This window comes from Podarcis gaigeae (genome assembly GCF_964106915.1).
Source record: "Podarcis gaigeae genome assembly, chromosome: 13".
Classification (NCBI taxonomy): Eukaryota; Metazoa; Chordata; class Lepidosauria; order Squamata; family Lacertidae; genus Podarcis; species Podarcis gaigeae.
The window spans coordinates 25,714,553-25,786,371 of record NC_139689.1 but is presented as its reverse complement, the minus strand read 5'-3'; the positions used below and the strand labels follow the sequence as shown (position 1 = coordinate 25,786,371).

At 40.0% G+C, this 71,819-nt stretch overlaps 10 protein-coding genes across 10 annotated transcripts; 9 read left to right on the top strand and 1 right to left on the bottom strand.

Annotated features, from left to right (window-relative positions):
• Window positions 1–2,004: 2,004 nt before the first annotated feature.
• LOC310830517 (olfactory receptor 6M1-like) lies at window positions 2,005–3,042 on the top strand (the record flags this gene model as incomplete). The annotated part of the gene is made up of 1 exon (XM_083710297.1): window positions 2,005–3,042. One exon carries the CDS (start codon window positions 2,005–2,007, stop codon window positions 2,950–2,952), a length of 948 nt encoding a protein of 315 aa, XP_083566423.1. The 3' UTR covers window positions 2,953–3,042.
• Window positions 3,043–8,393: 5,351 nt separating this feature from the next.
• LOC310829640 (olfactory receptor 5A2-like) lies at window positions 8,394–9,332 on the top strand (the record flags this gene model as incomplete). Its single annotated transcript, XM_083708353.1, has 1 exon — window positions 8,394–9,332. One exon carries the CDS (start codon window positions 8,394–8,396, stop codon window positions 9,330–9,332), a length of 939 nt encoding a protein of 312 aa, XP_083564479.1.
• A 10,167-nt stretch (window positions 9,333–19,499) lies between these two features.
• Window positions 19,500–22,478, top strand: LOC310829634 (olfactory receptor 2G3-like; the record flags this gene model as incomplete). Its single annotated transcript, XM_083708346.1, has 2 exons — window positions 19,500–19,540; window positions 21,503–22,478. The coding sequence occupies exon 2, from the start codon at window positions 21,540–21,542 to the stop codon at window positions 22,476–22,478; it is 939 nt and encodes a 312-aa protein (XP_083564472.1). The 5' UTR covers window positions 19,500–19,540; window positions 21,503–21,539.
• Window positions 22,479–22,499: 21 nt separating this feature from the next.
• LOC310830516 (vomeronasal type-2 receptor 26-like) lies at window positions 22,500–30,178 on the top strand (the record flags this gene model as incomplete). The annotated part of the gene is made up of 8 exons (XM_083710296.1): window positions 22,500–22,520; window positions 23,613–23,767; window positions 24,559–24,859; window positions 25,449–26,276; window positions 27,543–27,755; window positions 28,415–28,541; window positions 29,224–29,378; window positions 30,173–30,178. The coding sequence occupies 8 exons, from the start codon at window positions 22,500–22,502 to the stop codon at window positions 30,176–30,178; spliced, it is 1,806 nt and encodes a 601-aa protein (XP_083566422.1).
• A 2,727-nt stretch (window positions 30,179–32,905) lies between these two features.
• On the top strand, window positions 32,906–33,862 carry LOC310829615 (olfactory receptor 6M1-like; the record flags this gene model as incomplete). The annotated part of the gene is made up of 1 exon (XM_083708321.1): window positions 32,906–33,862. One exon carries the CDS (start codon window positions 32,906–32,908, stop codon window positions 33,860–33,862), a length of 957 nt encoding a protein of 318 aa, XP_083564447.1.
• Window positions 33,863–37,872: 4,010 nt separating this feature from the next.
• Window positions 37,873–38,820, top strand: LOC310830515 (olfactory receptor 4D1-like; the record flags this gene model as incomplete). Its single annotated transcript, XM_083710295.1, has 1 exon — window positions 37,873–38,820. One exon carries the CDS (start codon window positions 37,873–37,875, stop codon window positions 38,818–38,820), a length of 948 nt encoding a protein of 315 aa, XP_083566421.1.
• A 4,033-nt stretch (window positions 38,821–42,853) lies between these two features.
• On the top strand, window positions 42,854–43,819 carry LOC310830514 (olfactory receptor 4D1-like; the record flags this gene model as incomplete). Its single annotated transcript, XM_083710294.1, has 1 exon — window positions 42,854–43,819. The coding sequence occupies one exon, from the start codon at window positions 42,854–42,856 to the stop codon at window positions 43,817–43,819; it is 966 nt and encodes a 321-aa protein (XP_083566420.1).
• Window positions 43,820–48,251: 4,432 nt separating this feature from the next.
• On the top strand, window positions 48,252–49,184 carry LOC310830513 (olfactory receptor 4D1-like; the record flags this gene model as incomplete). The annotated part of the gene is made up of 1 exon (XM_083710293.1): window positions 48,252–49,184. The coding sequence occupies one exon, from the start codon at window positions 48,252–48,254 to the stop codon at window positions 49,182–49,184; it is 933 nt and encodes a 310-aa protein (XP_083566419.1).
• Window positions 49,185–54,520: 5,336 nt separating this feature from the next.
• LOC310830512 (olfactory receptor 6M1-like) lies at window positions 54,521–55,510 on the top strand (the record flags this gene model as incomplete). Its single annotated transcript, XM_083710292.1, has 1 exon — window positions 54,521–55,510. The coding sequence occupies one exon, from the start codon at window positions 54,521–54,523 to the stop codon at window positions 55,508–55,510; it is 990 nt and encodes a 329-aa protein (XP_083566418.1).
• An 8,995-nt stretch (window positions 55,511–64,505) lies between these two features.
• On the bottom strand, window positions 64,506–65,456 carry LOC310830511 (olfactory receptor 4D9-like; the record flags this gene model as incomplete). The annotated part of the gene is made up of 1 exon (XM_083710291.1): window positions 64,506–65,456. The coding sequence occupies one exon, from the start codon at window positions 65,454–65,456 to the stop codon at window positions 64,506–64,508; it is 951 nt and encodes a 316-aa protein (XP_083566417.1).
• Between the last annotated feature and the right edge of the window lie 6,363 nt (window positions 65,457–71,819).

Genomic DNA, 71,819 nt, shown 5'->3' with positions numbered 1-71,819 from the left:
AGTAGTGGTCCCTCTCCTTGGGGTCTGTCTTGATGCCAAGCAAAGCGTAGTAGGTCCTTTCTGAGTTGTGTGTGACCACTCCACAGAAGGTGCCCTCCTGGCAGATCTCCCCATCCTCCGCCCAGTTGGCATCAATCCCCTTGGTGTAGAAGCTGTGGGCTTGGCAAAGGAAGGTCATCAAACCTTCATAGTTAGCCTTCCTGGTACCTTCACCTCTGGCTGTCTTGCCATAGTCCATGAGTTTCTTAAATGACTCAATGCATTCCTCCTCTAAGTAGCCTTTCTAGGTCAGCGTGGCATTGCATTCACACTCCCATTCCCCCTTGGGCACCTCGGCTACTGTCAGGTCAGGGTCTTCTTGTCCAGGCTGATGAAGTTCTTCACCTCATAGCCATACTTCATGAACCATTCTCCAGGCCTATTTCCTCCCAGCTCACAGCCAAATATGCATGGTCAGCTGTGAAGTCCCTCACTCTGGTTAAAGTGATTCTGCAATGTTTGTTCACTTCTTTAAAGAAAACCAAAAGGTTTATTTTTAGTCATGTGATGAAATGTTGTCGGCATCATCTTCTAAAATTTATATGTGTCCTGGGTGCATATATACACAAATATTCTTCCATTCCCCTTTTCCCTGGGGATGTTGTCAGGGGTAGCAAGCAACATTCCCTAAGGAAAAGGTGAAACAGCATAAAGTTTGAAATAACAGAATCCAACAGTACTTATAATAGACTGGGACAGGAAAACTATTTCATCTTCAGAAGGGCTGTGTTATTCTCTCTCTTTTGTGTAGGGGTCAATTGTTTTGGGGTGTTTTTATTAACAATTTGCATTTGCTTTCATTCTTTAGAATCTGCAGCGGGAAAATTTGTTATTACTTTGGTGTCGACCTTATATTTGATAAATTTGGAAGTGTGGTTACATTCAGGAACCACATGCAGTTTGCAGTAATAAAAACCAACAACTCTGCAGATGAGAGGCATTATTCTGGACACATTATCTGACGTCGACATACACCTAGAAATCTTACCGGTGATCTTTCCTATGCATATAGAAGAACACTTGAGTGTTTGCAAGGTAAGATAATTGTGATACCTCACTTTGCTCACTCTCACAATATACACATGTACCAACCATTTATCAACTGAATGCTTACAGACATTCTAAACTGGGATATTGTTTTCTAGAAAATGCAGATGATAATGCAGTTAAGATGATTTTGTAGATGGGAGTAAAATGAAACTTGAGGAGCTCAACATTTTGAAACAAGAATTTTTGTATGATAGCAATAAATTTTGTAAATCACCTTGAAGTTTGTTTGTTTTTACAATCAAGTGATGTATAAATTTTATGAAATAAATAAATTGGATATAAACTAAATTGATTTTCAAGGAAACCTACCTGTTGCCAAACTGACACTTTTCTATCTCTTTTTTTACTCTGATAATTTACTTATTACTAAAATATTGTGCAATAAAAGCTATTACACTATAGTCTGAAATAGAAAACTTAATGTCATATGAATAACTTTAGCTATGATTACTTGTAGTACAACCTATTGTAACGCTTACTCATAAGTAAATTTTCATTCACTTGCAACCCAGTATTTTAGACATATTTCAATCCTTTAATAGTATTTATATTCTAGCTTGTTAATATCTTCTACATATATGATACATTGCACACACACACACACACACACACAAATACACAAAAACACTTTTGTTACCTGATCATCAGGTAATAAGGAGGGCAAAATATGTTTCATCACTTCAGTCTTTGCATTTACATGCTTTGCAGAAACAGAAAACATGATCCCATCCCTACAAAGCAAGATCAAGTAATACATACAATACAACTATCATTTGCTTTTCATTATGCCACTTGTTTATGTAATATAACTCTGTGTGGAATATGGGTCTTCTATTTATTCTTAGCAATTGAGTTTACAATGCTAGTATTGATTATCATCCCTTCCCCTCCTTCCTTCATTCAGGATGCCATAACATGGAAATAGAGAATGTGACAAATGTCAGTGAATTTCTTCTGCTTGGATTTATGTATGAACCAAATGTGGAGATCATCCTCTTCATAGTTTTCCTTCTCATTTACCTGGTGACAGTGCTGGGGAATGCACTCATCATTGTACTCATCTGCACTGATCATCGCCTTCACTCCCCTATGTATTTCTTCCTCAGCAACTTGTCCTTAATTGAGATACTCATGACAACTTGCGTCGTGCCTAAAATGTTAGCCAATCTCCTGGCTGAAAGAAAAACTATTTCGTTTGGTGGTTGCTTTGCTCAGTCATACTTCTACTTCTTCATGGGTTCTACAGAGTTCATCCTTTTTGCTGCTATGTCCTTTGACCGCTACATGGCCATCTGCTACCCGCTTAGGTATCCCACTCTCATGACTGGGAAAGTTTGTGTCAATATGCTGATTGGCTCTTGGATCGGTGGGTTCTTCTCTGTGTTCTTGTCAACAGTGCTGAAAGTGAGGTTGCCTTACTGTGGACCTAATGTCATTAATCACTACTTCTGTGACAGTGCCCCTTTGCTACACCTCGCCTGCATTGACATCAGCTTTATCGAGTTCATAGATTTCATTGGGTCTTTGCTTCTACTGCTTGGCTCTCTCTCATTCACTGCTGTCTCTTACGTCTACATAATCAGTACCATCCTCAAAATTCCTTCTGCAAAGGGAAGGGAGAAGGCCTTTGCCACCTGTGCATCCCACTTCACTGTTGTCTCCATGGGCTATGGAATCTCCATCTTTGTTTATGTCAGGCCATCCCAGAGTGACACCATGAGCATGAACAAAGCATTAGCCATTTTCTCTGGCATCTTGACACCTTTATTGAACCCTTTCATCTTTAGTCTAAGGAATGAACAAATGAAAGAGGTGTTAAAAGATGTCCTAAAGAAGCTAACCTCCAGAATAAAATATAACTAATGTACTATATGTACTTCAGAATATACACCTTACATGAAAGTTCACATTTTCAATATAACAGCACAGATTGTATTGTCCATAGTGCATATTGACTGGGTTTTATGACTGTGGAGAATTGCCTTCTCCTACACTAATCTACAGAGAAACTTCTTCTCTAAAGATGTTCCCCACCATCTGAGGTTATGCGGGTTGTGAACAGAGAGTGAGAGTCTTTTCAGTTGCAGCACTATGCCCTTATTCATGACCAAGCTCTTCAACCAGCTATGGTCCAGGGGAGACTGATATACTGCCAGGTCCTCCTGTTCCTGTTCCTCTGTTCCTTGCAGCTGGATCCTCCCCCTTCTTAAGTAGATCCTTCCCCCCAAGTGCCCTTTTGGTAATAGAGCAAAACAGGCAAACTGTTGTTTGTTAAAGGTGCTGGGAGTTGTAGTTCTGTGAGGAGTGACTTACAGCTCCCAGGATTCTTTGAGGGAAAGCAATTCACTTTAAATGTATGGTGTGAATATGAGGGGAAGGGGGATACTTTGGTTTCACATATTTTGCCCCACACTCCAAGAGCCTTCATAATGTAACTTCTTCTAGAAGAACTGTGAGGGAAAAGAAACTGTGTTTTTCATCAGTGAATGGCTGTTTCTGCTTGCTTTTCCCCATACTCCAGCCATAAGAGTCTTTATAAGGGATCCATTTCCAGATTAAGTCTGAAGTTACTTTCTGGACTTTGTGGATCAGGAGTAAATGAAAGGTAGGAGGTTACTCGGCACTGATGCCATCAGTTTTGGTGGTGCATTTGGATGTGAAACTACTTGACTTGTTGAACTTTGCACTCTTAAATTTTCATGTATGTTAAATGAACTGTTATTTTTATTTAATATTAATTATCATCATCATTATTATTTTGTGTCATGAGGTATTATGTTTTGTAAATGTGCTTCTTCCTCTACGCCAGCTACAACAAAACATGTCTCTCCCATATTAGTCTCTACAGCATATGTATTTTTCCATTGCCTCCTGAGATAGAAGGATGCCAGCAACAAAATCTGCTCCGATATTTAAATATTTTCTGCTTCAAGCACAGATGTATTTGTAGAATATGTGGTTTATAAATAAATCAACTATGACTATATTAATTACCTGGAACTCTATGCTCTGGTTTCAGAGCTTTGTTCAGACACAGTAGGGATGCGTAACGAGGGGTGGTTGGATCAGTATATTTCTAGTCTGTATCACCATTGCATATATTAATTCAATTCTGCATTAGAGTGTAATGATGCTTACATATATAAATAAATTCATGTCAAAATATTAAGTTTAGCATTTGACAAATGTATTTTTCTCACAAAATGTATCTTTCTAAAAATAGTTTAAAATGAACATTTGATAATGCACTTACACATTTTACTTGAGCTGAGAACACTGTCACAAAGTTGGGAGAAGTGCAAAATCCACCTGATTTATTAATTTGGGAGGGGTGAATGGAGTCTTCTCATATTGAAATTCACAAAGTTCAAATTCTTCCAACATTCAGCATTGATCTTTGAGACTGTAAGACTGAATGTTGCCTATGGGCTGGCCCTGCCTAATGTCAATACTAGAGGCTTGGCCTTCTGTGGTTACTAACTCAACATGACCACACCTGCTGCACTTTGGCACCTAGCATTTCCAGAAAAGATGCAGACCCAGGCCCCACCCTCCAGTTCCAGCAACTCTCTACAGCAGAAAAGAAGAACTATCAGCCTGAGGACCTAATCTGGAAGACTGGGGCTTCCTATTTGTAAGGCCATTTCATTCAAGCCACACCCAGCTGTCCTGCATGTGAAGTCATATGTGACAACAGCTGAGGGGCAGCTATAGGTGGGACTTGGACAAAAAGGGCTTTGCAGGCACTGATGATCAGTTGGTTGTAGGGCTGCCCTATGTCCTGATTTTCCCAGACATTCCTGGATTTGAAAAGTGGAATTGAAATTGTCTGGGGGGAATTTCCAAAATCAAAAAAGCTCAACAACTAACACCCAGCTGGCGAATGGTACTTAGGAAGTACTGCACAGTAAGCTTTGCAAGCCTCCTTTGGAAATAAAATCATTCCCTGTTTTTAAAAGGAGCAGTTTTTCCCCTTTGCAAGGGAAGTAGTTTATATTCAAATTTCTTCCCCCAGCAAATATGTGGATTTTCACACAATGATATTTTTTTTAAAAAAAGACTTGAGGTACTACTGATTGATAGACTTAGTCATGAGCCTGTTTGAGTTTGCCTCATTGGGGGGATATATTATCCTTGTGTCAACCCCATAAGCATGGCTGTGACCCTCACATCTAGAAATGATTTTTTTTTTTTAAGTCTGTGTGCCAACCCCTGCTCCAGTCTCTGCCAAGTGGTAGCAAGATTCCAGAGGGTTCCATGTGCTCAAACAGGGTTGTATCTGGAAAATCAAGGCAGAGTGGAGACTAAAATCTTTAAGAAATATGGTTTATTGTAGAAATGCTTACACCTGGGTTTGGAGAGAATTTACAACATTTACATGTCAGCTTGTGGGGTCCTCCCTCTTTTTCTCCAACCTCTATTTACTCACCCCACTTATCTAGACCTCTTTTATTTTTCCAGAAGGGTACATTTTTCCTGTGTGGCATCATGCCTCCTGTAACCGTCCCCTCCCAATTCTGCTATTTACCCTGAGCTCAGGCAGAAGGTCCATTGTCCAGTAATTACACCTTGATGGCCCTTCTTCCCAGGCAGTGGCGTAGCGTGGGTTGTCAGCACCCGGGGCAAGGCAAGTAATTTGCGCCCCCTAACCCATGGATTTGCGCCCCCTAACCCGTGGATTTGCCCTAACCCCAGATGTTGCGCCCGGTGCGGCTGGCCCCCCCTGCACCCCCCACGCTACGCCACTGTTCCCAGGCGATTTTTTGGTTTAGTCTGGCACCTTCCCTTTCATACTCCAGACATTAACTAAATTCTGCCATATACTAATTTCTAACATTCCCTAACTCTAGCAGTTATGGGATCCTTTGCTCCCCAAGTCTGCTTCTCCAGATCTGTAACAATATAATATGGCCCTAGAAATCTCTTTAAAGGTTGACCATTTTAATGTCCCATAATCCTGTAAAAAAATTTTTTTTGGGGGGGGGGTCATAGTAGAAAGTAAGACGTGCAAAGTTAATTGGAGCCTTGAGATTTTTTAACTGCTAATAAAGCCATCATATAGAAGATAAAAGTAAATATGTAAGTTTTTTTTTAATTATCCTCTTCTGCATTCATGTAGCATGAACTGTATACAAGTTCATACTTATTCATACTTAATCATACTATTCAGCTTATCTCCTTAAGACCAAACACAATAGGAATTAAACACACTATGAGTTGGTTCCAGAAGAAGGTACTTATGGAATCAATGGGACTACTTATGTCTAATGTATTTCAATGAGACTACCTGTACTGTGCTTGGAGGTAGGTGGAACTGAAGGAATCTTCCTGGCTGGTTACCATTTTTTACAACTATTGAATCTCCAGAAGAGAGGGGAACTGTACTCTGGGAATGTAAATGTCAGACCCTCCAAGTGTCCCTATTTTCCAGGGACATCCTTGATTTAGAGAAGCCGCTTCGGTTTCTGATTCAATCCCGGAATGTCCCACTTTTCCTTAGGATGTATCTATTTTCATTGGCGAAATGTTGCAGGGTATGGAGTTATTCAACTCCCAATCCATCTGAAGGTAATCCTTTATAGAGAAGTGTTTTTTAAATGTTTTATTATGTTTTTAAGTCTGATTCAGGAGGGCTCTTTCATTTTTTTATGCTCTTAAAAGACTTTGCTTGTTTGAGAACTCAGTTCTGGTTCATTTCCTACACCCTACTCCTATATTTCATCTCCATTCTTTATTATTAACATCACATCTCAAAAGAAAATTTGCATGGCAGTAAGAGTGTCATTTATACACCTTCAAAGTACGGGTCACAATGCTTCCATTTGTCAGTGAATTTAAACACCAGCATTATTGTCAATGTAACATGGGTAATGAGCAATCGATGTACATATTAGGATTACGGTAGGTTAAGGTATTATAAGGAGAGTGTTTCAATTAGCCTTTTCTCTCTCCTGTCCCCTCCCCTAACTCCTGGAAATTACATTGAAATCCATGGGATTTCTTCTCAATAAAACTCTTAGAATTAAAAAATAATAAAAATTGAGGTTACAAGTGAATGGAGCAAAAGTGGCATGGAGATAATGGAATGTATACTAGAAAGAAAGGAATATTAATATATTGGTATAAGCACATCTCTTCAAATGTGCTTTTTGTCTGTGTTGGAGAGGAGCTTGTAGTTTTAAACAAATATGGTAAGCTTTGCTAGGCAAGAGAAACATGTAAACTGTAAGACGAGTGTGGTGGGCAAACATAAGCATCGACTGGCCAGCTTGATGCTGCTTTTACCAGTCATGTTGGATTGTGATAATACTGCAGATTTTTGTAGATTTATTGGACTTCATTAGGTTAGTTATATGTTCATTTTTTATCATTTTATTTTACAGCTCCCAGCCTGTCCGCTCAGTCACCCACCTAACCTAGTCTGCATTGAGTATATGCAAAGAAAACTAGTTTAAGGATATAATCTGATATCTAACTCCATGGGAAGAAACCCCTGCTTCTGTTGACCTCTGTTAACTTCTCTTAATCAAGGAGGGAGGAAGAGAAGAAGGAATACTATTTATACTCAGATGGGGAAAAGTGAACATAATGAGATTTATTTCTATTGTTATGATTAGGATGCATGCAAGTAAGGAATAGAACAATATTTAAAATTATTATTAAGGCGTATAACAAAAAACAAAAAATAAGATTAGAAAAACTATTAAAATAAAATTTCTAAATCATAAATGAGTTGCCTTCCAGATATTGTTGGGCTACAGTGACACCAATACTGACTATTTGCTGGTGGGAAGTTTAATCCAACAATATCTGAAAGCCAACCTGTACTATCGTTGCTCAAAATAACTTGGTTTTTAAAAATGTAACTTTTTAAATTTGTCTCTATTTATTCCCAGCTCTGCTCTGCTTTTATATCTGCTAAATTTCTAGTACCTGTATGATCAAAGAACTGTTCCCCCCTATATTATATAGTAATTGTTGCATAGATCACAATTTTATAATTTTTTCATAAAAAAGAAGTTACATCAGGAGGAAAACAACCTTACTGATCTTTTCCAGACATAGAATATGCAAAACAGCATAAAACTGAAAACTAAAACTTGACAAACTGATGGAGATATGTCTAAAGAAGTTATGCAACAATATTGCATAAAGTTTATATTGCATTTACTGAATGATACTTTAGAAGCAGGATTTAGGTTTAGGATATATTATGATACATCTATATTCTCACGTTCTAAAAAGTAGTTTTGTCTGCTCTTCTTCCAGGTTCCCCCCTCCCAATAGTTGGAATTGATGGCATTATGAGACCAACAAATGATACAGAAGGTTGGGAAATCATACTTTTGGGTTTTTCTAATCATCCAAAAATGGAACCTTTACTCTTTGCAATCTTCTTCTTTCTATATGCTGCAACCCTACTTGGAAACATTAGTATAATTTGCTTGGCCACAGCAGATCTCCATCTGCATACTCCCATGTATTTTTTCCTTCAACACTTGGCATTTCTGAACCTTTGCTACACCACTGCTGTAGTCCCCAAAATGTTGGCCAACCTGATATCCACCAAGAAAACTATATTGTATCACTTGTGCATGCTGCAAACGCATATTTCCCTCCTTATGGGAGCCGCAGAATGTCTCCTTCTAGCAGTGATGGCATTTGACCGCTATGCAGCAGTGTGTCACCCATTGCGTTACACCACAATAATGAGCTACCGTGTTTGTGTGAAGACTGCAGCAGCATCTTGGACCATCAGTTTTCTGGTCTCTGTGGTTCCACTCTACTTATCTTTGCCCCCTCTTTGTGCACCCTACGTTATTAATCATATTTTCTGTGAGCTCCCCGTTCTGCTGCACATGATCTGTACTGATACCTCTTTAGTGGAACTTCTGATGTTGATAGGGGGTACAGGCACATTAATGCTGCCCTTTATCCTAGTTCTGGTGTCCTACGGCTACATCATTGCTGCTATCATCAGAATCCGTACTACTAGTGGTAGACACAAAGCTTTTTCCACATGCTCTTCCCATCTAACAGTAGTGACCATCTATTATGGCACAGGAATTTTCATGTACATGAAGCCAAAATCATTTTACTCCCCTGAGAATGATAAACTGATTTCTATATTTTATGCAGTAATCAATCCTATGCTAAATCCCATTATATATAGTTTCAGGAACAAGGAAGTCAAAGAGGCATTAAAGAGAGCTTTGGGAAGGAATGTATTGACCAAGACATAATAGAAATGTATTGGAACAGTGTTCATCAATGGTACTGTATTTTAAAATATGCATTAAATTTCTTATAGTCCAAACAAGAATTTCATTATAAAGCATCTTGTGCTTTAGAATGTCCAGGGCCTGCAATAATGTAGAAACAATGAAGGATATGCTAAATTAATCAAGGCTAGTGGATTCATAAATTCCTGTGCTCTGAGGTAGAGGATGGTTCAATGAACACTAATATTAATTATCTGTGTAATGGGATAAGGGGCTGCTTGTGCGTGAGCGCTAAGACTCTCACTGTTTGGTAGTTAGTTTTAAAACTCTCCCTCTCCGCGGAGCCATCAGTGCATGGCTGCCTTAATCGCTGGCAGAATCCGTCAGTGGGCGTTTCCTGAATTTCTTCCAGCATAAAAGTTCTTTGACAGAAAGTCTCCTCCTTGATTCCCTACGTGACAGCTTTCTGCGCAGAGTAGGCGTTCCAAGGGGAGGTCCTGAGCTCTCCCCGCTGGTCTCGCTGGAAGCGTCTCTGAGCCTCACCTCCGACTCTGTCTCCTCCGCCTCCCCTCCTGCTTCCGTGGAAGCTCTCCCTCTCCCCCTGCTGGTTCCCTCCTCAGCATCAGAGGGTCTCCCAGCATCCGAGAGCCTCTCCACCACCTTAAGCTCCAATGGCAGTTCCCTGACAATCTGGTTCAATTATTATGGCTAAAATGTTACTTTAGACACCATTGGCTTCTGAAAATTGTATGCATGCATACAGGAGAAGACTTTTATGAGAAGACTTTTATGAGAATGAGAAGTCTTTTAATAAGTTGAACTTTTATGCATATTTGTCTAAGTGACAATTTAGAGGTAATTGAGAGCATCAATAAAATGTGGACAGGAGTGATATAGTCCGTGTTGCATAGCTGAACATTCAAAAACCTTTTGATACAGTCTTTGACCAAAGACTCCTGAGAATACTTAGCAGTCATGGGATAAAGGGAGGCTATCTTGAAAGGATGTATGAAGTGTGATTTTCCAAGGATCTATACGGGGACATATGCTTTTAAAATTGTTCATTAATAACCTGGAAGGAGGAATGAACAGTGAGGTGGTCATGTTTTCTGATGACATCAAATTATTCAGAATGATAAAAAAGCAAAGAAACACACACACACCCCACCTGTCTAATGCATGTTATATTCAGATCAATTGCCAACAAAACAGTGGGGAATATTAAGTTATTTCTTATTCCTTTCCCCCAAAACCCATGACTATATTTTGTGTTTTGCTCAGTCATACTTCTACTTCTTCATGGGTTCTACAGAGTTCATCCTTTTTGCTGCGATGTCCTTTGATCGCTACATGGCCATCTGCTACCCACTTAGGTACCCCACTCTCATGAGTGGGAAAGTTTGTGTCAGTATGCTGATTGGCTCTTGGATCGGTGGGTTCTTGTCTTTGTTCTTGTCAACAGTGCTGAAAGTGAGGTTGCCTTACTGTGGAACTAATGTCGTTAATCACTACTTCTGTGACAGTGCCCATTTGCTACACCTCACCTGCATTGACATCAGCTTTATTGAGTTCATGGATTTCATTGGGTTTTTGCTTCTACTGCTTGGCTCTCTCTCTCTACCTACCTTAATCTAGAACCATGTGAGGGAAAAGAAACTGTGTTTTTCATTAGTGAATGGCTGTTTCTGCTTGCTTTTTCCCATACTCCAGCCATAAGAGTCTTTATAAGGGATCCATTTGCAGATTAAGTCTGAAGATACTTTCTGGACTTTGAGGATCAGGCATAAATAAAAGGTAGGAGGTTACTCAGCACTGATGCCATCAGTTTTGATGGTACATTTGGATGTGAAATTACTTGACTTGTTGAACTATGCACTCTTAAATTTTCATGTATGTTAAATGAACTGTTATTTTTATTTAATATTAATTATTATCATCATTATTATTTTGTGTCATGAGGTATTATTATGTTTTGTAAATCTGCTCCTTCCTCTAACCCAGCTACAACAAAACATGTCTCTCCCATATTAGTCTCTACAGCATATGTATTTTTCCATTGTCTCCTGAGACAGAAGGATGCCAGCAACAAAATCTGCTCCAATATTTAAATATTTTTGTGAACTGCTTCAAGCACAGATGTATTTGTAGAATTTGTGGTTTATAAATATATCGACTATGACTATATTAATTACCTGGAACTCTGTGCTCTGGTTTCAGAGCTTTGTTCAGACACAGTAGGGATGTGTAATGAGGGGTGGTTGGATCAGTATATTTCTAGTCTGTATCACCATTGCAAATATTAATTTAATTCTGCATTAAAGTGTGATGATGCATACATATATATATAAATAAATAAATCCATGTCAAAATGTTAAGTTTAGCATTCAAGAATGTATTTTTCTCACAAAATGTATTTTTCTAAATATAATTTAAAACGAACATTTGATAATGCACTTACACATTTTACATGAACTGAGAACACTGTCACAAAGTTGGGAGAAGTACAAAATCCACCTGATTCATTAATTTGGGAAGGATGAATGGAGTCTTCTCATATTGAAATTCACAAAGTTCAAATTCTTCCAACATTCAGCATTGATCTTTGAGACTGTAAGACTGAATGTTGCCTCTGGGGTGGCCCTGCCTAATGTCAATACTAGAGGCATGGCCTTCTGTGGTTACTAACTCAACATGACCACACCTGCTGCACTTTGGCACCTAGCATTTCCAGAGAAGATGCAAACCCAGGCCCCACCCTCCAGTTCCAGCAACTCTCTACAGCAGGAATGGAGAACTATCAGCCTGAGGACCTAATCTGGAAGGCTAGGGCTTCCTATTTGTAAGGCCATTTCATTCATCCTATTCATTCAAGCCATGTCTTGTATGTGAAGTCATAGAATCATAGAGTTGGAAGAGACCACAAGGGCCATCGAGTCCAACCCCCTGCCAAGCAGGAAACACCATCAGAGCACTCCTGACATATAGTTGTCAAGCCTCTGCTTAAAGACCTCCAAAGAAGGAGAGTCTACCACACTCCTTGGCAGCAAATTCCACTGTCGAACAGCTCTTACTGTCAGGAAGTTCTTCCTAATGTTTAGGTGGAATCTTCTTTCTTGTAGTTTGGATCCATTGCTCTGTGTCCGCTTCTCTGGAGCAGCAGAAAACAACCTTTCTCCCTCCTCTATGTGACATCCTTTTATATATTTGAACATGACTATCATATCACCCCTTAACCTCCTCTTCTCCAGGCTAAGCATGCCCAGCTCCCTTAGCCGTTCCTCATAAGGCATCGTTTCCAGGCCTTTGACCATTTTGGTTGCCCTCCTCTGGACACGTTCCAGTTTGTCAGTGTTCTTCGTGAACTGTGGTGCCCAGAACTGGACACAGTACTCCAGGTGAGGTCTGACCACAGCAGAATACAGTGGCACTATTACTTCCCTTGATCTAGATGCTATACTCCTATTGATGCAGGCCAGAATTGCATTGGCGTTTTTAGCTGCCGCATCACACTGTTGACTCATGTCGAGTTTGTGGTCAACCAAGACTCCTAGATCCTTTTCTCATGTACTGCTCTCAAGCCAGGTGTCACCCATCTTGTATTTGTGCCTCTCATTGTTTATTTTTTTTTGCCCAAGTGCAATACTTTACATTTCTCCCTGTTAAAATTCATCTTGTTTGTTTTGGCCCAGTTCTCTAATCTGTCAAGGTCGTTTTGAAGTGTGATCCTGTCCTCTGGGGTGTTAGCCACCCCTCCCAGTTTGGTGTCATCTGCAAATTTGATCAGGATGCCCTTGAGTCCATCATCCAAGTCGTTGATAAAGATGTTGAATAAGACTGGGCCCAAGACAGAACCCTGTGACACCTCACTAGTCACTCTTCTCCAGGATGAAGAGGAAGCATTGATGAGCACCCTTTGGGTTCGGTCAGTCAGCCAGTCACAAATCCACTGAGTGGTAGCATAGTCAAGACCGCATTTTACCAGCTTCTTTACAAGAATATCATGGGGCACCTTGTCAAATGCCTTGCTGAAATCAAGGTAGGCTACATCCACTGCGTTCCCTTCATCTACCAGGCTTGTAATTCTGTAAAAACGAGATCAGGTTAGTCTGACATGACTTATTTTTCAGAAATACATGCTGACTATTGGTGATCACAGTATTCCTTTCTAGGTGCTCACAGACTGTTTGCTTAATGATCTGCTCCGGAATCTTCCCTGGTATTGATGCCAGACTGACTGGGCGGTAATTATTTGGGTCCTCTCTTTTCCCCTTTTTGAAAATAGGGACAACATTTGCCCTCCTCCAGTCTGCCGGGACTTCGCCTTTTCTCCAAGAATTCTCAAAGATGACTGCCAGTGGTTCTGAGATCACATCTGCCAGTTCTTTTACTATCTCCTTAGTTATTCTGGGCTGTGTTTCCTCTGCTGAATCATTTGCTCCAAATTCTTTAGGTCGGGCATTGTTTTCTTTATCGGAGAAAACTGAGGCAAAGAAGGCATTGAGGAGTTCAGCCCTTTCTGTGTCCCCTGTTTGCATTTCACCATCTTCTCCTCTGAGTGACCCCACGGTTTCTTTGTTCTTCCTTTTGCTACGAACATACCCATAAAAGCCTTTTTTTTTTTTTTTTTTTTTGCTTTTAACCTCTCTAGCAAGCCTGAGTTCATTCTGTGCTTTAGCTTTTCTGACTTTGTGTCTACACGTGCTGGCTATTTGTTTGAATTCCTCTTTGGTGGTTTCCCCCCTTTTCCATTTTTTGTACACATCCTTTTTTAATCTTAACTCAGTTAAAAGTTCTTTAGATAACCACCCTGGCTTCTTTAGGCACCTTCCATGTTTCCGTCTCATTGGTATTGCCTGAAGTTGTGCTTTTACTATCTCCTTCTTAACAAACTCCCAGCAATCATGAACTCCCTTTCCTTTTAGTATTACTGTCCATGGGATCTCACCCAGCATTTCCCTAAGTTTTATGAAGTTGGCTTTCTTAAAGTCAAGAAATTGAGTCCTAGTATGCTTGGCTGCTCCTTTCCGCTGTATAGTAAACTTCAGAAGAGCATGATCACTCTCACCTAATGATCCTTCCACTTCTACCCCACTAACCAGGTCATCAACACTGGTTAGGACCAGATCTAAAATGGCTGTTCCTCTTGTTGCTTCTCCCACTTTCTGGACAATGACGTTGTCTGCAAGGCCAGTGAGGAATCTGTTTGACCTTGTGCTCTTGGCTGAGTTTGACATCCAGCAAATATCCGGGTAATTGAAGTCCCCCATTACTACTATCTCCCTTCTTTTTGCATGCTTGGCCATCTGTTCCAGGAAGGCACCATCTATGTCCTCCGTTTGGCTTGGGGATCTATAGTAAACTCCCACAATGAGGTCACTGTTATTCTTCTCTCCCTTAATTTTGACCCAAATGCTCTCGCTTTGGCTTTGAGGTTCTAAATTTTGGATCTCTTCACAGGTATACACATCCCTGACATATAACGCCACTCCTCCTCCTCATATGTGACATCAGCTGAAGGGCAGCTATAGGTGGGACTTGGACAAAAATGGCTTTGCAGGCATTGCTGATCGGTTGGTTGTAGAGCTGTCTTTCAGGGTGTCTTGGTTTTTACTTTTTGAAATATGGCAATCCTAGTTGATTTGTGGTGGGACTTCTGGGTTAGTGCCATCGGCAATGGCGACATTCCTCTGACTGAGAGGAACCCGCTCCGTGGAATTTGGGTTGTGCCGCCGCGGCGAAGGCAGAGACCCTTTAGAAATCCCAGGCTGAGGAAGCCTGGGAACGTGGGATTCGGCTGACACCAGGAGCGCCCCCCCTTACCCGCAGGGAAACCCCTTTTTTGGGGTCCCGAAGTGACGTGGGGTGAGCGGCGTGGTCTTTTGAATCGACCGCTATTTTTACGGAGTGAAGCCGCATAGCCGTTGCCAGAGAGCGCTGACTTTTTCTTGTGGACAATTGGATTTCAAACAACAACCCGTGAGTAGAACGGAAATTGGGCTTTTAAAGTATTTTTAAATTGGCACCGATCGGGGAAGGTCTAAACAGAAAGTCCTCCTCCCCTTTCTGTAAATAAACTGAAGCAAAGAATCTGTTAACTAAGGTCATGGAGAGTCTTACCTAAAGGATTTAAACTCCACTGATTGAAACTACTATCAATACTCTTTTTGGAAGCAGGGAAGCCTGCAGGAGAAGATTAAAATTTTGGAATTTATGCACCACTTCCCTAAACTCGGGAGCAGTCTGTGAGAGCCCATGGATAGTGAATAGATAAATTTGACATCTAGCTGTCAAGATACAAAAGAAGGACTTTGTTGCTATTGTTAGTTCTGTGTTTAAAAAGAAGGAAGGTAATGGGAATTGCTACAATTTTACATTGGGGACTTTTGGGATTGTGCTGGAAGGAGTGTATAGAGAAACTGTGTCCCTCTAGAGGGAGTTTTGGGATAGTGTTGCAAGGATGCAGCTGGGAAATTGACTCTAAAGATAAAGCGTCTGAGAAAACTAGTTTTGACCTTGGACATTTCAAGGATGGCGGCTGAGAAGGAAGCCACGTCTGAACTGAATAGGACATTTTATCTGCTGGGAAAGCTGCAAGAACTGATAAACGTCATGACTACTAATGTTGAAATTTTGGGAACAAAAGTGGGCATCAGCAAAGAAGTAGACAAGAACCCGGCACAGGAATCTCTTTTAACTGAACAAATTGAAGAACCAGAGAAGGAGAAAGTTGTTGTTGTTAAAGTGAAGCAAGGGGGAGTCGTAACCCTACAGAGGCAAATGGTGGATTATAACTTGAGGCCTTACACGTTTGCAACTAGGAGAGGCCAGTTTTTGGAGATGAGAGCCTGGCTTGGTTTGGAAAATAAAAGATGGAGAGATCACCCTATGTGGGGATCAAATAACTTTTGGGATCTGAATCTGAGCCAGGTGGAGATTGGAGCTTCTGGGGCCTTTGGATTTGGAAGGAGTGTGAAACAAGATTTGGGATATTCCATGGGCCCTACCTTTAACTATGGAAGTCTGGCAGACTTGCTAAGAAGGAATATGACTACCGTTGGGTTGGAGCTCCCCCGAGATCTGTTCTTTAATACCAAAGACTATCAAAAAGATCAGCAGAGGGGACATAAAAGAGAGTTAAGAGCCTTGGACCTAAGATCTCCAGGTTGATGGACTTTTGGAGAACTGTTGGCAGGGGCAAAAAAAAATAAAAAAAAATTCCTTCCAGTAGCACCTTAAAGACCAACTAAGTCAGTTCTTGGTATGAGCTTTCGTGTGCATGCACACTTCTTCAGATACACAGTATCTTTTAATGAGAGAAGGGAAAATCGTGGAATGGAATTTTTGTGACCCTAGGGGAAAGGTCTCAAGAGAATAAGCTCAGATATATAAGTTTTAAGGAGAAATAAGATTAAATAAAGTAAATGTGTATGGCTAATTGGTGAATGAGAGAATGGTAAATTATAGTATATTAAGATAAGTTATAAGGATAAAAACAAAGATGAAGGATTTGCTGAAATATCTATTTGAATTAGAATACAAAGAGGGGAGGTGTGAGGAGGTCAAGGAGATAAGTTAAGAAAGGGAGTTATATTAAGGTTTAACTTGTTCTTTTGTGTTTTTTTCTCTCTTCGATTGTATCTTTTTTTCTTTTTTAGCTGTTTTTACTTTTTCTATTTTTCTTTATTTTTATTTTTATTTTGGATATGTTATATTTTGTTTCTTTTTGTAACCTTTTAAAACTTGAATAAATATTATTTGGGGGAAAAAAGATTTTTGGTGTCTACACCTCTTGCTCTGTGCTTCCCACATAACTGATACCCAGCTGACTATTGGTGCTTAGGAAGTACTGCACAAGAAGCTTTGCAAGCCTCCTTTGGAAAGAAAAGCATTCCCTGTTTTTAAAAGGTGCATTTTCTTCCCTTTGCATAAGAAGTATTTTCTATTCAAAGTTCTTCCCCCTGCAAATATGTGAATTTTCAAATAAATACTGCATTTTTAAAGGAAAAAGAATTGAGAGACTACTGATTGATAGACTTAGTCATGAGCCTGTTTGAGTTTGGCTCATTGGGAGATATCTGATCCTTGTGTCAACCCCATAAGCCTGCCTGTGACACTGTGTTAAAGTTTGTGTGCCACCCCACCCCCAATCTCTGCTAAATGGTAGCAAGATTCTAGGGGGTTCCATGTGCTCACCCAGGGTTGTGTCTGGGAAATCAAGACATAGTAGAGACGAAGGTCTTTAAGAAATATGGTTTATTTTACAAATATTTACCCATGGGCTTGGGGAGAATTTACAACATTACATCTCAGAAGGAGGCTTTCCTTCACTGTATCCCAGAATTGGATTCCAAGGCATCTCCATGCCTCTCTCCCAACCTGCCTTCAGCCAGTTCACCAAGACGGTTCGGTCTTCAAAACAGCTTGTCGAGTCCTCCCTCTTATTCTCCAACCTCTATTTACTCACCTCACTTATCTAGACCTCTTTTATTTTTCCAAAAGGGCACATTTTTCCTGTGTGACATCATGCCTCCTGTAACTGTCCCCTCCCAATTCTGCTATTTACCCTGAGCTCAGGCAGAAGGTCAATGGCTGGCCATTGTCCAGTAATTACACCTTGATGGCCCTTCTTCCCAGGCGATTTTTTGGTTTAGTCTGGCACCTTCCCTTTCATACTCCAAACATAATCTAAATTCTGCCATGTAATAATTTCTAACATTTCCTAACTCAGAAACCTAAAACCCATGGGCCAGAATCAGCCCATAGAGGTCGTTTGACCAGCCCATGAGCCACCCCTGAACCGAGCCACCTGCTCTCATGCTGCGCTAAACAAGTGCAGCGCGGTGCGGGAACTCACTTCCGTGGTGCCGGAAATTGCGTCAGCGCACATGCAGACACCAAAAATCACAGGCGCACACATGCTCGCGATCCAGCTCATGGAGGGATTTCCGCGGGACCGATTAGGCCCAGGCAAGATAAACCTTGTTGACCCCTGCTCCTAGCAGTTATGGGTGCCTTTGCCCACCCAACTCTGTTTCTCCAGATCTGTATTATAATATGGCCCTAAAGATCTCTTTAAATGTTGTGCATTTTAACCTTCCATTATCCTGTAAGATTTTTTTTGTTTTTTTAGGGAGTGGAAATTTCTGCTGAGTCCATTTCATAGTAAGACGTGCAAAGTTAATTGGAGCCTGGGGATTTTCTAACAACTAATAAAGCCATCATATAGAAGATAGGAGTAAATATAGAAGTTTTTTTTAATCATTCTCTTCTGCATTCATGTGGTATGAATGGTATACAAGTAGGTCATATTATTCAGTACTTTTCAGCTTATCTGCTTAAGACCAAACACAATAGGAATTAAACACACTATGGGTTGGATCCAGAAGAAGGTAGTTATGGAATCAGTGGGACAACTTAATTCTAATTTATTTCAATGAGACTACCTGTACTGTGCTTGGATGAAGGTGGAGCTGAAGGGATCTTCTTGGCTGGTTCCCATTTTTTACAATTATTGAATCTCCAGAAGAGAGGGGTACTATACGCTGGGAATGTCAATGTCAGACCCTCCAAGTGTCCCTGTTTTCCAGGGACATCCCTGATTTAAAGAAGCTGCTCAGTTTTCTGATTTGATCCCAGAATGTCCCACTTTTCCTTAGGACTTCCATATTTTCATTGGAGAAATATTGGAAGGGGGGTATGGAGTTATTTGATTCCCAAGCCATCTAAAGGCAATTCTGTATAGAGAAGTGTGTTTTTTTTAAAAAAAAAATAATTAATGTTTTTTATATATGTTGAAAGCTGCCCAGAGTGGCTGGGGCAACCCACTAAGATGTGTGGGGTATAAATAGTAAAATGATAATTCCATTCTCCTATTTTCATTGGAGAAATGTTGGAGGGCATGCAATGTAGCGTCTTGTGCTGTTATCTTGGGTTTTTTTCCCCAGGAACAAATAAACATATTGTATTGTCTCTAATTCTGTCCTTCAACTCACACAATGTTCTTTGATTCGGCAGAGGTTTTTGTGAAGATGGGCAGAGGGAAGGGAACTTTGAAACCCATCCTTTCTCTGTCAACCTGCTGTGATATTCTGTGGAGACTCTGAGAACTTTGGAGTAGAGATTGAATGGAACAGGGGCTGCAGAGGCAAAAGAGTGCCAGTGACAATTGCTTTCACCCTTACTATAAATTTCAGCTTGATCAGAGACTTAGGTGAACAAGACAAAACTAGGTACAATCCTTGATTTAAAAGAAAACAAAAAATGAAAGGAATGAAACATATTCTGATATTGCTATTAGTGTAAACTGAGAATGATAACTAGACTCTGCTTTCACAATTGAAGGCAGTGGCTCTCTGAATAACATTTACTGTACTGGTAAAATGGAGTAAATGCTCTTGTATTTAGATTCTGTCTCTGGGCCTGCTTCCTATTTTTATTTAGTTATTATTATTAAAATTACACTTCACCTTCCTTTCCAAAATAGTCCAGATATCAGATAGACCAATGTGTGAATAGAATGCTGGACCAGATCCAGCAGGGCTCTTTCTGTTTTTATGCTCTTAAAAGACTTTACTTCTTTGAGAACTCAGTTCTGGTTCATTTCCTACACCCTACTCCGATATTTCATCTCCATTCTTTATTATTAACATCACATCTCAACAGAAAATCTGCATGGGAGTAAGAGTGTCATTTATGTACCTTCCAAGTATGGGTCACTAATGCTTCCATTTGTCAATGAATTTAAACACCAGCATTATTGTCAATGTAACATCAAGGCCAAAGAGCAATGAATGTACATATTACGATTAAGGTAGGTTAAGGTACTATAAGGAGAGGGTATCAATTAGACTTTTATCTCCCTCCCTCTCTCCCCCTGGAAATTAAATTGAAATCTATTGGATTTCTTCTCAATAAAACTCTTAGAATTCAAATAAAAATAATTGAGGTGCATGGAGCAAAAGTGTTATGGAGATAATGGAATGTATTCTAGAAAGAAAGGAATATTAATATATTTGTATAAGCACATCTCTTCAAATGTGCTTTTTGTCTGTGTTGGAGGGGAGCTTGTAGTAGTAAACAAATATGGTAAGCTTCACTAGGCAAGAGAAATATGTAACCTTTAAGACGAGTGTGGCGGGCAAACATAAGTATAGACTGGCCAGCTTGATGCTGCTATTACCAGTCATGTTGAATTGTGATAATACTGCAGCTTTTTATAGTTTTATTGGACTTCATTGCGTTAGTTATATGTTCATGTTTTATCTTTTTATTTTACAGCTCCTAGCATGTCTGCCCACCTAACCTAGTCTGCATTGAGTATATACATAGAAAACTAGTTTAACGATATAATCCGATATCTACCTCCATGGGAATAAACCCCTGCTTCTGTTGACCCCGGTTAACTTCTGTTAATCAAGCAGGAAGGAAGGAAGGGAAGAAGGAATCCTATTTATACTCAAATGGGGAAAAGTGAACATAATGAGATTTATTTCTATTGTTATGATTAGGATGCATGCAAGTAAGGAATTGAACAATATTTAAAATTATTATTAAGGCATATAACAAAAAACAATAAATAAGATTGGAAAAACTATTAAAATAAAATTTCTAAATCATAAATGAGTTGCCTTCCAGATATTGTTGGGCTACAATGCCCACCAATCCTGATTTGCTGGTGGGAAGTTTAATCCAACAATACCTGAAAGCCAACCTGTATGATCATTGCTCAAAATAACTTTTTTCATGTAACTTTTTAATGTAACTTTTTACATTTGTCTCTATTTCTTCATAACTCTGCTCTGCCTTTATATCTATGAAATTTCTAGTGCCTGTATGATCAAAGAACTCTTTTTTCTTTCCTATATTGTTGCATAGTTCACAATTTTATAGTTATTGTTCCACAGATCACAAATTTATAATTTTATCATAAACAATAAGTTACATCAGGAGTAAAACAATCTTACTGATCTTTTCCAGACTTAGCATATGCAAAAGAGCATAAAACTGAAAACTAAAACTTGACTTGACAAACTGATGGAGCTATGCCTAGTAAAGTTATAGAACAACATTGCATTAATTGTATTTTGTGTTTGATGAATGATACTTTAGATGTAGGATTTAGGTTTAGGATATATGATGATATATCTATAATCTCACATTCTAAAAGGTAGTTTTGTCTGCTCTTCTTCCAGGTTCCCCCCTCCCAATAGTTGGAATCGATGGGGCATTATGAGACCAACAAATGAAACAGAAGTTTGGGAATTCATGCTTTTGGGTTTTTCTAATCATCCAGAAATGGAACCTTTACTCTTTGCAATCTTCTTCTTTCTATATGCTGCAACCCTTCTTGGGAACATTAGTATAATTTGCTTGGCCACAGCAGATCCCCATCTGCATACTCCCATGTATTTCTTCCTTCAACACTTGGCATTTCTGAACCTTTGCTACACCACTGCTGTGGTTCCCAAAATGTTGGCCAACCTGATATCCACCAAGAAAACTATATCATATCATCTGTGCATGCTGCAAACCTATATCTCCCTCTTTATGGGAGCAGCAGAATGTCTCCTTCTAGCAGTGATGGCATTTGACCGCTATGTAGCAGTGTGCCATCCCTTGCGTTACACCACAATAATGAGCTACCGTGTTTGTGTGAAGACTGCAGCAGCATCTTGGACCATCAGTTTTCTAGTCTCTGTGGTTCCACTCTACTTATCTTTGCCCCCTCTTTGTGGACCCTATGTTATTAATCATGTTTTCTGTGAGGCTCCCATTCTGCTGCACATGATCTGTACAGATACTACCTTAAATGAACTTCTGATGTTGATAGGGGGTGCAGGCACTTTAATGCTGCCCTTTATCCTGGTTCTGGTGTCCTACGGCTACATCATTGCTGCTATCATCAGAATCCGTACCACTAGTGGCAGACACAAAGCTTTTTCCACATGTTCTTCCCATCTAACAGTAGTGACCATCTATTATGGCACAGGAATGTTCATGTACATGAGGCCAAAATCATTTTACTCCCCTGAGAATGATAAAATGATTTCTATATTTTATGCAGTAATCAATCCTATGCTAAATCCCATTATATATAGTTTCAGGAACAAGGAAGTCAAAGAGGCATTAATGAGAGCTTTGGGAAAGAATGTATTGAACAAGACATAATAGCAATATGTATTGTTAACAATGGAAGAGTGTTCATCAATGGTACTGTATTTTAAAATATGCATTAAATTGCTAATAAACCAAATAAGAATTTCATTATAAAGCATCTTGCGTACTGCCATAAAATGATCCAGGGCCAGCAATAATGTAGATATAATGAAGTACATGCTAATTTAAGGAAGACTAGGGGGATGGTGTCAGTCTTGTTTTTGGACCTGAAACCACTTATCCACAAAGCTTGTGATCTATCAGTGTTCAGCTTCAATTTATTGGCCCTCAGGAAGCCCATTAGGGCCTTCAGAAACTGTTCTAGCACTTGCAAAGTCTCTTGAATCATATAATATGAAGAGATAGAATTGGGTGTCACCCACACATTAGGAATACTTCATACTAAGTCTCCAGATGATGCCTGGGTTTCATATAGAATAGATAAAAGTAGCATGGGAAATAAAATTGAATGTTTGCTTGACACCACAGCATAAACACAAGAGTCCAAATAAAAGTCTTGCATGCCTATTCATTGGTAGCAGTCCAGCTGGTATGAGTGGAACCCCTCCAAAAGTGTGTGTCCAACCTCCAACCCTTTGGACTACATCTAGCCAATACCTGGCTAGAACTGATGTGGGCTGGAGTCCAGCAGCCTTTGAAGGTTCACTAGTTCTACGCACTTGTAATACACAGATGTTTCAAAGGATATAACTTTTTATAGTAGGGAGCAGGTGTTACCAATATGGCTTTTTTTAATTACATAGACATACAGTTCTCACACCAGGAACTGTTCACGAACTCTATAATTAGTAAAATCACTATCATTTCCTCAACCCCCATTTCATGGAGAGACAGTAACATCATCAACAAAAATTCAGATAAGAAACACTCCGTCCTGTGCTGTGTCATGAGAACTGGGTGTTGATCAATAAAAGAGATGGGGTAGTTAACCATAATTTGTTATATCTGCTTTGCTATTTAACAGAACAATTTAGATTCTGTGGGTAAGTCTTAGAACAATTATAGTTGGGAGTCTTGTGAAGAATGCCAGTTTGCAGCTTTGGGATAGAGAGAGATGGGTTTTCAATCAGGTGGTTACTCATCCTGTTATTTTTGCTGCTGCTGCTCCCTTCTCTTGTGTCCAAGGATACCAAATGGAAGCCTAGTAATACTATTAGTGTCCAAGACAATCTGTATCAACCAGGAGAAGCCATAATTGGTGGGATATTCTCTTTGGTATATCCCCAGTATCCTGAGAGAAACTGGAATGAACCTCCTCGTAGAAGTCATGAAATATATACGTAAGTTCTTTGTAGCTTATTAGCAGGAAGTGTATCTCAACAGAAGTGAATTCTGCTATCTTTAACTCAATGGCTTAAATGCTGGGGGAGGGGGGTGAGATCCAGGCCAGAGTGGTTTCCAGAAGCCCCTGTTTAATGAATATTCATGATTTGTTCATCTTGAGAATCCATACATTCACATTTATTTGTTTGAGGCAAAGAGATGTTATCCTACACTTTTCAGTACATTTTCACATTCACTTCACTTATCACAAAAAGTCTGATCTTTTGGTGAAGTAGATCTGGATTGCAAAAGCTCCAAATTAATTCCAATTGCTCAGGTTTATTTTGCCAGGATGTTATTGAATCTCATCTGATATAGCGACAGTCTGGAAATGTCCTAAATTAGAAAATCTAACATGTCATTTATTTCAATAGAGTTGGGTTAAGCAATGTTTAATTTTAATCAGTTAGATTTTGAAAATTTTCTTTAATGTCTCTTTTTCTGAGATCAGGAGAAAGGTGGGATTTATATTACTTCTGGAGTCTACCAATTCTGACCAATTTCAAACCACTGTTTGATGGGCAGTGGTACATCTTTTTAATTCACAGACATATGATATAAGTTAACCAATGCTGGTTGACTCACAATTTATGTCACAGATCTTCTTGTACTGTCAGAGGCCGCTTTTCTTTTGCCTAGTTCATATTACCCTGAGGCATTTCACCCCCCTTTCTCAATCCAGAAATGAATGTGCAGGAAACATATATTTGATAAAAGTAAGCTTGACTCTCTGTCAATCTCATTGTAGTTCAGTGCTGAGTAATTATCAGCATGCTCTCGGTTTGTTGTTTGCTGTTCATGAGATCAATAAGAACCCAAAGCTTTTGCCCAATATTACTCTGGGTTCCCATATGTATGACAACCTTTATGATGAAAAGATGACATATGATATCATGCTGGACCTACTATTCACACAACAAGAAAATGTGCAAAAGAATGGACCTAATAGGAAATATATGAATGAGGATGTGTTTGCTGTCATTGCTGGTCTCAATGCAAAAAATGCCTACGAGGTGGCAACAGTGTCAAGTGTCTTCAAGATTCCACAGGTATGTGTGTATTTTTCTTTGGGTGGCACCCATTTCTTCTTGGTTATCTACTGAGCTAATTGAATTCACCTCTGTAATCTCAGAACATGGAAATTTAATATAAAGAATTATTAAACATAGAATAAGAGTCTCATGCTCTATTGACTGAGCTATCACAACATGTAATTAAAATAAATTAAGGCTATACACTTCGTCTTGGTTTGGGAGGAGAAAGTTGAAATTACCCACCCACCCTCGATCATGAAATGCAAACCCATGTCTTTATAAAAGCAAGTCTTATTGAATTCAAGGGGCCTAACTCCCCAGTAAGTATGTGTGGGATTCCACACTTAATCCATTCATTTTGTTTAAAGCATTGAAACTTTTTAATATTTTTTTTGCAGAAATTTAAGTTTCCACCACTTCATGATTATGCTGGCTGGGAAGTATTATGCCAAAATTACTTGCTAACATTAGTTATGCAGTGGGAGGAAATTATGCATTTCATATATTGAAAGTTAATAGTATAATTAGATTCTAGGAGCTCCCAACAACAGCTCAGACATGTGCTATTTCTTTGCTCTCATCAGCACTGTTTTTTCTCCATCAGTTTAACTATGGTGCGTATGAGTCTACACTTAGAGGTACAACAAATTTCCCATTTTTGTATCGAATGTCACCAAGAGAAACTCTTCAACCCATTGGAATTACTCAGCTACTTTTGCATTTCAGATGGACATGGGTTGGGCTCATTGTTTCAAATGATGATGATGGAGAAAGCTTTGGTCAGATCCTGACATCTCTGCTTCTGCAGTATGGCATTTGTGTTGCCCACCAGTATAAAGTAGGAGAATCAAAATATGTGTGGCATGAAACTTATCGCAACTATATGTCAAAGTTATATACAGAACTTTTCTTAAGTGAGATAAATGTGGTAATAGTCAGTGGAGACTATAATTCAATGAGTGGATTACAAAACCTCATGGGACAAAATTGGGAGATCAATCCTGGGAAAGTTTGGATCATAACTGCTCGGTGGGATTTCAAACAGCATATTGGTTTATTTGTAACACCTCCAGAAACGTACAGTGGTGCTTTTTCTTTTTCAGTCCACAAAAAGCCTGTGCCAGGTTACCATGAGTTTCTTGGGAGCTTTATGTCTGATAAGCCAGTGATTCGCTTTTTCATGGATTTCTGGTCAACTGCTTTCGTTTGTTATTTTTATGAAGACAGCTTTTCACGTTGTTCACAAAGTAATATGTGCACAGGCAAAGAGAAACTGGAATATCTGTCTGAGTATACATTTGATATGGATATGACTGGTGAGACCTATGGTATCTACAATGCTGCCTATGCTGTAGCCCATGCTTTACATGCCATCTATGAGTCAAGACCAAGAAGAGACAGAATTGAACAGCTGAATATTCCATCATGGCAGGTAAATACATTGCCATAATAAAGTCTATGAGCTTGACATGATGTCTAATGAGGAAAACTATTTACTTAGAGAATCAAATACAAATAAACAAATATGTCAATGTTTTGTATGCTGGTGAGTTTATAAGAGAATTAGGGAAGTCTGCTATGCTGTATTCATGTGCAGAGTAGACTTTGAAGAAAAAGAAGAAGAGGAGGAGGAGGAGTTTGGATTTGGTATCCTGCTTTATCACTACCCTATAAAGGTAAAGGTAAAGGGACCCCTGACCATTAGGTCCAGTCGTTACCGACTCTGAGGTTGCGGCACTCATCTCGCTTTATTGGCCGAGGGAACCGGCCTAAAGCTTCCGGGTCATGTGGCCAGCATGACTAAGCTGCTTCTGGCGAATCAGAGCAGGAAACACCTTTTACCTTCCCACCGGAGTGGTACCTATTTATCTACTTGCACTTTGACGTGCTTTCAAACTGCTAGGTTGGCAGGAGCAGGGACCAAGCAATGGGAGCTCACCCTGTCACGGGGATTCGAACCGCTGACCTTCTGATTGGCAAGTCCTAAGCTCTGTGGTTTAACCCATAGCACTACCTGCATCCCTATCACTATCCTAAGGAGTCTCAAAGCGGCTATCAATCTCCTTTCCTTTCCTCCCCCACAATAAACACTCTTTGAGGTGAGTGAGGCTGAGAGACTTCAGAGAAGTGTGACTAGCCCAAGGTCACCCAGCAGCTGCATGTGGAGGAGCAGGGAACCGAACCCGGTTCACCAGATTATGAGTCTACTGCTCTTAGCCACTACACCACACTGGCTCTCTTAAGATGCTGTTTCCTGAAAAGGGAACAGAACTATTATGGCATAAAGGAATGAATATTTATTCCTACTATGCATTGGATTTGGCTGATCCCTGCGCCAAATTGTGTCTATTTGGAGGCACTGGTTGAGTTGGTTTGTGACAGCCATGGTATACCTTACCATACATAACATACCTTACCACTAGCTGAATCTTCCCAAGACAAGGTAGGAGCCCTGACTTTCCTTCCTGCCTGATACCACTTCCTTGAAGCAGCACCCTGCAGGATTGATGCCTTTGTGCAACAGCTGTTGAGCTAAGTCATAAATCCTGCAGGGTTCTGGTTGCTTTTTCAATATGTTCTATCTGTCTATGCAGATATAAGTCCTGTTGAGTTCAATGAGACTTGCTCCCAAGACAGAATTGCAAAATAAATAATGGACAATTTCAGAATTTGTTTCTTCTATTTTCTTCCAATTCAGCTGAATTCCATACTGAAAAACATCCATTTTAACAATGGTGCAGGGCATGAAGTATTGATTGAATATGGAGAAGTTTCGGCTGGCTATGATATCATCAACTGGATCATTTACCCCAATTTCTCTGTCATTAAACCCAAGTTTGCAAGCATTTCCCCAAACCATGAGTTCACCCTCACTGGGATAGACGTTGTGTGGAACGACAGACTTAAACAGGTAGGAAAATACTTAGCAGCTTATAGTCACAACTGAATAAAAATATGTTACTGTCCAGATGCTGCAGTACTGTTGCCCATGGATCTTAGAGGTAAGATTAATGTTCTTGGAAGTAGGGACAGAGCAGAAACCCACAGAACTTGGATTTCAAAGTGGACTCAGTTGATTCAATCTGGGTGGATCATGAACCAAAACAGATCATGAATCCTATAAATCTGCAGTCCCACGAGTCCCTTTATGAGCTAGTCCACGAGCTTCTTCGCTTGCCTTGTACTTTTATTATGATTATGATTATTTGTTTCTACCTGCTTGCTCATAGGAGCCATGAGTGAGCTGGGCTTCTTTCTTCTGTGTGCTTTAAATAGAGCAATGGGACTTGATGATGTCCTGTTGCTCTCAGAGTCAAGCGCAGTGTGGAAACATGACTGTGTACACAAACACTCTATTGTAGTTGAGACTGCAAGAAACCCCAAGATTTGTCCATCCTCCTGAAATTACTCTTCAATCATCATATAAATCCCTGAGCCATTGGTGGTTGTTTGTCCATCCCCACTGATATTTCCACTGAAAATGTTCTTGGGTTATCAGGTAGAATAGAAATATAGCTGTATTTGTATGAAAATTTGGATGTGACATAATATCCGTTTTCTAATCATTAGTTACCACCAAGTTCTAGGTGTGTTGAGAGCTGTCACCATGGACAGCAAAGGATGGTTCAAGAAGGCAAACCAAGTTGTTGTTATGGCTGTAATCCATGCCCAGAAGACATGTTTTCTAATGAGACAGGTAGGTGATAGACAGACTGATAGGAGATACAATAGCCAACTTCAAATATCTAAAGGGCTGTAACATGGAAGCAGCAGCAAGGTTGTTTTCTCCTTTCCCAGAGGGAAGTACCCAAACCAATGTCTTTGAGTTACATGAAAAGAGATTCCAGCTAAACAAGCTGTCTGACAGTGGAATGAACTCTCTTGGGATGTGGTGGACTCTCGTTCCTTGGAGGTTTTTATGCAGAGATTGGTTGGTCATCTGTCATGGATGCTTGAGTTGAGATTCCTGCATTGCAGGGGGTTGGACTAGATGATCCTCATGGTTCTTTCTGTCTCTACAATACTATAAATTGAATTCTATAATTACATGAGCTGAGTGCAATTAAATATGTACACAAAAGGGAAATATCTTCAAAGAAATTGACCGCACATATTTAGGTACACTTATGCCCACTAGTGACTAAAAGTTCTATCCTATCCATGGATATTCAGAGTTCTATCCTATCCATGGATATGTTTTGGGGACTTACCACTAGGCAAAGTTTGTATAATGTTGGTTGGGAGCATCTGCTTTCAGTTAGATGTGAAACAGGGAGTCATTATTATCTAGCATTAAATTGACACACCTTCAGCTTTATGCAAACTAATAGAGGCATGGCAATGAAAACACTTACTGATACTTTCTTGATCCCTTTCAGATGCAGTTCATTGTCTCAAATGCCCAGAAGATCAATATCCAAATGGGAACAAAAACAAATGTATTCAAAAGGTTCTGAGCTTCCTTGCCTATCACGAGCCCTTGGGCATTGTCTTGGTTGTCCTTGCTATCTTTTTTGCTGCATTAACAGTTTTGGTAATGCACATTTTCCTAAAAAGCTGGACTACCCCTATTGTCAAAGCCAACAACCGGAACCTCACCTGTGTTCTGCTTGCCTCCATCTTGCTTTGCTACCTTTCTTCCCTTCTCTTCATTGGCAAGCCTGGGAAGCTGGGCTGCTTGCTCCGGCAAACAGCATTTGGCATCATTTTCTCTGTTGTAGTTTCTTGTGTGTTGGCAAAAACCATCATGGTGGTCCTGGCCTTCCTGGCCACAAAGCCAGGCAACAGCATGAGGAAATGGCTAGGGCAGAAAGTAGCCACCTCCATTGTTTTTTTCTGCTCACTCATTCAAGTGGGTATTTGCATTGTGTGGCTGTTAACTTCTCCTCCCTTCCCCAAAGCTGACATGCACTCACAGGCTGGACATATTATATTGGAATGTAATGAAGGTTCCATCACCATGTTCTACTGTGTCTTGGGCTACTTGGGCTTTCTGGCCATGATCAGCTTCACAGTAGCCTTCCTGGCCAGGAAACTGCCAGATACATTCAATGAAGCCAAGTTCATCACTTTCAGCATGCTGGTGTTTTGCAGTGTTTGGATCTCCTTCATTCCGGGTTATCTGAGCACCAAGGGGAAATACATAGTGGCTGTGGAAGTTTTTGCCATCTTGGCCTCCAACACTGGCCTCTTCCTTTGCATATTTCTTCCAAAATGCTACATCATTGTTGTAAGATCTGATCTGAACACAAGAAAGGTCCTAATTGAAAAAAAGAGTTATTAATCCTAAGTGTAACCTCTTATTAGTTGACTTTCTGTTCATTGCAGGACTGATATCATATCACACAAAAAATCAGAGATTGGCTACTGTTTGAGACAAAAGTCAAATTTCAATGTTGTCAGAGTCAAACCTTATTTCCATTGGGCAGATTGCCATCATTTTCATTGGGATGATCATAATATATTTTCAAACATCTCCTTGGAATAGAGCAGAAAATGGCAACCACACTGGCTTGGTTTACAAAAATTTGCTTGCTCCCTTGAAGTGCAATAGAAGGGTAGTGATTTGAAACTCTCATTCCAGCCAACCTATCAACCCCTTCTAATATTCAGGTCTGAACTTTCAGTTTCAAAAATTCAGTCCCCTACTGGTATATTTATCTGTTCACATTATAGTTAATGAAACCCATGTGATGTATTTGCAAATTTATATTGCACTTTGTGTGAGGTTGCTCATGGGCTTGTTCTGGAAGCTCCAGCTGGTGCTTAATGCAGCAGCTAGACTGCTGATTGGGGCAGACACTGGGGGAAAACCACTTCTTAATGCTCAAGCAGAGCAAACAGCATTTTGGAGTTTCTCCAGATTGAGGGTTGCTCCAGTTTAGAGCTAAATAATGGGTTTTTTGTGGACCAAGGGGGAAACTACTCAGACCCATAATTCTACGCACAGGTCGAGTGGAAGAGCCCTTAATCTTGATTCAATCCATAATAATTATACATTTTGTACTTTAAAAAAAGAATATGAAATTCTTAATCTCTGGATAGCAGTTTTTTAATTGCTTCCCAGAGGTTCATTGCATGATTTTAGAAGATGCAATAATTAATACTTTGGATTTGTCAGTGATAATATAAGGAAACGTGCTATCCTTTCATCCTCTTTGCAGACTCAGAGTATCTTGAAATATGGGCCAATATTGTCTTTCTATGGATGAAGTTGAATAGAAACAAGCAGGCATTGTGGTATACATTTTTATCATCATCATTAGCATTAATTTGGCTTGAATCATTAAATAGTAGTATAACTTTTGAAATAATTAACACACTGAATATCCACAATACACACACACACAATTAAAGAAAACTTGATGAGAAATACAGAGAAGTTTCCAAATTATTGGGTATAGGGAGCATTTGGTTCCATTAATCTGATATTCTCCTTCTGTTAGAACTTCTGCAGGGACATATTTGGAATATCCAAAAATAAGGCTCTCACTGTTTGTCCCTCCACTTTTTTCCCTGCTGGGATTTGTAAAGGTAAGCATCATAAATCCTGCTATTGGAATATGATCTCTTTCTGTATCATCCGATGACTTTTAGAGATTTATGCGGAGTTATTAGAGGTAGGCTGATAATTGCTATGTTAGAAAAGAGGAGCCTGAGATTGGATACACAAGTTCTGCCCAAATGTAGTATCATAGACCAATTTTGGTTTCCCTCACTTTCTCAGTTCTCCACGTTTCCGCATCAGTTTCTATTTAAAAAGATCTCATGAAATTTTATCACCACTTTAGTGTCCATTTCTCCTAATATAAATAATTTTATGTGAAACTTTGCTCAATATACTTCTTTTATAATGTATTTAATGCTATTTTCACTAATATATGCATTTTCATGCACTATTTACCTTAGTAAATGCTTCTTTTTTTTGCTAACGGCACATGACTGATTAACTGCACTGTGAAATTCAAAAACATGTGAATTATGAAGGATGGCTGTGTTTCAGTTTTCATATAGTTTTGGAAAATGTGAATTAGGTACATTTGCTTTGAACGTGAACTGAATTATTCCCCACTACCACCACTGCCACTTTAAGCATGAGGTTGGGGCAACATAGCTTTTGTATACATGTTTAGGTCTGAGTTGTAAAACATTTAGTACATAAATATTATTTCTTTGGCAAGTGGAGTTTTAGACTCCACTGGTCCTGGCTGTATTGCTCCATTCAATAACTCATCAGGAATTAAGCAGAATGCTGTAGGGAGAGGGAAGAGAAAATAATATTAATATGGTGTTTCACAACTGAAGTAACATTCCTGATAATTTAATGAGGACCTCATAATAGCACTACATCCAGAATCTAAAATTACCCCCTGGGTTTTCTCATACCCTTTAACTAACACATGTATCTCTTTGATGGCCCAAATCATCAATTTGAAACATAAGAAAACTTTCTGTTCTTGAGTTAGAAATGCATTATAAATAAGACATGATTTTTTTAAAAAAATGTTTCCTTAATTTTGTAATTTCCAAGAAATCCACCTGCTACAGATCCAATATACAAGATCATCCATCAACAGTTAAGAATTGGTTTCAAAAATATATCAGCTGACCCCCTCATAAGGACATGAGAAGGACATTGGTTCAAAAAATTTGGTTGTTTCATCAAATTTGGCATTGAGTTCCTGCTTCGACATTCAATAATGACAACTTCATTTCTCTTCTGAGATACAAAGAAGCTGACTGAGAAAACACCCAGAAATCAAATGGGGAAGGGATGTTGAAGAGAGGGTAGGGGCTGATTCTTGGTGGGAGATTTTCCATTATCCTCAATGGGAGCAAAACAGAGCTTCATATTTCATATAAGATTTTGCTCCAAATAACAAATCAAAGCAGAACACAGAATCAGAACAACTGTTTTGGATGCAGCACCAATCAGGCTGCTTCCAAATGCTATAAATATGGATTAAGAGTGAATCTTGTGGTTGCTGCCCATGCCTAGTGAACAACTCTGCTTCTTTCTTTTCCTTTCTTTTCCTAATATATTGTTTCCTATAGAATAGAATGCATGTAAATATGGAGAAATATAATAAGACTATTGTGACTGAGTTCATCCTTTTGGGATTTGAGACAATCCACTCTGTTGAGATTCTGATCTTCATTACCTTCCTGATTATATATGCATTGACCATTACCGGTAATGTTACATTAATTGCACTAGTCCTGGCCAATCACCAGCTTCAATTGCCTATGTATATTTTCTTGATTAACCTTTCATTCCTGGAACTCATAATCACATCAGCTGTCATGCCTAAAATGCTAATAAATTTTATCACGGGGAAGAAGACCATCTCCTTTGTAGGCTGCCTTACTCAGTCATTCTTCTATTTCCTCATGGGCTCAACTGAATTCCTCATTCTGGCTGTAATGTCATTTGATCGCTACGTTGCAATATGCTACCCATTGCGCTATGCATCCATCATGAATAGAAATGCCTGTTTCCAGCTCCTTTTGGGATCATGGATTGGTGGCTTTCTGATTATTCTAGTTCCCAGCATTGTAACAGCTGGCCTTCCATTCTGTGGCCCAAATATAGTCAACCACTTCTTCTGTGACAGTGCCCCCTTGCTCAAGCTTGTCTGTGCTGACACATCATTGGCTGAAAAGGTTGATTTTGGGACATCTTGCATATTGCTTCTGGGTTCACTTCTTATAACAGTTGTGTCCTATATTTATATTATTGTTGCTGTATTGAAGATACCATCAACACAAGGTCGACAGAAGGCTTTCTCAACCTGTGTTTCTCATATCACTGTGGTATCATTGTATTATGGGAGCTCAATTGTCATTTATGTCCGTCCGACCAAAGGGAACGTTCTGGATTTCAACAAAATAGGCACAGTACTGAACACAATAGTGACACCCATGCTAAACCCTTTCATATATTGTCTCAGGAATGAGAAGGTGAAGGATTGCCTGAAACTTTCATTCAGTAAAATCATAATGTTTCTTAAGAAATGAATGTTACAGGATATTCCATCAATTGGAGTTTTAGGATTCTTTTATTTAAATGGGAGAGAGTCAGTATAAGACAGCTTGTAGTATGTTGGACATAGGCCATGAAGACCAGATTCAAATCTCCACCTAGACAGAGAACTAACTTGGGTTCCTTAATTTCTGTTACTCTTGCCTACTTCTGAAGGTTGTTGCAAAGATAAAATGTAGTTATTACCATATTTGTGTGCCTTCCCATTCTGTGTGTAACCTGGAAGAAGTGAAAGTGAATATTTTTGTTCAAAAAAGGAATAAATAAATAGGTGCTTTTACTCCTCTGCTTCAATGGTATTAAAGTGGCTAAATTTGACTGACTCATGTCTTTTGTGATTTAAAGGGGAGGGTTGGGGGGCATATTTTAATCTAAGTCTTTTTTATTTACTAGAGTTATACACCAGCTCTTCATTTTGGTGCTAATTATAAGTGTTTTAAATAAAAATAAAAGCCTTAAAGTATCGTGATCTTTTGCAACCTCAAGGCCAAATCAAGAGGGTGAACTTGGACCTCCTTATTTAAACCCATAACAAAGCTCCTGCAGAGGGAAACAACAGACATAACTTCCTCTCAGTTGAGCAAACAAAATTGTATTTTGCACAGTTTTGTGGGTATAGTCTTATTTTCCCAACTCAGTATCCTTGTATATGTTGATGGGCTCCAACTCTCTGTCCATTGGACATGCTGGCTAGAGCTTACTGGAGTGGGTAACCAACAAGAAGGGTGTCAGTGGTAATGAAGGAAAGATGTAATGATTTGTGGACTGAGCCAATAAATTAAATCGTGGCACTGATATATTCTGTATAGGTGTGGAGCTGCCAAAGAAGTATCCCTAATTTTAGAAGAGCATTATATTCTGTCAAAACTCATTGAGGTGCAAGTGTGTGGCTCTGCACATTCTCACAGGAAGTTCATATCACCACACCTGAGAATTATCATAAAATACAATGGGAGAGGGGACCTTTAAAAATATATGCACTTGTTAATGAAATCCCTTGAGGTCCAAGGCAAAAATCCTGAAAGCAATAACTTGGGTATTTGGGGAAGCTCAGTGCTGCTCTCTAAAAAGGTAAGAGAATAAGAAGACCACAATGTGCTCATTGAATGTTTCTCTACCCCCATAATGCCATTTGAAAACAGCTATTTGTTATCTCTCTATACACTGAAGGCAGCCTCTGATAACTCCATTGTGTCAGGAAGGATTGTAGATTACTTTGCAAAACTGTGATGGATGAACACTGGAACAAATGAATAGAGAATGAGTGTATTGCATCATTGATCTAGGAAATGGGGACCTAGATAGGACGCTGGAAGCTCTCAGTTGTGTGCCTTGTTCACTTTCAAAGCTGCCTTTGAGAAGAATATTGTTGTTAGGTGGTTCTTTTTATGGGGGGGTGGAGTGGATAGGCTGTATGGCTGAGTCTCTTCTAATTCCTGGATCCAACCAGGATCCCACTGCTGAAACAGCCAGACATGATTCTTGGTAATCGTGCCTGAGTATGGGTTGTTAAGGTAACAAAGGAAGTGGCTCTCACCAGAAGGCACCCTCCCTCGACTATCTGGTAGTTACAAAGACAAAAACCAGAGTTAAGGTGCGAGAGAGCTAGAAGCTAGAAGCAGGAGGCTGCAGGCTAGGCAGCTCAGGGACAGAGCCATGCCTGATTTCTGCTGGAATCCAAGGCTGTGGCTATGGGAGAAGCAATACCATACTGGGGTGTTAATGCTACATCATAGCCTCAGGTTGCATATATATGTAAAAACAACCATATATCATAAAGACACCACAGTCCCCACTGTCCCTCATTCCAGTGAAGCCAAAACCTAGGTAAGCACCCAGAACCCCTGAATCTTGCACTACTCAGAGATTGGTGGTGCATACAACAATATAGCAGAATTCAAAATTTTCTGCAAACAAATGTTTATCAGTTCAACTCTCTTCTCCTGCATTGGAAACTTAGAGAGTTTTCAGCTTGGCCTTGTTTACGAAATGCTGCTTCACTATACAGTTGAATGAAAATTGCATTCCAAAATGTAACTCTCAGCTAATGATTTCTATCCATAAGATTTTTGTCTTCAAAAGTTTGCTTTCTCTTCCTGCTTTTCACACATTTGTCAAGAAAATGCACACTGGAAACTGAAGTAAAAAGGTTTTATATTGGTATGGTCTCTAAAGCTGCTAAAGAAATATGGTGAACCGAAGCAAACAATCTGAAGTCATAACAAGAGAGATAATTTCTTGGAACCATGATAGAGGTGGATTTTAAACTCACCCACTGTGAAGCCGCTTCTAAATCTTATGTGAAGTAGCTGAAACAGGTAAGACAACAGAACATCTCCTTTTTGCTAATTAGAAAATCATCTGAACCTCATTTTGTCAATTGGAAATTGTAATCTATGGCAAGGATGGGGAACCTGTGCTTTCCAGAACAGCTGTTGTTGGTCTGTAGCTGTACCATCCCTGACAAATAGTGAGGCAAGCTGAAGTTGATGAGAACTGGACTCCATCAATATCTAGAGGGCCACAGGACCTCTAATCCTGAGCTTGAGATACAAGCTAGGGGTGATTCTGTATTTCTCATGTTTTGAATCCCAGAGAAAACTGAATCACCTCTCACAGTTTGCATTAAGATGAGCAAACCAAATTTTGTCATGCACTGCTCTCTGTGTATTAGCCCAACTTGGTGTTCTCTAGATGTTGATGGACTCTTAACTCTCTAACCATCGGACATGCTGGGCTGATGGAAGTGGGAATCCAACACTGGTAGAACACCAGGTTGTGAAAGTCTGGAGTAAGGATTTGTGGACTGGACCGCTAAATTAAATGATGGCATAAGAATAGAGCTAGTATTAGGTTTCTCAGGTTTCTTCCAAATATGTATCTCTGTAGTTTCCATCATCAAGTGTGTCAATGCAGGATCTTCTCCTTTCCTGGAACATAGTACTGCTTCTCTAAATGTTCTGTGGCCCCTGCTCCTTCAAGTAGCCTAAGTAATAGTATCACAACAACTTGCCTAATATAGTCTATCAATATTGAGGAACTACTTACACACACAAAGGTGGATTCTGGAAAGGGCTAGAACTACCTTTAGGTAGAAAGAGATAGCTATCTTATGTGGCATATGCTGAGGGGCAGGGAGTGCTAGTGAGTGGTTGAAGTAAATTCAAACCCGCCCTGTGCTTTCTAAACTAGTGTACTGTCCTGAGGTGTGGTGATGACCACAGCCCCATAACCGGATATGAAATTAGATTCAATGTTTGGCTTGTGATACTGGAATGTTGATCATCTTGTCCTTCACCACAAGCAAAAAAAAAAAAAATATTGGGCTGGCCTAGATTTTGGGCAATTACTGGTGCTCTTGAAAATGGCATTCTTCAACATTTTAAGAGCCAAGATCCAACTTTATTTCATGTATTTGGGGATCTGCATCCTTTTTGTTATATATTAATATGGTTGTAGTGCTGCTGCTGATGCAACCTACCTTAGGTCCAGCTGCAACCCAGTATAGTGGAACCTTGGTTCCCAAACAGCTTAGTTGCCGAACAAATCGGCTCCTGAACACCGCAAACCCGGAAGTAAGTGTTCCAGTTTGTGAATGTTTTTCAGAAGCTGAACATCCGACGCGGCTTTTGCTTGAGTGCAGGAAGCTCCAGCAGCCAAGTGGAACCCATGCCTTAGTTTCTGAATGGTTTCAGGAGACGAACAGACTCCTGGAACGGATTAAGCTTGAGAACCAAGGTACCACTGTAGTGGGTCCAGGCCCACTTCATAGATGCCAGTGCTTTAAATAATACTGGAAGGCCTCCCCCCCCCCCCCCCACACTGCTGTAACTAACACTGAATTTCCCATTCACAATGAATATTTGATAGAAATAAATCATGGACATAAAGAAACTATCTTTTTCCAAATATTTTTGTTATTATTGAAAAAGTGAATGCTCTCACTATGATAACTTCCTTTGCAGCTATATTGTAAGGACACCAAATGGCTCTGAAGAAGTATAATACAACAGTGACAGAATTCATTCTCTTGGGTTTCTCTCAGAGTGCAAAGGTTCAGTCCATTCTCTTCTTTATCTTTCTCACCATGTACATCATAACCTGGCTTGGGAACCTCACCATTTTAATTACAGTGATTTACACACCCCACCTCCACACACCTATGTACTTTTTTTTATGCAACCTGGCTGTGATAGACATCAGTGATTGCACAGTAACTGCACTCAAAATGATGTGGGACCTCATCTCTCATACAAATTCCATCTCCTTCAACTGGTGCATCGCCCAAATGTTCTTCTTTCATTGCACTGGAGGTGCTGTGGTATTCTTCCTAGTTGTTATGGCTGTTGACAGGTACATAGCTATCTATAAACCACTGCGATATTTACTTATTATGAACCAAGGAGCTTGCATAGGCTTGGTTATTGGAACATGGTTGGGTGGCTTTGCTCACTCTATTGTCCAGGTAGCACTGGTACTTCAGTTACCATTCTGTGGGCCCAACATTTTGGACAACTTTTACTGTGATGTTCCGCAAGTAATCAAACTGGCTTGCACAGACACATACATTACAGAGATACTGATGGTTTGTAACAGTGGACTGCTTCTCACACTGATCTTTTTTCTCTTACTTGTATCATATACTATGATTTTGGTGAAGATTAGAATGCATGTCACAGAAGGGAAGCACAAAGCCCTTTCTACATGTTCTGCACAGGTCATAGTAATGAGCTTACATTTTGTTCCAGCAATGTTCATTTATGACCGCCCTTTCCGGGTATCTCCAGTGGACAAAATAACCTCGGTCTTGTACACTGCAATCACTCCAGTGCTAAATCCAATAATCTTCACTCTGAGGAACACAGAAATGAAAAACAGCATTAGAAAATTGGTTGGGAATAATATGTTATTCAAAACAACTGGATCAAAATGACATCTTTCTCACAGAGACTGCTGTTCTCAGAACCCTAACCCACAAAAGTCAAATAACCCATTGTGGCCCCAAAAGATACACTTTTTTTGAACATAGGCCCAAAAAGTGCTTTTTGGAGGGAGGGGGAGATTGCAGTGCCCAAAATAGTCTTGGTTTTACAGGGACTGTTGAAGATGTTATAGTATTATAGTTATATGGTGTTATAGTGTTATAGTGATCCAGTTTGAAAATTCACTGAGAATGAGTACTCTTAGATTTGCCACTCAATTTTACCTGAAGTAAACATCCATTATGGCTATATATTTTCCATCTCAGAGGAAATATCTGAATAATTTCAAGACAAGTTGTTTTTGGCAAGAACCCACACTTTGTCACAGTGGGTGACTTTTTGACAGAGGTGCAGAAAGGAAGGTAGTCTTTGGGGATACACTATCTACATGTGAGATTAAAATTACATGTTATTCTTGTACACATTTCAACAGCATCTTATATACATTCTTTGCCCTCCCTCAAATCTGTGTCTAAGTCCAATTTTGGACGTTGGTATCTGCATATTATTATTTTTTGCTTTTTTAAAGTATATTCTTTATAACAACATATACAGCTTTGTAATTTAAAAAAATGGTTTGAAGTAACACTGTGTCACAACTTTTGATTTTTGGCATGGGAGAAGTATGGGCCATAATCCATAGCCAAATAAAGGAACCCTGATAAGGGGTCTTGGGTGGAGTCATGTACAGTCTCAGATTCAACTCAGGGCGGCTGAGAATGGTTGCCTCACACCAACGTCATGGGTTGGGCCCCGTCAAGCATAGCCTTTGCAATGTGGCCCACTCCCTTCCTCTTTGAGTTCTGAGTCTAGGGTGAGGCTAGGGCGTGTGAGAGGCATCAGCCAGCAGCAGATGCCAGGATCCCTGCCTGTATGCCATGCCAACACATAATATAATAACAACCGATAAAGTTGTTGCCTTGTTTTACCCCACTTTTGGCCTCTCTTTGTCCCATTCACTAGCAATCATGAAACAGTGACACGTGTATGAAATGACCTAACGACTTAATGTGGTGAGTTCATGCATTCCTAAGTTGTCACTGAGTTTTACCTAAAGCAATTTTTTTGAATCAAGTGTAGGACCTCGTGTTAGCATGGAACAGGGATCTGAAGAATTTTGAACAAAGACAAAATGGCTTTCAACAAAGCTATGTACTTTCTGTGTACTGCACACACGCGTACCCTTTCCCACTAAAAAGTGTAAACATGGTTCTCCTCCTTGCACCTATTCTCACAATAATATTTAAAGCAAATTATTTCCTTGAAATAATCCTGTGAAGTATAGTTTGATAAGGGTTTTGAAAATGTAGCTCTGTGAGGAGTAAACTACAGTTCACAAGATTATTTCATGGAAATAATGGGTTTTAAATATATACTGTTCACACTGCCCCTGTCAGATGGTTTAGGCTGATATCGATTGACCCAAGTTCCTCCAGTTATCCACATATATGAGTATGGATTTGAATATGCATCTTCCAGGTCATAGTCCAAACATTATGATTGGTTCTCTAACTGTTAAACTTCTTTTCCATACTGGCTTCGCTGTATTTTTTTTAAAAAAATTATTTAGGTAAATTATATGCCACTTTGTATTTCTATTAAAATCTCTACGTGGTTCAAAATACCCTAAAATATCACAAATGAAAGTCAAATAATAAAAATCCCCACTATAATATCCACATTTTAGAGCAGAGCAGGTAACAAATTGAAAATATACCTTCTTAAACAGAAACAACTAATAAACGTGGACCAAGGTACCATAAGTACATAACACAGAAATACTGTAGCTATGTATTACTTGTAAGTTAAATTGTATGTGTATGTCTTGCTCACAAAAAAGAAGGAAAAGGAAAGAAACAATATCTGTTGTAATGGCTGTGCCAATATTTAGCTGATTGTAGCTTTGAAAATCTTTAATGATCCCCTTTGTGGTTTTGTTCCCGATTCACAGTGCAGATACAGTTATTCTCCAAAGTCTGATAAAGCTTGAGTGCAGTGGCTGGAGTCTTCCATTGTTTATTTGATTAATAAGAATCCAGCTGGATTCACAGACAAGCCTTTTGGGGAATTATTTTGCATTATTATTACCTTGGCTGTACTAAGTAGCTTTAGCCACATAGTTCAATCAATAGTTTTGTTGTTGATGATGATGGTGATGTTTTTTTTGTTTTAGGCATCACAGGATGTCCGGAGGTGTTAGTGATTTCTGTATAGGGAGAAGCCTACTTAACTTCACTCCCTCTGACATACTGAAAGTTTCATTTATTAAAGCTGGGACTATGAAATTATAGAGAATTAAGAACAGAACACTTTTTTGTAGCTTCTGATCCTCGCATACTTCTTGAAGAATCATGAGGTGCTTGGCTGAAAAGGGACACAAGTTCCCATATTAGTCCATATTTCCTGGCTTTTACTACTACATAAGTTGCCTAGGGACATTTAAAGGTATGTTGAATATAAATATATTTATAGGACATATATTGAGGATGAAGTCCCCTTCCATTGAATTACATTCTCAGTTTGCAGCAAGCCTCCTTTCCAAAGAGGGAAGGTCATAGTCAACACCAGCAAGGTGCACAAAATCCATTTTCTCATTTGTTATTCAGAGACAATGAGCCCCAGTTCCCTATTCAGGATATTGTAGAGCTATTCTCCACCTGGTCACCAAAGACAATAACTTTAAAGATCTCAGACTAATATGTTGTGCACTCTAGCAACTGGGACCCATCTGCTTCTGGAAAGAAGAACAAAATAAATAGGACTTGGATCTTTTTCAGTTTCTGGATGCCTGATCCTGATTATCTTAAAAGTTGGTGGTGAAGTTGACTGGCTATCTGCACTGAATTGTGTGCTTTGAAGAGATGTCCACCAAATGAAAGAATCTGTGCTTCTAGAAAGAAAATGAAAGTATTCCTGTATCAGCTTGGTCTTTTCTAATTGTAATCAGAAAATGCTCTTGTAATGGGAATGTTGTGGCATCAACAGCATATTGAAATTATGGCTGGTTCAGAAATATAGTTGTAGAAAATTAAATATTCTGGTCTAAAACTGTGCCCCTGAGGGGAAAAAAACATTTCAACAATATTTTTGTTTATTATTTGAAGATTAAACTTGCTATATAGAAATATAGGTTAGTGTATTCATATGAATACACTTTGCAGCATATTATCATTTTAGCATATTAGGCAGCATATTAAAAATATTTGATGGAGATGAGGAAGACCAACATAGGGAATGTAGTTTATACTCATGTTTCCATTATCTTTACAATTCCCCAAAATGTAAACAATATAATGGCTACATGATGGAATATGTGTCGGCCAACTAACCAAATGTTCTATCAGGCTCAGAACTGATACAACGTACAGCTCCCTTACATATATAAACATTGTTACAGATATTACAACAACAACAACAACAACAACAACAACAACAACAACAACATGGAGGAAAAACCCATGAGTACAGAATCCTGTTTATAAGAGTGTTCAAAAGAAATACAGTAACAAGAGGTAACAAGAGTTGTCATCCTACTAGGAGTAGAAGCAACAGTAGTAGTAATCATGGCAGAGTTAGCAATATTTTCAGTACTAAAGGAATGGTAAAATATTATGATATTATAGTTAGTGTTTTGGTCTTTAGAATATAACATGATCTGTGCCACAATAGGAAACTATTGGTTATCTGTTGACATGATCTAACAGAAGCCCAATTTTGAAACATAACAGTGATCATAAATACTACCAATCTAAAGGTATGGTTGAATTCACATGGACTTAAATTTTGTCCACCTAAGTTACCCAGTGTATTATATGACCTATAATATCATTAGAATCAGGAAGAGCTTCTAATATGTAACATTTCTGGCAGGTGTACTTGATAAGTTGCTTTGGACAATATTTGGCGGCATGATTTTTATTGCCCCTTAGTGATCATTGCAAAAAAAAAACCCTTCTTTTTTACATCATTCAACAGGATGCTCACATGGAAAACAACAGCACAGCAGTGACAGAATTTATCCTCCTGGGGCTTTCTCAGAATCCAAGAGTACAGTCTGTTCTCTTCTTCCTTTTCCTCACTGTCTACAGCACAACATGGATTGGAAACCTCACCATTATAATCAGCGTTATCAGAACACCCAACCTTCACACACCCATGTATTTTCTATTAGCCAACCTGGCTGTCATAGACATCAGTGAGTCATCAGTCACATCACTGAAAATGTTGTGGGACCTATTCTTCCATACAAATACCATTTCTTACAATTGGTGCATTGCACAGATCTTCTTCATCCATTTAACTGGGGGTGCTGTGGTCTTCTTACTTGTGGCGATGGCAGTCGACCGGTACATAGCCATCTACAAGCCACTGCGATATTTAGTTATCATGAACAGAGAAGTTTGCATAGGTTTGGTAGCTGGGTCATGGTTGGGTGGCTTTGCTCACTCCATTGTCCAGATTGGAATTCTCATTCAGCTGCCTTTCTGCCAATCCAACATCCTGGATAATTTCTTCTGTGACATTCCACAGCTCATCAAACTGGCATGTGCTGATACGTATATCCCAGAGTTGCTGATGGTTTGCAACAGTGGACTGCTCCTCACGTTGATCTTCTTCATCTTGCTTGTGTCATACACTGTCATCTTGGTGAAGATTAGAGCACATGTCACAGAAGGGAAGAACAAAGCTCTTTCCACCTGTGCGGCACAAATCATGGTCATGAGCTTAAACTTTGTTCCAGGAATGTTTGTTTATGACCGACCTTTCAAGGTATTTCCAGGAGACAAGGTTGCCTCAGTCCTCTACAGCCTTTTAACACCAATGCTGAACTCCATGATCTTTACTCTGCGTAATACTGAGATGAAAAACACAATTAGAAAGCTCACAAGAAATTTTCTGCTTTCTGAAAGGACAAAACCATCACTATGTGTTCATGAAAGAGAGACATAGAACTTAAGCACCTTTTGTTGATGTTTTTCTAAAAGTATATACTACATTTTTAAAATTTATTTTGCTTTCTATTCCAATGCAGGAGTGCTCTCTCTCTCTCTCTCTCTCTCTCTCTCTCTCTCTCTCTCTCTCTCCCTGCCCTTAAAGCCCTGTTCTACTGCATATTCCACCTATGGGCAGTAAGCCATATTGGCAGCCTGTCCAGGCTGCTACAGCCTGTGTGATGCTCCTGCATCACTCATATGTTTTATGCGTGGGGCTGGGGCAGACATCCCTGTTTAAGAGCTGGGCATCCACACCTCTCCCTCTTCTCTTTGCAGCAGCACCTGCCTGTCTGAGCTATCAATGTGACTTGCTGGTTGCTTTGGGGCCAAGTAGGAATTTTTTTGCTGATCCACCTTGTTTGTGGGTGTGGTTGTTTTTCACCTACTCCATACTGAATAATTGCGTGGTGGGCATTAGATGATCTGGTGTGCTATTAATTTAGGGTTCCCATTGCAAAATCTTGGCTTTTAAAGGAAAATCATCCAAAAACCCACTCCCTATATGGGCTGCCATATGCCTGAGTCTTCCCAGACATTTTAGCTGCTTTACCAAAATTCTGCCCCGACGATATTTTCAATGTTTGAATCCCGGCTATGTACAGGAAATTCTGAACATATGGCAGCCCTATATTGATTAGACGAACCAGGTCTTTAATTTAGTCACTTTGGGAAGTTCAGGTGTGGGAAAGGGAGTAGTTGTGTTTTAGCCTGGGGACAAGGTTGGATTACCTATTAAGCAAAATTAGCACCAAGGAGGTGGTGGGGGCACAGAAATTATGTAAGATTAGTTCTGAGGATCTGATCAAAAACTTTGCAGTTCTAAAAAGCAGAAGACTATACAAAACCAAATATCATTTTCCATCATATGGTAGGTTTCGTTTCATTTCAAAAAATAAAATTTTATTTTGTGGTTTATTATTGTTTATATTTTGAATTAGATATATATGGAGGCACCAACATCTTTTAAGTGCTTAGGACCTCTAAAGGTCTTAATGTGACACTACCTGGGGACCCTCTTATATATGGAGTTCCAACTTGAGTAAAATATTGTGGGGGCTCAGTCAAGCCCTGCCATGCATAATCAATCACATGATACAGTACACACACACTATTTGAATGGGAATGCCCATTAACTTTGTTGGGGCCTAGCCCTCTCAAATATTTTATTGTGAGGGGTGAAGCCCCCATGGCCCTTAGCAGTTGGCTCCTATAACACACAGACACAAAAAATATCATAAGAGAAGGGGGGAAAGGAATGGGGGATCATTCAATACATCAATGTATCATCCAGCATAACATTTATGGGGGGGGGGGACCAACACACTCGCCATTTAAGTAGTAAATAATAATAAACAACATTAACTTCTTCACCTTCTTGGTGTGGCCTAGGAATGGGATGAAGGCTGGATAGTGAAGCCTCCAGTTCTTGCATCAAGGGTTTTGTTGCCCTAAGCTAAAGTTTCTTTCAGGTTCTGGTTTGCTCCTGAACCAATAGTGTTTCCTCTGCAGCGGTTTTTATGGTATAAATAAATAAAGTGACTCTAGTTTGACCTATATGTATTTCTTTATTAATGTGTTATTTACTATTTCTGTGATATAGTGTGTTCTCCTTCATGGAGAGCACGTGTTGCTGTGGGGGCCGCTAGGACACTCCAAAGTTGGGGGTGGGCTAATTGACCGTTAGCCACTGATGCGATTGGGGCTTCCCTTGTTGTTGGGAAGAAGTTAATGTTGCCATTTGTTGATTGACAACCAGAAATGCTAAAACTTCTTGTACGAGGCTAGGGCTTCCTCTTTTCACCCATGCATTGGATTGCCCGTCCTTCTCTCCCTAGAATAGGATTGTTCGCTTTGACCTTGTATGCCTGTCATGGGGTCGTCTGCTTTGGGGCAGGGGCCCGATAGGAATTTTGTCCATCTGGCTGATTGGCTGGTGCCATTTGGTTTTTGCCTACTGCGTAGCAAATCGTCACAACTTGTAAGGTTCATGGTTAGGCAATGGTTTATGGTTTGGTTGGTTGAGGGACATGGATTGGCTGTGCCTGCCCCTCTAATGCTGCTGCAAGGGATTCCTTTAAAGGAATTGGGGGCTAACTATTGCTTGTCCACTCTGTCAAGGGGGTTTGGGCCATAGCAATGAGCTCCTGGTTGCATTTGGGGAGGGCTGAGGGCAGGTTCCCTGCTCCGACGCTACACCCAAGTGTATTCCCCTATTCTGACTTTCGCATCGTGCGGAATGTCAGTTTGTCCCCCATGGTGGGGCAGATAGTTGCAACCAATGCCTAAGCAACCACTCACAAATTTGTATTTTAATAAATTTGTGGCCAAAATTATGCCAAAAATCTTAAACAAAAATTCTGTGTGATGTGTGAGTTATTGGGGTGGCCCTGGGGACCTCAACACGCAACTACAAAGCAGGAAGAAAAGTTAACGTGCTTAATAATTATTGGCATTTATTGGATTAGCTTGGAAAACGTCTTCTGGACCTTTTGCATGAATGACTAAATAAACTTAAAATATCTTTCTGAAAAATTGTACTAACCATGTGATGTTTTTATGTCAGATTTAGTGGATCTGAATCATTATTGCATATTGTACATGCATGATGATAACACTAATTTCCAAAAGGATGACACTGTCACAATTACTGGGAAACCCAGCCAGAAGGGTATGGTGTAAATAATAAATTATTATTAAATTATTATGTGTTCATCAGAGAGGCCAATTGAGAGCTTTGCAAGCTCCACTATAGTGTTACTAATATAGTTTTCCCAATCATTATTACTGTTTGTAGGGTTCCAAACCACTATATGTCTGAATCAAAGACACTCCTCTTGCTTCTTGAAATTATTTTGCACAGGTTCCTACTTTGACTTTATCAAATCGGTTTGCACATCTTATTAACATTATATTTGTTTAAAAATCACATTTATTTTGTTTTATTTATTGTTAGGGTTCCAAGTCCCTGGATGTGTGGGTGAACAACAATTCCGTTGGCATCAGGAGTATTTATTTTCATTGACACTTATTCATTTAGATTTTATAAACCAAATCTTGTGGACTGTGCCCCTGACTCAGCTTATCTCATGACATTAGCTGAGCCTCTGTTGAATAAATCACATATTGAACCTTAATTATCTCCCCTGTGTTTTGATTTCCCAGTTTCTCCTAGTACAACCTTCTTCACATAATGCTGAAACTCATAAGCAATTTCATAGCATCTCTGTTATTTGCAGACATATGAATAGGGGTGACTCCATGTCCAACACCAGAGCCCCTTTGGATACAAATCCTTTGTCATCTCATATTATTACTAGGAGACAATAACCATTGATTCTTCATTCAGGAGACTGTAGGGTTATTCTCCATCAAAGGTAATACTTTAGGTGCAGGTTTCTGAAGTCACCATTTCATTATAGCTTTTTTCTTACTCTTGTCTCTGTGTTTATTTCTGGTTTTAAAAGCAGAATCACTGAAGGCTAATTTGTTCAATATAGAAGATAAGAAGGCATTCTTGGAGTAATAAGCTATAGACTCTAGCAAATGGAACAAAATACTTTTGGAAGAAAGAAAAATGGGGCTGGATCCTTTTTTCAATATTCTGCCTTCATGATTTCTAATGCTCAACTTATCATGGATTACTGATGATTTTAAAAGATAATGATGAGTTGAATGCTATATGTTGGTGATGGTTTAATAGACTTTTTTGTGCACTGAACTTCACTATTCGTCTGAACAGATGCTCACCAAGGAGAAATAACTGTGCTTCTCTAAGATGACAGTTTTCAACTTGTTTTGTAATTAGAAATGGAAAGTTCCCAGCTAATTGGACTGTTGTGGTATAAAATGTGGAAATTTATTTATTTATTCTATTTCATAACATTTAGATACTGCTTGATTGTAGGGGAAAAAACCTGAAAGTTGTTTCCAAAAGGATAGCACACTAAAATTATCACTAACATATGTACATCATGATTTAAAACATACAGAAAGTTAAAACCACCATATAATAGACCAAAACAAATTGGAATTCATACAAATTTGCTACAAAAACTGCGGTATGATTATATCAATATGGCCCATGACCATTGCAAAAATAAGTAAAGCAATCCTTATCCCTTTACTGGGGAATAAGACCCATTTACTTCAATATGATTTTCTTCCCCATAGACAAGGTTGGGATTTGAACTGTGGAAAATGTTTACATTTTTTAGTGATGCTGGACAGATGAAGTGATACTTGATAAAGTCCAATTGTTTATCTACAACCCAAATTTATGATTTGATTGTTGTGGGGGACCTGTAATGGGTATGTCAAGAGTTGTTTGAGGAAGTAATTTGATGACATGACTTTTAGTGGTCCTTAGTGAGCCTCAGTAGGATGATCACATGGAGAAGAACAGCACATCAGTAACAGAATTTGTCCTCCTGGGCTTCTCGCAGAATCCCAGAATACAGTCCCTTCTCTTCCTCCTTTTCCTCACTGTCTACAGCACAACTTGGTTGGGAAATCTCACCATTATAGTCACTGTGATCACCACCCCCAGCCTGCATACACCCATGTACTTTTTGCTAGCCAACTTGGCTGTCATAGACATCAGTGAATCGACAGTCACATCACTGAAAATATTAAGGGACCTCTTCTCCCATACTCATACCATCTCCTACAATTGGTGTATTGCACAAATCTTCTTCTTCCATTTAACTGGGGGTGCTGTGGTCTTCTTACTTGTGGCAATGGCAGTCGACCGGTACATAGCCATCTACAAGCCACTGCGATATTTAGTTATAATGAACAGAGAAGTTTGCATAGGTTTGGTAGCTGGGTCATGGTTGGGTGGCTTTGCTCACTCCATTGTCCAGATTGGAATTCTCATTCAGCTGCCTTTCTGCCAATCCAACATCCTGGATAATTTCTTCTGTGACATTCCACAGCTCATCAAACTGGCATGTGCTGATACGTATATCCCAGAGTTGCTGATGGTTTGCAACAGTGGACTGCTCCTCACGTTGATCTTCTTCATCTTGCTTGTGTCATACACTGTCATCTTGGTGAAGATTAGAGCACATGTCACAGAAGGGAAGAACAAAGCTCTTTCCACCTGTGCGGCACAAATCATGGTCATGAGCTTAAACTTTGTTCCAGGAATGTTTGTTTATGACCGACCTTTCAAGGTATTTCCAGGAGACAAGGTTGCCTCAGTCCTCTACAGCCTTTTTACACCAATGCTGAACTCCATGATCTTTACTCTGCGTAACAAAGATATGAAAAACAATGTTGGGAAAATAATGAGAAAACTTTTGTGTTTCAAAAGGACTTAACCATCACTTTGTGTTCATCACAGACACCCATAGAGGATGCAAGCTCCGGAACATTTTAAATAAAATATTTTCCAATCATTATAATTTGTAAGCTTCGGAGTTGTGATTCATCTGAATATAAAAGACCAATTTTGCTTCTTTGGATTATTATAAAGTAATAATGCAGCTTGCATAATATGACAGTTACTGTCAGTGCTGATTTTCTTTTAGAAAAAAGGTGGTAGAACTCACCACAAACGCCTCCCTTGTTTTCTTTTAATGGCAATGATGCCCACCTGAGAGACACCGGAACTAAGAGATGCTGGAACTGGCTCACACTCAAGGATGGGAATAGCATTTTCAAGCATATAGAAGGACAGATCTTGCTGAAGTAGAGGCAGCATGGCTTCTGCAAGCATAAGACTTGTCTTAACAAACCTTTAAGCTTATTTGAGAATGTCAAGAAGCAAACAGACAAAGGCAATCCATAAAACATTGTGTACTTATTTAAATAATAATAATACTTAAAGTTTCAAAATGTACTTCACCAAATGTTCCTGAGTTAACTTAGCAGGATAGAAAAAGAAGAGAGATCTTCTTTGTGAAATATGTGTTTAACGTGCATAAAAGTTGTGTGGAGGTTTGAATTTGCAGATGCCTCGCAGAGAACTGCACCAAGTGCAAAAGGTGCTGGTGCAGTTACAGCTGCAAAAAAGAAGATGGAGTCTTTGGAATCAGCTACATTAGTAAAAAGAAAGGAAAAAAGTGTTTTAAATGTGTTATAGCACTGTGACACCAGATGGCACTGTGGAGTTCCATCTTTGGGCAATGTGATTTTCCATTAGTAGGTTTACAGTGCATTTTCCTGAAACATTATTTTTTTTATGTGTCTAGATTCAGCCTTTGTTTCAATGTTTTGTTAATTGATGACTTTGTTTCAATGTTATGTTAACTGATGACTCATCCTTGCGTGTCTGGGCATTTCCTACCAGCATGTAGAAGAAACAACTTGCTTATTGAGTTATATCAGGGAATTCTGCTCACATATCTCACATACTGTTGTAGATCTGGAAGCAAAGATTAGGGATAAATAGTCTGTTCTCCCAAATGAAGGGAGTTAGCAACTGGAATCCCCGAATGTTTGGTATTAAACATGTGCTTTTGAACTTGTACATAAATGATCTAGTGTTAGCAGTGAGCGGTGGCTGTTGAAACCAAATTGTTCAGAGTGATTAAAACAAAATAAATTGTAAAGAGTTTCAAAGGATCTCTACAATGGGCATTACAATGGTAAATGGGCAGTAGAATGGCAGAGTCCTGGGTGGCTTTGAAACAGGCTTAGAAAAATTTCTGTGCTATGACTATGTTCTGTCTCTGCAGCTGCTAGAAACTATTGTTGTGGTGAGCACAGCTTCACTCAGTTCCTGGAAAAACAACAAAAGAAAACCTTAACAAAAATACATGTACGGGAAATTCCAGACATCTCTTAAAATTCAAAATTCCCCCCAGGATGCCATTTTAGGTCTCCAATTTCCTGGCATGTCTGGAATTTTATGGGCGTATGGCAAGCCTAATGCATCAGAGATTTCTTAACACATACACACCCACCATCCAGGTAAACAATGAGCATTATAATAGTTCAGGGATACATGAGCTAGGCCAATGCACTTCTGGAGTGTCCATGTGGCCTGAGAGTGTGGGTGCTGTTGTGGCCTGGGTAGTCTTGAGCAGGGGTGGCCCATCCCATTTCATTGCTGCTTCCCACCTCTCACCCCACCCCCACTTCTGCTGCATGCCAAACTCAGCAAGAGGGGTGGCAATCTGCAAGACATTGACGCTTATCTTCTCCAACCAAGGAGTGGGGAAGATGAGCAGCAATGCCCTCCCATTTTGCTGAACTTGGCAGGAGGGGAGGTGTTCTGGTGGTGGCGGAAGTGATGAGGTGGGTGTTGCATCTTGTGCTTCAGCCACCTGTGGTGGGTGCTTCACCCCGCCTCACGGATTTGGTGTTGAGAACCAGACAGAGAGGCTTACATAGTTGCATTTAGGTCAGAGATTCCCCACTATTAGCTTACCTTACTTACTTACTTACTTACTTACTTACTTACTTACTGTGTTTTTATCCCACCTTTTCTTCCAATGAGCTCAAGGTGGTATACAGTGGTACCTCGGGTTACATATGCTTCAGGTTACATACGCTTCAGGTTACATACGCTTCAGGTTACATACGCTTCAGGTTACAGACTCTGCTAACTCAGAAATATTACCTCAGGTTAGGAACTTTGCTTCAGGATGAGAATAGAAATCGCGTGGCTGTGGCATGGCGGCAGTGGGAGTCTCCATTAGCTAAAGTGGTGCTTCAGGTTAAGAACAGTTTCAGGTTAAGAACAGACCTCCAGAACGAATTAAGTTCTTAACCCAAGGTTCCACTGTACATGATTCTTTCCCTTCCCCCAAAAACCTCCCCCAAACCCTGTGAGGTAGGTTAGGCAAAGAGACACCCAGTAAGCTTCATGTCTAAGTGGGAATTGGAACCTTGGTCTCCCATGCCTTTGTACAACACTGTAAATCACTACCCCAAACTGGCTCCTGGCAATAAATGAACATACTATTTATCAGCTCCTGTCTGGAGACTTCAGTACATAGGCAATGTTCAGCAGACAACATGCTTTTCATTTGGTTTTCATAATAATTATTTTTATTACATTGAATCAATATTTTGCCAGCATTTTCAGTTATAATAGTAATATGTAGCAATATAAAAATGATACTAATAAAGAAATAATAATAATAATCCTTGTGTTTGCATTTCCTTTTTTCCTCTTGTGGTTGCAATAATTGATATATAATACCTTCAAGTACCACAGTGATTCATTTAAACTGCTAATTGAATATCAGTTACACCTTTAGGGTAGAATGAAATTATTTGCTGTGGGGAAAATGAAGTGAAGAGTACTGATGAGAATAAATGCCATTTTTGAATCATACTAATACAGTATAATGTTATTAATTGAATCTTATTAATAGCTATGTTGGACAACATTTTAAACGTTGGGAATATTATTTATTTATTTATTTATACATACATACATACATACATACATACATACATACATACCCCGCCCATCTGGCTGGGCTTCCCCAGCCACTCTGGGCGGCTTCCAACAAAATATTAAAGTACAGTAATGCATCAAACATTAAAAGCTTCCCTAAACAGGGCTGCCTTCAGATGTCTTCTAAAAGTCTGGTAGTTGTTCTCTTTGACATCTGGTGGGAGGGTTTCCACAGGGCAAGCACCACTACCGAGAAAGCCCTCTGCCTGGTTCCCTGTAACTTGGCTTCTTGCAGTGAGGGATCCTCCAGAAGGCCCTCGGCGCTGGACCTCAGTGTCCAGGTAGAACGATGGGGGTGGAGACACTACTTCAGATATACTGGACCAAGGCCGTTCGGGGCTTTAAAGATCAGCACCAACACTTTGAATTGCGCTCGGAAACTGTATGATGGGGTACTGCATACAGGATTAAGCACTGAACCGATCTATAAATCCCTAATACAGAAATATTTCATTATTCACTCCATGTTATAAAATTCTGCATATAAGGGCTTTGGAATTGACTCAGGAATGTTTTGTCATAATTTGACCCTTAGGGATATATACCTATTGTATGATGAACAACCTTTCCCATATATTCTGTAGGAAATAGAAGTGTACTGATTCAATCTCTACCAGCAAGGAAAGAACATAAGAGTATGACATAGGTAAGTGGCTTCCTAATTTCGCTAATACTTAAATTGAAACTTTTGAAAATTTAAGGAGTATGAAGTATTCTTTTCCTCTCAGACCCATGCCCAATCTGCTTCAAATGTTAAAACTATTCCATGGCCCACAGAACCGAAGAACACAAAATTGACAAATTACTTATTGCTGTGATAAACAAATATGTGTTTTGTTCTCATCTCTGCAGCTATCTAAACGAGGCAAGACAGAGACCACAGAGGTTGATGGGACTATCCACATTGTTGTCGTTGGTGTTGATGTCTTTGATAAGCTGAGTTTTTATTTTTTCCAAACACATCAATGAGTATAAGAGAAAGAAAGGCATGAGAGTTAAGGGTTTCCATGAGGCACTGTGGGAACTGGTTACAGAGGAAAGACCTGAGAGAGGTACACATGATTCTCTTTTCTTTCCTACTTCCCTTGTTATCTGTACTCATGTGCCATCCACTTTCTTTTTTCCTTTGTGTTGGCCTAAATTTTATTCTACTAGGGAAGGAGAGGGAATTTCCTTCTAAAACAATACAATACAAAACAATACAATTTTATATGTATACTTTGGGCTGTATTTAAAGTTGCATGCAGGGAGCTGTAATTGCAGAACTGGGCTTCCCATCCCTCTCTTATCACCTTGCTGTCTCAAAATTTGCTCTGATGGAGCCTTCAGTGCTCTGCAGCAGATGCTGGGGGGAGCACTACAGAGGAAAAGGGTGCAAGCTGAAGTCTGTAATGTTAGCAGAGTAGCAGCATAATAAAAAATGTTTCAACAATACAATTTCAAATGGAAGATGCTATAACTTTGGATAAATTAAATGATAATCAGAACTGAGTCAAATTTGAGCACTTTTGTGTGCTTTTGATTTCAAAATGGAATATTTAGGAAATTGAAAACCTTTTTTAATTTGGAAATTAATGGGATATAAACATTTTAAAATTTGTTTAAAGTGTTTAAGATAAGAACAAAGGCCAGATTCAAGACATTGCATAATGGGGATCATTTTATATTGAATTGCCATGAACTCTAGTAACAAACTATTAAAAAGGTTCAAATTAGCAGCCATCTTTACACCACTCTTTTCACTTTATCTCTGGGCTTAAACAAGCATAGCTGTATGAATTTGCTGAACCAATTTTTAATTGGAATACAACAAAGGGAGGCGTGAGGAAGTCAGGAAAATAAGTTAACTAAAGAGGAGAAATTAAAAAGAGGGATTTTTGCTTTTGCTTTTTCTTTCTTTCTTTCTTTCTTTTTTTCCTATGTTAAATGTTTGTATTTTTGTGTTTTTGTATTTTTGTGTTTATGTATTTTTCTTGTGCCTTTTTTATTTCTTGTTTTAAAACCTTGTTATTGTTAAAACTTAATAAAATATTATTAAAAAAAAAACATAAACAAGCATAGCTGATGTTTCTCATGCATATTTCCATGCATTATCCCACAGGAATCACCATCCAGCATCTTTTGTGCTTAAATAACTTATGGTATCCCTACCATTGTATCATGTAGAGATTTCAACATAGAAGAAGAATTGTTCATCTTGCTGCTCTCCATTTATTCAGGTGACTGTATTAGTTGTACAGCATAATGAGGAACCAGACAAGGACTGTGAATGAATTTATACTCCTAGGATTCATTGGGACTAAGAGGGTTGAACTGCTACTCTTCATTTTACTCTTCATCACCTACACTGTTGCTATGATAGGCAACTTTATCGTTATTACCTTGGTGTGGTGTGAGAACAGCCTTCACAGCCCAATGTACATGTTCATTGCTAACCTGTCTTTTTTAGAGATTATATTCACCACCACAGTTATCCCTAAAATGCTATTCAATTTCATGAGTCAAAGAAAATCTATCGCCTTCCATAGTTGCATCCTGCAGGCTTACATATATTTCTCAACAGGTTCCACAGAGTTCTTCCTTTTGGCTATCATGTCATTCGACCGCTATCTGGCCATTTGCAACCCTCTGAGATATGCAGCCATCATGAGCACACATGTATGTTTTCAACTTATAGCTGCCTCCTGGATGTGGGGCTTCTTTGCAGTACTACCACCTACAATCCTGGTAGGCCAGCTGCCATTTTGTGGACCCAATTCCATCAACCATTTCTTTTGTGATGTTGACCCAGTTCTCAAGCTGGCCTGCTTTGATGTAAAGAAGATTGAGATTATTAATTTTGTCAATTCAGCCTTGCTCCTCCTAGGCTCATTACTGGTGACAAGTGTATCCTATATATTCATTATTGCAACAGTGCTGAGGATCCCCTCAGCAAAAGGACGACAGAAAGCATTCTCTACGTGTGCCTCTCACCTAATTGTGGTGACACTGTTCTATGGGAGTTCTATTTTCATTTATGTTCAGCCACAAAAAAATCACTCATTGGACCTCAACAAGGTAGCCAGCATACTGAACACAGTGATAACTCCATTAATGAATCCCTTTATTTATAGCCTAAGAAACAAAAAAGTCAAGGAGGCCCTGGACCATTTAGTCAGAAGAAAGATTTTTCCCTTAATTAACCTCAGTGTCCTGAAAAAAGAAAGGGTCCCAACACTGTGTAGTATTAAATGACAATGGAAGTAAATGAAGATTATGTAGGGATTTACATGCATGCATTGGAATGGGAAAGAAATACAGTTCAGCTGAAAGTCCTGGAAATATACTTTAGGTCATTCTTTTTTGAAATATTGAACCTTAATTACAGCTTTCAAACCAACTATTGTAATTCTGTGGTGTTTAAAACTTAAAATCCTCTTTCAGGGATGACTCTCAGTATATTCTTTGAACAGCCACTATCTTTCAACTCCAGATCAGTAGGTTGCTACAAAAACTATCCACTCATGACTCTTTGAGCTTGTTTGGAAACAGTAGCCTACAAATATGGTAGTTATTAACAATTTCTATAATTGGGAATCTAAAAAAGCCCCTGAAAACTATGATACGTTATTATTGGAATGAGAAAATTAACCATCGCTAGAAGTTGTTTTCCTAGGCTAATGAAAATAATGTAACTGTGTTTAATGTTTCAAATTGTATTTTAAATATGATTTATAGATCTCCAACTGTGAGAGGCCAAGTTATAGGGCACCATGTGGAGGACCTTCTCGGTAGTGGCACCCACCCTGTGGTACGCCCTCCCATCAGATGTCTACTACAAAACTTTTAGAAGACATCTAAGGCAGCCCTGTTTAGGGAAGCCTTTAATGCTTGCTGCATTACTGTATTTTAATATTTTATTGGAAGCTGCCCAGAGTGGCTGGGGAAGCTGGAGAGTGGACTAGATGATCCTCGGGGTCCCTTCCAACCCCACTATTCCTTAAGTTGCAATTCACTATGGGAATGTTAGATGCAGAGCTGCCATCATCCCCTCAGCTTGCCAGGATCGCAGGGACGGGGACATGTGGACCACTTGCACAGCTCCACATTTCACATGGAAACTCCCTGAACAATAGAACCTTAAGCTGGTATGCAGGAAGCTGGCACGGCAGCAGCATTGTTGGGACTTTTTAGGGTTTCTGGCCAGCGTTGGCCCTGTAAATTTACACATCATGGTGGCAACACAAGGCAGGGCATTTTGCCCAAGTGGGCGCTGGGGCCTAGCAAGCAATAACTCAATACCTCTCGCCCATATTTCCATAACAATATCTTCCTTGAAAGCCTTACTAAAAGGTTATCTAGATGGGTCAGTGGTTTTGTGCTTGTGGGAAGGGTTTTCCCAAGGTTTGGGATTCTTCTGGCTTTTCAGCCAGTGGCTCAGAATACAGCAACTCAAAAACCAGTCAGAGAGCTACCTGTGGTAGCAAGTAAGAAGGTTAGGAAGCAGCTTTCATTGGGACGTATGGTGGGATCCCCTTGATTCTCCTTCTATTCCTGATTTTCATTGATCCCCTTTGGGGATCGTCCCTAAGAAAGCCCCATATAATCCATATTTATTGTATCCCAAAGGCACCTCAGTGAATGACTCTCCGGAATTGTTCCGTGAACTATGCATCTTTGGATCAGGCAATTGAGCTTACCAACAAATTGTTGGCATTGTGCGATATTGAATTGGCTGTTAGGCTGCTACCGGTTCACCCTCAAGATTTTAAGTAGTTGGGCTTTATTTGGATGGTCCTTACATTGATAAGGCGATGCCAATGGGTTGCGCTATAGGCTGTGCAGCACTCGAGTCCTTTAGCGTCTTTCTGGATTGAATATTGCGAGTCAAGACTCGTTTAACTGGGGGTACCATTATTTGGATTTTTTTTAAAAAAAAAATATTTATTTTACTGACTGGTTCACCAGCCTCTGCTTAGGCTTACTGGATGCCCCTTATATTCCCTGAGGAGCTGGGTGTTCTGTTGGCAATGGATAGGACAGTTGCTCCTACTGCCCCTTTTAATGTATTTGGGGGCTAGCTGGATACCGTTGCCCATACCTCTGCTTGCCTGTGGAAAAGCTGTTTGCCGTGAAGGACGTTATTCTTGTAATACTTCCTCTGATAGCAAATGTTGCTTTGTCAGATTCTATCATTGCTAGGTCAGTTAAAAATTGCCATGCAGGGGTGTTGTTCCAGGCTGCCCCTTCCATTCCTGCTTGGCCAGGTGGTCTCATGGCCTGGGGTCCCTTCATCATCCTGTACAGTGACCTTGAGCCTGGCAGGGCAAGGCAATCACATGTGACCTAACTTTTCTTGAGTTTTCCCCATTGTAGTGCAGCACACATCTGGACTGAGGAGTACAGGGACCGTCGGGTCTGTCTTGGTCTGATAACCAGGCAGTGTGAGGGTCCTGGCAAAATGGTCCTCATGCTTCAGCAGAGTCTCCACCCCTTTTATGTGCTTTCCAGCTGCACTGCTTAAGGTTCAATATTGCATTTCTGCTCGCTTTATTACGGGATCATCTAATGTTTTCGCTGTCACTCTATCCTGTTTTCAGTTGGAGAGCAGATCCTGGGCTCTGGATGCCCAGCTATAGCCGGATTTTCTGGAGCTCCTGTGGCGCTTTGGCATCAATTGATAATTATGAGGAGGAGGAGTTTACATTTCCCCTTCTGCTTTCAGGTCTTATGAGAAGGCCTGGACTGATTTCTTAGCGTTTAGCTGGCAGTCCTCGGCCATTCAGAAGAACTTGTCTCCATCCTCTGAGCAGGACCTGCAGTAATTAGCCTACCTGCTGCAGATTGGATGCATTGTTAAAACTATCAGAATTCAGTCCGCTGCAATGTCTGCTAGAGTAAAGCTTTAATTTTTCAGACCCTTCTAAAAGTGTGTCATGTGCAGGGTCTCGGAAGGTTGGAATAGGCTCCAGCCTTCACAGGACTGCAGACAGGAAGCCGGTCAATCTTGACCTTGTTGGATATTTCCAGTTTAGTAGTGCTGCAGAGAGCTTACTGGGGAGACCATGCATTAAAAAGGGACTCAAAAAGTACTTAAACAAGGTTTTAATTACAAAAACAAAAACTCCTTATACACTAAATACATCAACAACAAACCAGACCCAACCACCAACCCATCCCCCAGGGTAATGGGAGAGCTAGGTGCTGCTCCTTATATACTACACCCAATTGCTGACACAGCTTAATCAATACAACTCAGTAGCACCTGCTATGTTTCACAGCTGTAAAGCTGGGTCTCGTTATTTTGCTCTGGCCCTTGCTCTGGCCCCTTAAAGACATACACATCAGGTGGAACAATGATGAACCTTTACATTTAAAGAAGCCATTCAACAGACCTATGCAGTATCTGCAACAAGTTAAGACTTGTCTCCTGGTTCTAGATCTAGACGAGACTTCTTTCAGTATTCCATTGTAATTTTGGTGTACTGAGGGTTGGGGAAATTGTGTTGGAACCAGCACGGGGCTGAGAGTTTGGAGGCTTATTGCCTCCGGATTTTTCCTTATCTGCTTTGGAGCTTGTCATAAGTGTCTGGAGCTTTAAGTCAGACCTAGTGAGCAGGGTTGCCACCATCAAGCTTCCAGTCACAGGTAAGGTGGGCCCTTGCCCTGTTATTGGATACCAGAAATATTTGGCTTTTCGTTCCCCTGAGGCTTGATCCCCTGGCTTGATCCTAGAAGTTGCTGGTTCTTGTGGGTTGCTTCAGGATATATGCGTTCCCCTTTTGGAGTTGAGACTTGTAGTGCGCAACTCCAAAACTGACCAGCTGGGTCGGGGGGAGGTTGTCCGCCTCCCAGCGACTGGGGAGGTGGGCCCATGCCCGGTCAAGGATGTAAGGAAGTACTTGGCCTTGAGACCTCCTGGGGACGGCTCCCTACTCAAGCATGTAAATGGTCACCCTTTGGCGCGACACCAGTTCACAAAAGTCATGTGTAAGGCCATCTCTGCTTGTGGGATCTTGGCCTCTGGTTTCGCCCCTCATTCCTTTCGCATAGGTGCAGCGACTATGGCGGCCCATTGGGGCTTCTCAGCTGCCAGGATCAAGGGTTTGGGGAGATAGATATCGGATGCTTTCAAGGGTTATGTGCGAAACAAATGCTAAGTTTGGTACTAATGCTTGTTTGTTTCAACCCTTGTAGATCCCACACTGGTCCGCGTCTGGATAGTGGGACACAGCATCGTTCATTGGGCTGGCAGCAGAGTGAGGCAGTCTGCAAGGGGAGCGTGTCTCGGCCTCCCACAGCATGTGCAAGTGTCATGGTTTTCCAGATGCGGAATGTCATGGGGAGAGTTTATGCCACTGATTGGTCGCTGGCTGCTCTCGGACCCCCCAACCCTATGGCCATAGTGATGCAGCTGGGGGGAAATGATGTGGCAACTATTGATTGCCTTGCTTTGCACTCCCACCTCAATCCAAAAGGGATTTGTAGACATTGGCAGCCTTATTACCTTCAGTGAGAATAATTTGGTCTCACCTGTGCAGAGGCACACCTGGCGCGGTGTTTCCTGCCCGGAGACCGCTAAAAGGGCCAGGAAGCGCATTAACTCTGCTGTTTGTGGGAAGGTATTGGAGCTGGGTGGTTTGGTGATTCCCCACCCTAGCATTTATTTTAAGGCGAAAGCCCTTTACCGGGCGGATGGAATGCACCGTTCTGATTTGGGGAATGATATTTGGTTGGATGCTGTGGCTGATAAATTAGGTTCCTGGTTGGGTTTGTGAGTGGTTGGTGGCGAGCGTTAAAGCTCGGGTGGCGGTTAGGCATTGGTTATAATATGCTGGTGGTGGAGGGGTCAGGATAGGCTGTGCCTGCCCCTCCTATTGCGCTGAAGGGAATTCCGTTAAAGGAATCCTGGGGCCTGCCACGATTTCATCCAATCCCTGTCATGGGACCAGGGCCACCCAATCCTTGTCATGGGAATCCCTGTCATGGGACCAGGGCCGTCAAGCTTTCAGGGAGCTGCTGGGGTGAGCGGCGTGGGTCCGATGCTTAGCTCAAATGACCCCCAAGTTTGACTTTCCCTTCTACTGGCTACCGATTGGACCTCGGGATGTCAGTTCTGTCCCAGGCGGGGGGGACAGATAGTCATAACCAATGTCTAAACAACCACTCACTGATTTTGTATTTTAATAAAGTTGTGGCCAAAATAGTGCCCAAAAACCAAAACTAAAATTATGTGTTATGTGTGAAGTTATTTGAGGGGTGACCTGGGGACCTACACACTCAAAACAAGGAGATATTTGAAGGGGGCCAAAGAGAGGGAAACTTTGAAAATAATTTGATGGTGGGGGTCACAAATTGCACCTATCATGTTAAATATCTCAAGTGGTTGAGGGTTATTTTCAAACTCCAGCCTTTACAAAATGTCTTCCAAACGCGTGCAGCCATGCAGGGCTTTTCACAAAGAGGCTGAGAGCCTGGCAACACTTCATAGAATCCAGAGAATGTCACCATGTCCCATGAGGTTTTTGTAGAAAGTGCTGCTAAACAATAAGCACAAAGACCCCTCCACACCGCTGGAAGTGCAAATAGGGCTTTTCTAAAGGTCAAAGAAGAGGGACGCGGGTGGCGCTGTGGGTTAAACTACAGAGCCTAGTACATGCTGATCAGAAGGTCGGTGGTTTGAATCCCTGCAACGGGGTGAGCGCCCGTTGATCGGTCCCAGCTCCTGCCAACCTAGCAGTTCGAAAGCACATCAAAGTGCAAGTAGATAAATAGATACCGCTCCGGCAGGAAGGTAAACGGCATTTCTGTGTGCTGCTCTGGGTTGCCAGAAGTGGCTTAGTCATGCTGACCACATGACCTGGAAGCTGTACGCCTGCTCCCTCGGCCAATAGAGCAAGATGAGCATTGCAACCCCAGAGTCGGTCACGACTGGACCTAATGGTCAAGAGTAAAGGTCAAAGAGCTGTACCTTTACTATAACCCCATTAGATCATGCAATCCCTTGAGGCTTACAGCTGAGTAACCTTTTGAACAAGGCCCTCATGACCCTGTGGCACCCTGCCTCTTTCATGGCAACAGATTTACGTACCACTTGGTTGTAAAAAGCAGTTTATGAAGAAAATAAAACAATAAAATCAACAGTAAAAGGGGTTAAATACAACTATTGAAAACATTTAAAAAAATAAAATCAGCAATAAACTAAAAACAGAATAAAATATCAACACTAACACTGCTATAGTGACAGGGGGCAGATCAGTACTTTAGATGAGTACCCATGCATTAATTCTTACAGAACACAGTGAGTCTTTCTTGTTTTATTGCTCTCAACCCTGAAGCTGCACCTTCAGGCATTGCGAGTTTCATTTTTGTTATTAGAACTACTCATTCAACTAATTTTAACTTCCTGAAATTGCCTACATTATGTTTTAATGTATTATATACTCTGGTGTTAGCTTCCCTGAGCCTGGTCCTGGCCGGGGAGGGCAGGATATAAATAAAATTTATTATGATTATGATTATGATTATGATTACTACTACCGCTACTGCTACTGCTACTACTACTACTACATAAATCCAACTCATTATGTCCTTAACCGTAAATATAGTTTACAGCCTGAATATACACTGGCAGCCCGACTTCCGGGTTAGTGCCTCCGGCAATGGCGGAGCTCCTCCGATCGGGAGGAACTTGCTCCGTGGAAAGCAGGGTCTGACTGCCACGGCGAAGTTGGAGACCCACTGAAATCACAGGCGGGAGAAGCCTGTGAACTTGGGATTCGGCTGGCACCTTTTGCGCCTCCCCTACCCGTGGGGAAACCCTGTTTTGGGGATCCGGAGCAATGTGGGGTGAGTGGCGCGGTGCTTTGAATTGACTGCTTCTTTCACGGAGTGAAGCCGCATTGCTGTTGTTGGAGAGCGCTGATTTTTTCCTTTGGACAGTTGGACTTTAAACAACTACCCGTGAGTAGAACGGAAAATTGGATTTTCAAATACCTTAATTTGGCATCGAAACGGGAAGGTTTTATACAGGAAGTCTTCCTTCCTTCTTTGTAAATAGATTGAAGCAAAAACGCCACAAGCTAAAGTCTTGGAAAGCCTTTGGTAAAGGATTAAATTTCCATCGGTTAAAGTTACAAAAAACCCCTTGGAAGCAGGAGAAGAGGGGGGATATTCTGGACCTAGCAAGCCTGCAGGAGAGAGTAAAAAATCAAATCATCACTGCTCTGAACCTGGAAAAGGGCTGTCAGAAAAAGTGACATTTTGGGAGAGTTCATTGACTATGAACAGAACGTATTTGACAGCTAGCTAAATAAGAGAAAGATACTGTTTCCATTGTCCTCTTCTGCATTTAAAAAGGAGGGAAAGTAACTGAAAATTGATACTATCTTTATTGCTTGAGTTGTGCTTGAAAGGACTGATACAACTGGAGACTGTTTCCCTCTAGAGGGAGCTTTTGAAACTGTTACAGGAGTGTAACTGGGAAAGCTCCAGCTGCAAGATAAAGAATTGTGAGAACCAGAGATTGACCTTGGACTTTTTAAAAATGTTGACAGGAGAAGCCATAGTAACTGCATTATGCAAGATAAGCTATTTGCTGGAACAGCTCCATAAAAAGACGGATGACATGACTATTAAAATTGACAACTTGGGAGAAAAAGCGATTAATTTGGGACAAAAAGTGAGCACCAATAAAGAAAGTATTCAGGATTTGGTTCAGGAATCTACTTTGGCAGGACAAAGTGTGGAGGAGAAGGAGAAAGCTGTTGTTGCCTAACCTAAAGTAATACAAGCGGGATCCTCAGCCTCACAGAAGCAAACTGATGACTATAAGTTGAGGCCTTTTATGATTGAATTTAGGAAAAGTCAGATTTTGAGGATTGGAGCCCGGCTTGGATTGGAGAAGGAAAGTTGGTTGGAAAGATCCCTCTATGCTGGGATTAATGGACTTTTGGGATATGGACTTGGGTCAGGAGGAGATTGAAGCTCTGTGGGCCTTTGGATTTGGAAGAAGCTTGAAACATGTTCTGAAATACTGTATGGATCCTAATTTTAGCCATGGAAATTTGGCTGACCTGTCGAGAAGGAATAAAAGCATTGTTAGGTTGGAGTCTCCCCGAGATCTGCTCTCTAGCATTAAAGAACATGAAGAAGATCCGCAGAAGGGACGTGGAAAAGAGTTAAGAGCCTCGGACATAAGATCTCCAGGCTGATGGACTATATGGAATTGACGGAAAGGACTGGCAGAATCCGAGACCAGGGAGAAGAGATGGTGGAACAAGATTGGGAAATTTAAAGTTTATTTATAGAAATACTGTAAAATTAATAAATGATAGAAAAATGTTGGAATGAAATTTTATGGCCTTAGTGGAAATGTTATAAGGAGTTAAGCATATATAAGTATTCTAGTTTTAATGGAAAATAAGGTTAAAAATATGTTAAGATATCTATAGTATGACAGAAAACAGAGAAAGATGGAAAGGATTTGCTGAAATAATTAATAGAAGTGGAATACAAAAAGGGAGGTGAGAGGAGGTCGAGGAAACAAGGGAATGAAAATAGAGTTTGGAAAAGGTATGATGTATGTTTTTAAATTGTTTTTGTTTTGTTCAGTTTGGGGTTAGGGTTAGGGATAAGGTTTTGTTTAGTTTAATGTGCTTAGTTTAATGTGTTAAGGTTGTGTTGTGTATTGTTTATATTATGTATTGTATTGTTTTCTTTTTGTTTTCTTTTGCTTTTCTCTTTTGTCTTTTCCTTTTCCTTTTTTGTAAACTTTAAAAGTAATAAATATTATTTGGGGGGGGGGGAATGAATATACACTGGCAGCCCATTTGTTTCCATGCCAAATTTGGTGTGCTTAGATATTAAAAGCCTTATGTGGCCCAGGACCCCAAGGACTGACTTTCCCTATGTAAAACTACTCGGCCTGTGACATCATCATGAGAAACCCTTCTCTTTGTGCCACTGTTGAGGAAGGTCCAGAAGGTGGTGACAAGAGAACAGGCCCTTTTTGTAGTCGTATCTCATTTTTTTTTATAAAAAAAATGCTTTCCCCAGAAAACCCCACTTCTCATCATTTCAGTGCCAGGTAAATGCAGTTCTCTTTTCCTGGGCATTTAGGCAGAAACTAATAATAATATAATGTAATATAATATAATATATTTAAATTTTGGATAATTTCATCAATAAATAAGTTTAAAGCAATATACAAGGATGTTTAAATAAGAACCAATATACATATAAAGAACATTTACAGTTTTGAATCTTTCTGATAAAACCTCAACACTTTCCTCACTAGCCTCCTTATAGCATTTTTCATCTCTGTATTTCTTAATGTGTAAATGATTGGATTCAGCACTGGGCTGATAACTGTGTAGAGAATGGAGACCACCTTATCTGCTGTAAATGTCTTGAAGGGCTGGTCATAAATATAGATACATGGGATGAAGTGTAAACTCACTACTGTGATCTGGGCTGCACATGTTGAAAGAGCTTTGTGCTTCCCTTCTGAGACATGATTTCTTATCTTGAACAAGATGATGCTGTATGAAATAAGCAAAGCAATGAAGGTTCCTGTCACAACAAGTCCATTGTTGGAGACCATAAGTAGTTCAACAGTATAGATGTCTGTGCAGGCCAATCTGACCACCTGTGGAACATCGCAGTAGAAATTATCCAGTATGTTGGGACCACAGAATGGTAACTGCAGGATCAGTGCTACCTGGACCATGGAGTGGATGGAGCCACCTAGCCATGCACACAAAATGATTCCAAAGCAGGTTTTCTTGTTCATGATGATCATGTATTGCAGTGGCTTGTGAATGGCTAGATATCGATCAACTGCCATTATTGCAAGAGAGAAAACGACTGTACCCCCAATGAAGTGAAAAAAGAAAATCTGTGTCAAACATCCATTGAAGGAGATGGTTTTGTTCTGGGAAAAGAGCACTTGCAGCAATTTAGGTGCAGTTACTGTAGATTCACTAACATCCAGAAAAGCCAGGTTGGCCAGTAAAAAATATAAGGGCATGTGGAGATGGTGGTCTGTTATTACAGTGATTATAATGGTGACATTCCCTAACCAAGTAGCTATATAAACTGTCAGGAACAGAAAAAATAAAAACTGTTCAAATTCTGAATTTTGTGACATTCCTACAAATACAAATTCTATAACTCTGCTTGTGAAGTTATCCACTGCCATTCTGTAGACTTGTGACAAATATCTGGAGGGAGGAAATAATATATTTTTTTAATTTCATTTTATCCACATTTTCATTTGGTTATCGGTTTATTTCTTCACAATGTTCAAAGCATATGGGTGATTCTATTTTTGGTCACTTTACCTCGTGAAAAATTTCAGGAACTTAAATTTGGCCTTAAAAATCTTATCTGTCTCCTGCTTTTGGACTTCCTATAGGCATCTGCTTGGCTGCTGTTACTGGAAAGCAGAATACTGGGCTTGATTGGCCATGCGCCTGATTCAGCAGTGCCTTCTTATGCCCTCCTATGATCTTATGTTTATCCATCCAGTTTAATATTGTCTACTCTGAATGCCAGAAATTCTGCAGAAAGAATTTACTGCCATCACACTAAAAAGTAAAAAGAAAAAAATTATCATCCATAGGAAGGCTAATATTACCTGCTGTCCAGCAACATCCATGTTAATAATAAAAACACTGAGGGGGTAAGTTGGGCTCAATAGTTTCCAACCATATACAGATTACATCTATCAAATGATAACTTCTATACCTTTGCTTCCATTTTAATCACACTCTGCTTTCCATGCTATTCTTCTAATCTTCACATCTATGTATCTCTCTTCACTTTCCCACCTCCCTGCTCTTCATTATTAGGAATAGGCTGAGATATAACAAAAATTCTTATTATAATATTGTTTTTACTGTTCTGCTGGGAGCCACCCAGAGTGACTGGCAAAACCAAGCCAGATGGGTGGGGAGTAAATTAACCACCACCACCACCACCGTATTTTTTGAGTTATCTGTGCCTGTTGTAGAAGAGACAGATGGATTCCATTTAAGGGGCTGCAAAGCAGCTCTCCCACTTTGCTTTTCTGTGTTGACACTGGAATCAGTGGGATTGTGTCCATTAAGGTGTAACTATTTAGAACAACAACAAAGGATTCAACAAAGAAGCAATTAGAAGTGGTCCAATGCCTTTTAGAGAAGGATATGTACCTTCTTTGGAAGGCAATTATGCAGCAGACAAGCCTAGTTTTCCCCAAAACAAAACAAAAATATATTCAACACATATGAAAATTTGCTGATCATCCTATATGTTATGTCCCTCAATGCATTATTTAGCAGTACAATGCATCTGTACATAGATGTTTCAATTGGTATGTTGACCTGCCCTCATTGTTTGTCCAATCATTTTTAATAAATTATTGAATCTAAAAGCCATTGCCCAATCTCACTGGACTTTCAGTGGCATTCACACTAAATGTGTTTAAGTAGACAGAATTCAGATGATACCTAGCTAGCTAGATGAGAGATAGAGATAGGGAGAGAGAGAATCCAGTCTGAAGGAAGCAAATTAAAGTCCCATAACGTCAATGGGAAAACCTGAAATCTGCCATTAAAATAAAATGCTTCACTTTAGTTGTCATAACATTGTGTGAGAAGCAACCCTGAAACTCTTGAATTGATACATGTTAAAAAAAAATTCAAAAAATGAAATAAGTGCACCATAAATACCTGATGTGTCCAAGATCTGAGATTCTACTTCACCAAGACCTTCAAAAATCTAATGTACTTACAGCTTTGATGTGATCACTGGTATTGTAATAAGCAGGAGAGAAAATTAGCCTACTTCTGTGAGAAAACGCAGTCAACTCTGGCTTCCCCAAGTGGTCTCTGAAGCTGTTGCCTAAATTTATTTTAGCAAGAGACCATAACATCTCTTGGGTCTTCAACTGCAACTGCTTTAGCTCTTCCTAGAAAGATTTCAGAGGTATCATTATGTAAGGAAAGCTGCATCAGTGGACCAATTACATGATTGCTTCTCCAAATTTGATTCTCATTTCATTCTTTTCTTGCTGAAAGTGTATCAGGGTATGCATTGTGTTTGTGCTAGTTGGTCACATACAGTGTTAGGTAGCTTGCAACAAGGGTGTGTCGTGACTTTTGAGGAGTTTGATGCAGCTTCTCTGTTTAGAAATCTGCCAGCTCTTTCAAAAGTGATTTGAAGAAAAAAGAAGAAGAAAGTAAATGTTTCAGCTCCCTAGAGGCCATCAGAAATCTACCAGCTTTATTACGCACTAGCTGCAGCGTCTACACTATCAATGGTCTTCACTATCAGAGACTATATGCCTGGGAATCATAGACCAGGGAGTGCTCTGTGCTCAGTTTCTGCTTGTGAGCTTCCCATCAGCATCTGCTTGGCCACTGGGAGAACAGAATGCTAGATTAGATAGGAATTTGGCCTTATCCAGTACATGCTTCATATACTCTTAAGTTTAAAGGCAATTTCGTGTATAATGCAGCTGTGGTAATCTAGCCTAGGGTTTATCAGAGCATAGAACATTGAAGTCAATCTATGTCCATCCAGAAAGCACTCCACAAAACACATGCCATTTGTGCATCTAAGGACAGTAATTGATCCAAGTGTACCTGTAAGGAGCACAAATGCAACTTCAGGGGGAGGGTGACCCCATACCAAAACAAACTGAGGAACCCCCTCCAAACAATGTCGCTTTCTTTGCATTGAGCTTCAAATTCTTAGGTAAAGGTAAAGGTAAAGGTAAAGGTACCCCTGCCCGTACGGGACAGTCGTGACCGACTCTAGGGTTGCGCGCTCATATTGCTCAAGAGGCCAGGAGCCGACGCCGTCCGAAGACATTAACTCAATTGTTGCTGTTTTTTTGCCTTTCCTTCATTTTTTTTTTTTTTTTTGCCTTTCCCTAAGTTAAAAAAAGGCTTAATATTGTTAGGAGTTTCTGAAGTTCTGTATAATTTGGAGGAAATGGAGTGGGCTGGATCAGCATATAATAAGGGCCCCCATAAGGGGCCTGAGCCATGTACTAAACTCAGGTTAGAGCCTCTGCCAGTCTGGAATCTCTTCTCCTAGCTGCCCAGTGACACCCTGGTAGCTTGGTTTGCACCCTCCCAGTGGTCAACACTGGGCAATCCCATAGAGGGGTGTTGGGTGCTTCCCTGACCCCAATGGAGTGTCATTGCACCTGTAGGGGCTCGGAAGAATAAACTACACTATTCCACCACTACATTGTGGAATGTGTAATCTCTCTTCAGTGAATCAGATTAGTTGTCAGAGGTTCCAGGTTGCCCGCAAGATTGAGGGGGCTTAGCACACATTGCATGTATGTTACAGATAGGTAGCCGTGTTGGTCTGCCATAGTCAAAACAATTCAATCTCCCAGGACATTCTATACAAGATCTCAAAGTAGCTGTTCTATTACAAAGGAATTTCAGAAATAGACTGGAAAGAGAAGCTGCTGAATTGCAACTTATTACCAAACTTAAAACCATGGAGAGACCTGGTCTGAACAAAGACATTGGATTCTTATCTCATTATACATGACAAAGCCATTTTTCACCTTCTCACCCCTTGCTTTTTCCTGTAAGACCTATTGCAGTCGTTAAGAGTCGTTAAGAGTCATCAACAGGCTCATCACAGCTATCTGCCAATCACCCATTCCCACCACCCTTCTGAGTAATACCCCTCCCCACCTTCTCACTATATAGAAGGGTCTGGTGATTTCTGTTTCAGTGTATCTGAAGAAGTGTGCATGCACACGAAAGCTCATATCTAGAACTAACTTAGTTGGTCTTTAAGGTGCTACTGGAAGGAATTTTTTTATTTTGTATTGCATGTATGTGACATCACACACATTGTGCATCACACACGTGTAGTGTCACACCAGCGGCATGCAGGACATTGCAACATCTGGAGGAGGTTGAGTGCTCTGGAAACTGTGACACAATGTGCAACACCTGTGATGTCATGCATGTGCACTGTGTCTGATCCCCTCAACATTGAGGTGCCCTTTGCATTAAAGATTGAGGGAGCTGGAGACACAGTGGCCCCCTAGAGTTGGCACATCTGTTGGTTGTAATGAAATACCTGGAGCTTTTCACAAAGTTTCTCATGTGTTTCACCTGAGGAGAGACATCCAAATTTCACAAAAGGTGTCATATTGGAGGTTATCCAGCAAAAGGGCAGCACCCAATACTACCCCACATGACAATAGGCTTGTGGACAGGTTGTCTCTATACCGCATTGTGTTTAAGAGTGTGCCCTTGTTGATTTATATGGCTCAACAATTGTCTACACATGAGGACAGGCTCTACACTCAATAAGCATTACATGAGAATAACAGAACAAGTGCACAACTCAAATTCTTATGTTCCACACACATTAAATGTAATGTGAGATCAGCCTGATTTTACGCGATGGGAGCAACATTATACTTTATGTTAGGACTTAGAATCTGAGGTCAGAGAACTCTTAAAGTTCTGCATATATGTGCTTTGGAATTGACTCAGGAAAGTGTTGCCATAGTTTGATCCTTTGGGATACATACCTGCTGAATGATGAACATTTTCCCCCCATATATTCTGTAGGAAACAGAGTTGTACTAGTTCAGTCTCTATCATTAAGAAAAGAAGAGTGGGACATGACACAGGTTGGTGGCAGCTTAATTCTTATAATATTTAAACTGCAACTTTTTTAAAGGGTATTAAGTACAGTGGTACCTCGGGTTAAGAACTTAATTCGTTCCGGAGGTCCGTTCTTAACCTGAAACTTTTCTTAACCTGAAGCACCACTTTAGCTAATGGGGCCTCCTCCTGCTGCTGCGCCGCTGCTGCACGATTTCTGTTCTCATCCTGAAGCAATGTTCTTAACCCGAGATAATATTTCTGGGTTAGCAGAGTCTGTAACCTGAAGCATATGTAACCTGAAGCATATGTAACCCGAGGTACCACTGTATTATCCTCCTCCAATTGCCTCAAATATTAAAATGATTCCATGGCCCACAAAACTAACAGTATGAAGTTATAAAAGAAACTTGAAAAGAAGCAATATGACCCTGAATGAACAAATTACTTATTGCTGTCAAACTGCAAATACGACTGTGAGGGGTATGTCTCCAGTATGAATCTCTATAGCTTTCTGAATGGGGCAAGACAGATAAAAATAATGTATCTCAATGAGATCATGCATAGTAACGTGATTTAATTCTTACTTTAACAAACAAATCAAGGAAGATAAGAGGGAGCAAAGGATAAGGATGGGAAATTTAGGGTTCCTTGACTCACTATGGGTGAAAATTATATTTGCAAAGAGAGAGGGTTGCAGAACGGTTCTCTTTTCTTTCCTAGTTCTCTTGCTCTTTCTACTAATGTGCCACCCACTTTCTGGTGCACATTTTATTTTTGTGTTTTACTTAAAAGGTATTGCAGCAATACTACTACAGTGGTACCCCGGGTTATGAACTTAATTCATTCTGGAGGTCTGTTCTTAAACTGAAACTGTTCTTAACATGACGCACCACTTTAGCATCCCGCTGCTGCCGTGTGATTTCTATTCTCATCCTGAAGTAAACTTCTTAACCCGAGGTACTATTTCTGGGTTAGTGGAGTCTGAAACCTGAAGAGTCTTTAACCCAAGGTACCACTGTACTGCCAAAAGAAGCAAACAAAAAACAAAGAACAAAACTCAAGCTGGGGAGGGGAGCCTGTCCCATAATAATATACATAAATATAGGGTTTTGAGTAATGCTTCATGTAGGGAGTTCAGTTTGAACAACTGAACTTTCATTCCTGTCTTCTCTGTGTTTCTTTAAATCTGCTCCAATGGGTCTTTCTCCTCTCTGGAGCAGATATTGAGGATGCAGGAGAGACTATGGAGGAGAGGAGGGGAATGTTCTGTGGCATTAGTGGAAGTCTGCAATGCTACCAAAGCAGCAGCATCAGATATGGTTCATTATTTATTAAAATATTTCAACAGGAACAATTTCAAACAGTTAAATTAAGCATTAAGCTAAAAGTAAGAATTAAGTTGAAGGTAAGACCTTGTGTGTACCACTTGTTTCATACTTATTTAGGAGGTTGCTTATGCTTCCCCCTTTTGAAATTTGTAGGAGATAAACATTTTTATTGTCTATAAAGCTTTTAAAAAGTTTTTTTAATGAAACTTTTCTTTATTACCCCATTTATTTAGTTTAGTACAAGAAAGGGCTTAGTTTTCAATCTATGAAAAATAGTATATCAGTCCTAATATCTTGTATTTTTTTCAGTTTCTCATCGTCCATTTCTTCCCTTGATTTAAACAAAAACAGCTGATGTTTCTCATGCATAGCTCCATGCATTATCTCACAGAAACAGGCATGTGGGAAGTTTTGTCCTTCTCTGGCTCATGGTTTCTATACCTTTCTTACATAATCCAGAATTATCACAGCAGAAGAAGAATTGGTATGACCAATACCTGTACCTCCACTATCCCAAGTGACTCTTTTAGCTGCACATGACAATGAGGAACCAGACAAGGAATGTGACTGAATTCATCCTATTAGGATTCACTGGAA